The 72,089-nt window shown below is 40.7% G+C and overlaps 1 protein-coding gene and 1 long non-coding RNA gene across 2 annotated transcripts; both read left to right on the forward strand.

The window, feature by feature from the left end:
• Positions 1 to 23,331: 23,331 nt before the first annotated feature.
• On the forward strand, positions 23,332 to 28,988 carry LOC144682034 (uncharacterized). The gene is made up of 3 exons (XR_013576916.1): positions 23,332 to 24,778; positions 25,599 to 25,667; positions 28,768 to 28,988. It is a non-coding gene; the product is annotated as an uncharacterized LOC144682034 (long non-coding RNA).
• A 3,957-nt stretch (positions 28,989 to 32,945) lies between these two features.
• Positions 32,946 to 48,263, forward strand: sall1a (spalt-like transcription factor 1a). Its single transcript, XM_078544290.1, has 3 exons — positions 32,946 to 33,088; positions 41,739 to 45,157; positions 46,705 to 48,263. The coding sequence occupies exons 1-3, from the start codon at positions 33,016 to 33,018 to the stop codon at positions 47,143 to 47,145; spliced, it is 3,933 nt and encodes a 1,310-aa protein (XP_078400416.1). The 5' UTR covers positions 32,946 to 33,015; the 3' UTR covers positions 47,146 to 48,263.
• Positions 48,264 to 72,089: the final 23,826 nt, after the last annotated feature.

Genomic DNA, 72,089 nt, shown 5'->3' on the forward strand with positions numbered 1-72,089 from the left:
AGGTCATTAATGAAGCAGCTGAAGATGGTTGGGCCTAGGACACTGCCCTGGGGAACTCCTGCAGTGATATCCTGGAGCTGAGTTGACTGACCTCCAACAACCACAACCATCTTCCATTGTGTTAAGTATGACTCCAACCAGCAGAGAGTTTTCCTCCTGATTCCCATTGGCTCCAGTTTTGCTAGGGCTCCTTGATGCCACATTCAGTCAAATGCTGCCTTGATGTCAAGTGTAGTCACTCTCACCTCACCATGGGAGTCCATGTTTGAACCAAGGCTGTAACGAGGTCAGGAGTTGAGTGGCCCTGGCGGAAACCAAACTGGGCATCAATGAGCAGGTTATTGCTAAGCAATTGCCGCATGATAGCACTGTTGATGACTCCTTCCATTACTTTACTGATGATCGAGAGTAGACTGATGGGGCGGTAATTGGCAGGGTTGGATTTGTCCTGCTTTTTGTGTACAGGACACATACCTGAGCAATTTTCCACATAGCCGGGTAGATGCCAATGTTGTAGCTGTACTGGAACAGCTTGGCTAGGGGCGCGGCAAGTTCTGGAGCACAGGTCTTCAGTACTATTGCCAGAATGTTGTCAGGCCCATAGCCTTTGCACTACCCAGTGCCTTCAGCCGTTTCTTGATATCATGTGGAGTGAATCGAACTGGCTGAAGATTGGCATCTGTGATGCTGGGGACCTCCGGAGGAGGCTGAGATGGATCATCCATTCGGCACTTCTGGCTGAAGATTGTTGCGAATGCTTTAGCCTTATCTTTTGCATTGATGTGCTGGGCTCCTCCTTCATTGAGGATGGGGATATTTATGGAGCCACCTCCTCCAGTGAGTTGTTTAGTTGCCCACCACCATTCACGACTGGATGTGGCAGGACTGCAGAGCTTAGATCTGATCTGTTGGCTGTGGGATCGCTTAGCTCTGATTATCACTTGCCGCTTATGCTGTTTGGCAAGCAAGTAGCCCTGTTTTATAGCTTCACCAGGTTGACACCTCATTTTTAGGTATGCCTGGTGCTGCTCCTTGCATACCCTCCTGCACTCTTCATTGAACCAGGGTTGATCCCCTGGCTTGATGGTAATGGTAGAGTGGGGGATATGCTGGGCCATGAGGTTACAGATTATGTTCAAGTATAATTCTGCTGCTGCTGATGGCCCACAGCGCCCAGTCTTCAGTTGCTAGGTCTGTTCGAATTCTATCCCATTTAGCACGGTGGTAGTGCCACACAACATGATGGAGGGTATCCTCAATGTGAAGGCGACACTTAGTCTCCACAATGACTGTGCGGTGGTCACTCCTACTGATACTGTAATGGACAGATACATCTGCTGCAGGTTTATTAACATAAATAACGGAGCACCAACACATGTGTGCTTCTCAAACCTAACCCTATACTAAAACTACTGCTTAACAATGTAGCCCACGCCACACAGCAATTGGGTAATACAGTCATGTGGTCAATCTGCTCACATTCTCTTAAAGGTGTATTGTACCTCTGATTACCACACAAGGATAATGCCCTTAGGAGATGACAGTGGCTGGAATTTGAATTCAATTAATAAAATCTGGAATTGAAGCACCTCAGAGTGCAACATGATGTATGTCGATAACTCCAATACCATTGCACTGTCTGACTGTCTGTAATGACCATATTGAAATGACTGTAATATTCATTGATTGTACTGAAGCACCTCGTGATCTATGTGTAAAAGTTGAATCTGATTGCACTTTTTGTGATGGCCATTTAGAAATGTTTTGTAATGTTCTTTCAGGCATTTTATGAATAAAATATATTCTTCCAAAAAAAAATTCTGGAATTGAAAGCTAGGGCTGAACTTTCAGCTTGGCTGGCGGGCGCGATCTGTGGGCCTGGGAGCAGCTGAGAAACAGGTACCCAACCGCGATTGGCCCATGGCCACGATTTCACACTGGCTGGCCAATTAAGATCCGCCCAGCATGGAACACAGCTTCCCAATGATTGGGAAGGGCCAGGCGGGGGTGGGGGCCTGTCCAATGGCAACCTGGCGGCCAGTTTAAAAACAGTATAGGCACAGCCCCTTGAAGGCTGCCGGTGAAGAAGCGTACAGTCTATGTTGCGGAAATGGTACTTATGGCCTCAGCAGTGTCAGGCAGGAGGCCAGGTCAGGTGGGGACTCGGCCCCCCAGCTTTTCGGACGAGTGCCTTGTGGTCCTCCTGGAGGAGGCGGCTCTCAGGAGGTACACCCTTGTACCAAGGGATGGGAGGAGGAGGCCATCGCACCTAAGCAAAAGAGCTTGGGAGGAGGTGGCAGTGCAGGTCAGCGTTGTGCGGCGCACATATGTGCAGTGCCGCAAGAGATTCAATGACCTGCTGCCCTCAGGAAGGGTGAGTACCATGTTGACATGGATCAATGTGGTGAAGTGTTAAGGGCTGGCCGTGCCCTCGTGGAGCTCAGGGGCATTAAAGTCTGAGCGCCAACAGTCAATGATGCCTGAGCTGGCCAAGGGGGTGAGCCCTGGCTGCTTGGACTGAGTGCCTTGTGGCTCAAGGGCCACAACTCAGATGTGCCCTGCAAGGTGCTCCTCAGGTGGGGTTGGCCAGGCTGCAATGGCGCTGCAGGTAGGGAGTGGACTAATCACTGCTTCTCTGTCCTTTCAGGAGAAGACAAGTCATAACCTATTGGAGGGGTCACGTACAGGCAGAGGCCCGCCCAACCTGCTATCGCTGACCAGGTTTTAGCAGGATGCCCTGGAGCTGGAGAGCTGGCACACTCCCATCTGCAACCGGTCGTGGAGAGGCAGGGGTATCAGATGAAGGTAAGAGCATAGTGCGCAAAGGCGAGAGTTTCGACTTGTGCAGCCATTCTAGTGTAGTCTCTTCATTGATGGGAGCCTCAAATCTGGAGTCCCAATTGATCATTGAAAGACAATGGCACTGGGATGCAGATCTCCATTGTCTCACCAGGGTGCCTGGTATGCACAGTGACAGAGTGATGACTTTAACTAATGAAATGTCCTTGTTCTCCCCAAGAATGAGTGCGTGCTGGTGAATCTCAGGACCCAGAAGGGCCACCCCTGACACCAGAGGACCGCCAGTCTTCACCTGCACCTGCGTCACGCCCGCATTCTGAACCAGGCACCAGAGCAGATACCAGCACCTCAGTGGGCGTTAGATCATTGGCTACATTGTCAGTACATTTGGTGAGGGCACTTCACACTCGCTTAAGGAGCAGGCAGTGGCAGAGAGTGCCCAGGACGCTGACAGTCGGAGGATTGTTGGAAATCAAGACAATGCTGGGTCAAAGGCAGATGATGAGTCTCTGGAGTCATCCATTAGGTGGCAGATGCTGGGCATCCAGCGGGATGTGTAGGAGGATCTCGCGGCAATCCATGAGGGTATGCATGGTTCCTGTTGTGGAGGAGTCCATGCAGAGCATAAGCACTGTGTTGACCCTCATGGTTGAGCGCAATGCCTCCTCCATTGAGAGAGTGGTGACTCTCATGGAGAGGCAGCTCCAGTGACAGAATCAGGGGTTCCCAGGGTTGCACTCAGGCCTGCAAGCCCTCACACAGGCAATGATCTCAGGTGGTCAGCGCCAGTGTGGGAGATGGATGAGGCACCCAGTATCCCAGCTAGGTGCCTGTCCATCAATGGCAAGCAGGGAGGTCCAGAGTGACCTCACGTTGATGCACGACCTGCTTGTCGTCTCTGCGGACTCTCTCAGGGTGCTCCAATTGACGGCAGCAGCTCCTCTGCCCATCTGCCAGTGACCGTGGCATTTGATGAGGCTGCGATGACTGGGGAAATGCCAAATATGGCACTGGCTGCTCCCTCCCAGGCACAGCCAGCATAGGCTCCACTGGCCAGAGGATGACCGCCCAAGGTCATCATGGCCAACAAGACAGCAGAGTCAGTGGGCTGCCTCCAATGCCACAGCCAGCGAGGTGGTGAGGCACCAATATGCAGCACTCGCAAATGTAAGTTTAAGGGACCATGAGCAGAAGAGGGACTGGTCACAGGTGATCTTCTGTTCAGTTACAATTGATTTATATGTCTACTGGTGTGGACATCAACACCAGTAAAGGTCATGTCAATGTGATTTGAATGTGACAGTAACATAACATTTGTTGTGATGGCCTGAGTATGCTTCACCTTTTATCTTAGGTGCAGGGTACGCCAGTATGTAATGCTGGGCGTGAGTGGCTCTAAACTTCATTGCACAGGCACTGAGTGGACTTTGGGTTCATATGACAGGGGCATTTTGGACATCCTGGATGATGGCGGCAGCCCTGCCATAAAGTGGGAGCGGAGATTTGGTAGCCTAGCTGAAGGAGCATTGGATCAAGGCGTCCCTGGTGTTCCTGCCTCCCTGAAGGATACAGAAATCTTCCTCCACACTCTCAGTGTTCTCCTCACTGTGCTTTTCTTCTGACTCACTACTGGATTCATACTCTGTGGCTTGTGCAGCTGCCTCAAGATCCCCTTCCTCCAGTGGGTCCTCCTCGCCAGAGCCAGATGGTGGAGAGTGCAACGTGCAACCACTATCAGTGACACCCGCTCTGGGAGGTATTGTAATGCACCCCTTGAATGGTCCAGGCACCGGAAGCGCATCTTGAGAAGACCTATGGTTCTCTCTATCACTGCCCTTGTGGAGGCCTGACTTGTATTGTACACTGTTCTGCCTTGGTTCTTGGGTGGCAGAGAACTGTCATAAGCCACATTTTCAACGGATATCCCTTGTCACCCAGCAGCCATCCATCCAGTTGGGCTGGTGCACTGAAGAGACTCGGTACCTGGGAATGTCTCAGGATGTGTGTGTCATGGGAGCTGCCAGGGTACCTTGCACAGACTTGCAGAATATGCAACCTTTGATCACACACTATCTGCACATTCATGGAGTGGAAGCCCTTCCTGTAGATGAAGGCACCCGGCTGATCCGCTGGCGCTTTGATGGCCACCTGTGTGCAGTCGATTGTACCGTGGAGGCGGGGGAATCAAGCAATTGCTGCAAACCCTCTGGCTCGCTCAGCCTGGCTGGCCTCGTCCGTAGGAGAATGAACAAATGTCAGTACCCGCCTGAACAGAGCTTCTGTCACCAGCTTGACACAACTGTGGACAGCTGATTGGGAGACTCCACAAAGATCCCCCACTGAGCCCTAGAAAGAGCCGAAGGCATAGAAGCTGCGGGCCACTGGAATGGGGTGTCCACCCACACAGTTGGAGGTGATCTTAGGCCCAATCATCTAACAAATGGAGGTCACTGTCTCCCTTGAGAGGCAGAGCCTCCTTCGGCATTGTACCTCGGACATATTGAGGTAGCTGCATCGCTGCCTGTAAACCCTGGCAGCAGGATAGTGGCATCTTCTGCGGCCCCTTCCACCTTAGACTTCCTGTTGATCCTGCATCCCTTGTGCCTGTGCCTCTCCTCCCACAGGTCACTCCCCTAAAAAGCTGCATAGGGACACCTGGCCTCCTCTCCCTTCTGCCCCTCTCTTCCTCCTCAGAGAAGGTGCCTCCAGCAGAGAGCACACTCCCAATTACCAGGGTAAAAGAAGGCTGTCTGATACCTGGAAGGGTCCACACGGTCAAAATCCTCTGGGGGCTTTGGAGACACCAATGAGTCCTCACATGCAGCCTGGAAATGCTAAGAATGAAGCGCTGAACAGAGATGAAGCTGCCAAGTACAAATAAGCAACTAGCAGCAAACTATCTCCAAAACTCCTCATATACTCACAGTGGCAATGCTGTAGATCCTTTTTATCCCGCCCTTGGATTAGGTTTTGCAAAATGTTGGCTGCCCGCCTGCGCGTTTTGCCCGTGCGACGAGCGCGAAATCGCATGGGCAACGTGAAATCTCAGTCAATTGGCTTTTTAATGGCCTTAAGTGGCCTTTTAATTGATGGCGGTCGCAGCTCTGACACCCACGTACGCCCACTGACTGAAATGTCGCGCGAGTGCAGGATAGTGTCAGGACACTCGCCCAACATCATCTCATGCAATTTCACACCCGTTGGGCGCGCACCTGCCCGATCAGTGTAAATTTCAGCCCCAAGTCTCAGTAATAGTATCCAAGGAACTATCGTCCATTGGTTCACTGATGTTCTTTAGGGAAGGAAATCTGCTGTCCTTACCTGGTCTGGCCTACATGTGACTCCAGACCCACAACACTGACTCTTAACTGCCCTCTGAAATGGCCTCTCAATTGCCACTCAGTTTAAAGGCAATTAGGGATGGGCAACAAATTGCCAGTGATGCCCACATCCCTTGAACGAATAAACAATACTGCTCGAAAGCATGGATGTTTTAAGTGTCAATGACAGTTTCAGGCCATTGCTAGCAACCTCATACACAATTTCATCCAGTACTTTTTGTTACAACTGCTACCAATTCTCAGTGCTAATTTAGTTTTAACCAGTTGTCTAATCAGTTTGTAAATGATTTGTGTTTGATGTTGAACCACCCCATGACAGAAAGTATACTTCTTGAATTAAAATACAACAGTTCCTGTTGTAACTTCAGCAGATAACAGGCAGGACACAGAGGGAATTGATACGTGAGTAGCCGTGCTCAGCCATTTACTCTGTTTCTCTGAGAGCTCCACCAATCTTCCACCAGAGAATCATACAGGACTTCTCCATCTTAATATATTTATTTTGCATCATAAAAGTTTGCATTTTTTTCAATTGCCAAACATCTGTAACGCATTCAGAAATGTTTTACTATTTTAACTCTACCGTGGTAGTTTTTATGTAACAGCAATACAGATTTTCTATTGATTGCCTCCCTCCTAATGTTGGGGTACAGTTCCATATACTGAGTAGGGCTCTATAATTCCAACCAAGGGGCCAGTTCATGTGAGGGCTCAGACAATGCTTGTCTTCAGGCTTTCTAACATTTGGGGCCATGTAATTTAATCCTACCCTCATCCGATGTGCACAAACAAGGACACTTTCCAGCAACAACAACTTAGTGCCTTTAATGAAACAAAATGTCCCAAGTCACTTCACAGGAACATTATAAACCAAAATATGTCCCCAAGCCACATAAGGAGATATTAGGTCAGATGGTTCAACCTCAGACTGTTGTCAGGGAGAGGAATGGAGTCAGTGGCTATAGAACAGAGTTTGTGGTGGAGACCAAAGAAATGGCTTCAGTCTTCCTGATATTTAGTAGGAGGAAATTTCTGCTCATCTAGCACTGGATGTCAGACAAACAGTATGAAATTGGCCCGCCAGTGTGAAATCGCTTTCTGGCCCTGATCCCGGGAGGTGGTTGGCTTCCCAACCACCCCCGCCCGCCCCAGCTGAACCCACCCAACAAAGACATGATTCTGCCCTTCGGGTTTCTGAAGGAATCGAGAGAAGTAGTGGTGAGGTAATGCTGTGTGTCATCAGCGTACATGTAGAAACTGATCCCATGTTTTTGAATGATATTGCTGAGGGGCAGGATGTAGATGCCAAAGAAGAGGAGGCCAATGATATATCCTTGGGAGACACAAGACGTAATGGTTTGGGAGCAGTAAGAGAAACCACTGTAGGTGATTCTCTAGCTACACCAGCTTAAAATCTACATTGCCTTAAGGTAGTATGGAATACAGTTCAGAACGAGGCCAGTTGGCCCATCGACTGTGCTGGATCTTTGATAGAGTTATCCAATTAATCCCACCCCCCTGCTCTTTCCTCAATAGACCTGTAATATTTTTCCCTTCAAGTATTTATCGAGTTCTCGTTTGAATGTTACTACTGAATCTGCTTCCATCACCTTTTCAGGCAGCACTTTCCAGATCACATCAGCACGTTATGTAAAATTAATGATTCCTCACGTTGGCTCTGGTTCTTTTACCAATCACCGTAAATTCGTTACCAGCCCATCTGCCACTAGAAACAGTCTCTTCCCCATTACTCCATCAAAAACATTCATGATTTTCAACACCTCTGGCAAATCTCCTCTTAACCTTCTCTGCTCTAAGGAGAGCAAAGCTTATGTGATGAATATATATCAACATCCTGTCTTTCTAGACTTCATAATTGTACTTCAGGCACTGAAAACAAATGTTGTTTCACTCAGAGAAGTGATTGACTGAATGCTACCAAAATGACTCCACATTAACAATGTAAAGTTCCATTGGAACAACAGCTGCATATTCTGATTGATTCAGAATATGCTTCTATCCTGAAAATTAATGCTCGGTGAGGATTGGTAGGAATGTACTCTGATGCATTCTGGGAACAGAAACGTTCATCCCCATATCTCAGGTTAAATAGATGAAACAGATTCAGATTCAAATTCCTGTTCCTATAACAAAGAACCTGACTAATGCATGTATTGCACCCTAATTTTATCCATTCATATTATCAGGTTTCTGCAAGAATGATTCTCAACATAAAATACTTCAGATCAGTGGTCACAAATTTTTTAATCGACAGAGAGCGTGGAAAAGATATCTGCTTTCCTCGGGTAAATAAAATGTCACTTGGAAACTGGTGATGTGGTAAAGTAGCAACAAAAATAACAAGAGCTTGTATTTGTGTAGCATTTTTAATGCAATTAAATGTCCCAAAGTGCTTCACAGGAGCATATAAAACATAATTTGACATATGTGAATCACATGATGAAATATTAGGGCAGATGACCATAAGCTTGGCCAAAGTGGTAGGATTTAGTGGACATCGGAGGAGAGAAAGGAAGAGAGGTGGAGAGGTTTCCAGAGCTTTGGGCTTTGGTAGCTGAAGTGCAGCAGCCAATGGTGGTGCGATTAAAATTGAGGATGCTCAAGAGGCCAGAATTAGAGGAATGCAGACATTTTGGATGATTGTGAAATTGGAGGAAATTACAAAGATAGGGAGGAGTGAGGCCATGGAAGGATTTGAACTCAAGGATGAGAATTTTAAAATTAAGGTGATGCTTAAGCAGGAGCCAATATAGATCAGTGAGCTCAGGGCTGATAGGTGATTGGGACTTGTTGCAAGTTAGAATGCAGGTAACAGAGTTTTGGATGACTTCAAGTTTACAGAGGGTATAGGTAGGAGGCCAGCCAAATCTATGGACTTGGAATATTCAAGTCTAGAGGTAATAAAGGCATGGGTGAGGGTTTCAGCTGCTTATTATAATGTTCTTGGTCTCATTGTGCTAACACAGAATATTTTAGAGCCTACTGAGGTAAGGAAAACATTAATTTTATTGAGAAACATCTTACAGTGGCTTCATCTTGACATGAGATCTACAAGAGAGAGCAAGATCATGAGACATTGCACCACTTCCTGTGATGATGTATTCTGCCTCATTAGTATATCACAGTTAGAATTAACCCCTAATACTACAGCTACCCCAAAGTTTCTGATTTCCCCCATTATACTACATCTCCCCCAAGTCTCTGACTTCAGTTTCTTTTTTATAGAGGCAACTGCTGTGGCACTTTCACTAGTCTACCTGAACAGGTCATTTGCTCCTTTGGTGGAGATTGGGGATTTGAGTCCTGGCTCTGGTGAGCAGAAGAAGAATTTGTAGATGACTCGGATTCACCAGCCTGGTAGTCATCTGGATCTCTTGATGACTGCAGCATCTCTGGTCTCTTCAGTTGGGTAGATGACTGCTTTGATCATGTTGAAGGTTGCTTCTATGTGGCAACTAGTGCACGTCCTTTCCATCTCATCATACCATGGTTGAGGTTCTGTTCACCCACTTGTCCATAGCGAGCTTGGACTCGGATCTAAACTGGCTCTCATGATTGGAGGTCTGGTAGGTTGCGTGCCTTGTGATGTTTGTCATAGTCCCACATCTGGCTGGAATGATACTCATCCTTTCCGACTTGGTTTACCATACCTATGAGTCTCTAGAGCTCAATCATGTTCCAAGGAGCTGGATAATCCTTGATTGCCCTTGTCTTCTGTGGATCAACTCTGACACCGGATGCATCCACAATATGCCCAAGGAACTTGACAGTCGGCTGAGAGAATTTGAGTGTTAGTCCAGCTTCCTGTATGTGTTGCGGCAGAGTTCACACTCTACTGTCATGTTTTGTCCTTGTCCATGGATCAGGACATCATCCCATGTGACATATGACTTCATCCAGTGATTCTAGGGTATTTGACATTGTCCTCTGAAAGATTTCTGGGGTTGATGTGATGCCGAAGTGTAGTTAGTTGAAACAAACCACTCAAATGGTGCAGTGAAGGTTGTGAGCAACTTAGACACTTTATCAAGGGGTGGCTGCCAAAAACCACTATTTGCATCTAGTTTCACAAAGATTGAATTATTTCTCAATTTTGCTAAGCTCTCATCCACAGATAACATAGGATCAACTTTGTGCTCAACTGCTTTGTTCAGGGGTGTAAGATCTATGTAAATAATGATAGATCCATTGGGTTTTGACACTGGGACCATACCTAAGCATCAGCTTGATGTTTCTGTCACACATGAAATAACCCCATGTTTCAACTATAGAGTCAATTTCCTGCCTTAGCTTTGGCAAGAGTGGATGAGGAACATTTCTGGGTATAAACAGACACGCTGGATGAATTTTTCCATTCTCCCTGCAATGGGTTTAATGGCAGGCACTGGGGAGGTAGAATGTAGCGGGAGCTGAAAAATCGGTTTCCCACCAGCGTAAAATGACAACGGGGACTTGTGCTCCCGCCCGTCATGGCGGGTCGCCATTCCCGCCAGAGGCCGGTGTGAAACCGTTTTGCATCCCGTTAATGGGATGAAGGTGAATGCTTGACCGGAATCGTCCCCCCTGCCTGACTGCGCCACCAGCGGGATATCATGCCGGTCCAGAACACGTCTGGACTAATGTGGTGTGGAGATGTCAGGACTTACTTGAAGAAGGCATGGAGCAGCCTGTGGAGATCAGGACGGAAGATGGAGGCCTCCAGCGACCAGACCCTGCAATATCATTTGCAGCAACGGATGGGTGGAGCATCAACCATGTGGATCTTCTCAATGCAGCAGTTTCCAGGAGGTCAATCTTTTCGCAGCAGTTTCTTCAAGAGTTTTGATCTTCTTGCAGCAGCTTCTCCCAGGAGGTGGATCTTCAAGCTGCACGTGGATGGCTGCATGAGGTACTGTTGGGTGGTGATAGTCTGTGCTGGGTGTGTGGGGGGATTAGACAGGGAGGTGGGGAATGAAGAGGTGAGGCAGGTATGGAGGCCTAGAAGGGGGAGGATGGCGGTGGCAGGGGAAAGAGAGAGATGCTACGGGGGTCATTGAATGGGTGGAGTGGTATGGAGTGGGAGGATGGGAAGGACCATGCTGAAGTGTAAGTAGGAGGCTGGGAGAGGTATGCAGGTGTGAACGGGCATGGAGGGGCAGAGGAGAAAGGGGTTCAGAGGGAGGGGTCTGTGCTGTCAATAGATGTGTTCTAGGGGGCAAACTCAGGGATAGGAAGGAATGGTGAGGTTTAAACGGGGCAGTGAGGGCCAGTAGGGTGGAGAGGTGAGGGTCCTGCAATGTCAGGTGAAGGGGTGCTGAGGGTTGTTGAAGGGGGGACTGAATGAGAAATGGATTCTGGGAATTGGCAGAATGAGGGGAAGCAGATCAACTGCGACGGGGGTGGCCTCCTCAGGAAGGTTGGGGGCTTCCGCATTCACCTGCATGGGTCAGAGGGTGATGGGGGAGGGTTGAAGGGTAACAGTGGGGAGGTCAAAAGTGCTTCCTGGGAGGTCAATGGTTATAGTGGGGTGGGGAAAAGGCATTAGACTTGACCTTACAGGGGACGATGACCATGACTGCTCGCAACTATGCAGAGCCTCATGGTGGACACCTCGAGATGGTGCTTGGGCGTTGGGTCTTTGGGCATGGGCGCAGATGCAGGTCAGCTCAACTGGACAACTGAAAGGGAATCCCAGCATTTAGTATTTACAATGCTAGGGTGCTGGCACAGGTGAGAGTGTGAAGGGCAAATGCTCAGCATGTGTGGGAGATGTCTTGCTCATGGCTCGCAAGGGGCCTTGACAAAGAACTTTGCCTCCCTGCACATGCATGATTCCGGGGCACAGAGACCTGGCCTGGGGTGTCCTTCAGAAGATGATGGGGGCGTGGTGACAGGCGGTTGTGCGCACAGGCTTAAGGACTACATTGCAAATAAACCACTTCAGACCTCATTAAATTGCAAGTGTAGTCTTTTTACAAAAATGTCATATGATTAACAATCAGAGTGCACCTGGGCAACCATGTGAAATCAAAACTGCGTAATTTTTCGTTCCCTACCACTTCTTCTAGCTGCTCCCCCAACATCTGCAGCAGGGGTGGAGGCAGCCTGCTGACCAGTTTGCCCTGTTGTTTTCGATGACCTTGGCGGGTGTCCTGTGGAGGCCCAAGGCCTGGAGGGCCTCAGCTTATCTTGGCTGTCCTGCTGTGGGGCAGTTGCTCCCTCTTCAGTCACAGAGGATGAAGCTGAAGGGGTCACAGGCAAGGGGGATTCCGAAGGGCCGGACACCCGCAGAGAGTCCTGAGTGGAGGTCCCAGGGTGTCCAACTGCCGCTCCTCCTCCTCCCTTTGGGTGCCCGATGTCCCCTGCCTGACTCCTTGAGGGGAAGAGGCACTTGGAGGGATGTTGAGGTGCCCCATCCCCCTCTTGTGTAGTCACTACAAAAGGTCACCCACTTTAGTGATGGAGTGCAGGTCTGTGCACATCTCCGATAGAATCTGTTGGACCAGGTTCTTCATGGCGAACACCACCCTCCCCATGGAGACCTTCATACGTGCACAGGTCGGAACCACTTCATCAGAGGGCAGGCGGATGCACTCCTCCACCTCACATGCCACTCTGTTGAGGGCCTCTGCCACCTCTGCCTGATGTTCCCCTGCCTCTTGCTGCCTCACTAGCAAGTGCTCACTGACCGCCCTGCAGGCTTCCTCCCATGCCAGGTTCGTCTATCGCCTCGGCCTCCTCCTCCCATCCTCTGGGAGTGTCCATTTCATTCAGCAGGGCTCCCAGGGAGGCATCAATGAATTTGGAGGCCAGGCCTCCCGGTGATCTGTGGGCCATTTCCTCCTTGAACGGTGGGTAGGTTGCTGTCCGGGTGCCTTTTAAATATGGCGCCTGGATATGACAGCAGGGTGCGCACCATCCAGCCCGCCCTGCCATGCAAAACATTGGGAAACCCCCCACTGCATAATTAATTAGGCCAACATCGTGCAATGTGGTGTGAATTCCCACTGGCTTCCGCAGCGGCAAACACTCCATTCCTGCCCCCACCACAGGTCTTAGTCCCGGAATGGAAAATTCTGCCCACTGGCTTCGTTTCAGGATGCAGATGTGGTATGCTGTCTTCAACTTTCCTAGTCCTGTGAACAGCTGTGGAAATTAAGCTCTGAAGTTTTTGGGCTGATCTTCTCGGCTTTCCAGTTCCTCTACTCTGCAAATTAGATGTAATTTGGTGAAGGCTTTCCTGCTTAAAAGTGAACAGCTCTGGTTCGGGGTCACATATAATGTTTCAGTGAATTTTCTCTCTCTATATTGAAGTGTTGCATTCAGTTGTTCTATGACCTTGAGTTCTATCCCTCCTGGCCTGTGTAATTTTTTGCATGATGACAGAAGAGAACTTTTCTCCAACCACGGTTCAGGATCAGAAAGAACCGAAACTGTTGTGCCCATGTCTAACTTAAAGCATGTCTTGTTTCCCTTTATTAGGATATCAGCACTCCAGTAGTTTCTGCTGGGTTCCTGTTTCTCTCATGGAAAGGCATCTCAATATCATTGATATCTTTTACTTCATATATTTTGCCACCTTTTGAAAGCTTCTGTTTTTGCTTATTCTGTACAGGCTTCTTCCTGCAGCACACAGCTTGGAAGTAAGCCTTCTTTCTGCCAAAATGGCATATGCCCTCTTTGGTAGGGCAATTTCCAGGCCTGTGTTTTTTCCCACCACACTGTTTACAGTTAGCTGGAGTGGTTGATGAATGCTCTTCCTGTCTCCCCTGCTTTTTTACAGCCACCTCTTTGCCTTTAACTTTAACATACTCCACCGAGTCAGTCATTTTTGGGATATGGTTCTTCCTGTCACCCTGAATTACTGATCCATTTTGCTTCCTGACCTTAGCTTGTCTGTTCAGTTAAATTGCCTTTGTTAAGGTTAAATCATCCACCGACTGCATGCGGTCAGACAATGCTTCATCCAAGAGTCCAACAACAATTCTGTCCCTAATTAGTTCATCTTTTAACCTCCCATATTCAGTTCTCTGCAAATCTATACAGATTATTTATAAATGTATCAACACTTTTTCCATGTCGTTGGGTATACCTGTTAAATTTAGCCCACTCAAGAATGGTATTCTTTCGTAGATAGAAGTAGGCATCAAGTTCTTCTATAACTTCATGTATGTAGCTTATTCTTTGTCAAACCCTTGCCTGATTAGGATATCTTCTGCACAGCCACCCATCGCATATAACAGCACACAGACCTGCTCATCACTTGTCTTCACCACAAGGCCCAATGCGATGTAATGCCTGGCAAATCTTCGGTGCCAATTCAGCCACACCTCTGCCAGATTGCGAGCTGCATCCCGCTCAAAGGTTTCCAATAATGGTAGAGACTTTTACATATTTGTTCTTTCACTTGCTGTCTCTCTATAATGGACAGAACTTTGCATTTTGGAGGCTAAGTCCGGTGGCGGGCGGTAAAGTCGGCATGAGCCTGCTGGTGACGGGGCAGGTGAACACACATGACCTTCCACTTTTCAGCTCATTAGTTATGCATCAGCGAGGAGTTCAGTGAATCTCGTGGCGGGGTATGCAAGAAGTCGCCCTCCCTGCACTTACCTCATGGGGTCGAAGGCCCTGGCACCATTTTTAAAGGACACCCAGACAGATATTCACTCATTGCAGGCCAGAAGCTTTGCACTACTCCTCCAGAGTCCTTGCAGCCACAGCTCACACTGGAGAAGCTCACAGATGTGAGCAACCACATCCCGGGACATACAAAGGTGCCTCTGGCATTGCCTTTTGCTCATCTCTAGATAAGAGCATCGCTGGTAATACGCCAATGGCCAATCCTAACCATTGCAGTGGTCCATGTTTGCCAGCCTCTTGATCTTATAGAGGTCCTGCTGCCTCTTGTTGCTCAGGCCCTTGCTCCTCATGGCTCTGTGCCAATCTGTGATGGGCCCCCCTTCTCTTCATCTGGACAAGAGCCATTACCAAGGCAGGGTTGCTGCAGCCTGCATCATCGATGCCCCAGTGGATGTGTGAACAAATTGAAGTGATACATTAAGAGAGCATGTCCTTTACAGGTTTCTCTCTATCTCAAAGCCAGCAGGCAATTGCTAAACCCTTCACCTGGCCTCCATCTAGACATGGCATCCCCAGCCCATCCCTTCCAGCTAAAGGACATCCTGGAGGACCAGAGCTGGGTGTTCCTCCCATTCTTACATGAATGTCTATGGAGACATTGCTCTTTGACCAGGATAATGAGAGCCATGTGTAAGAAGCCTCAGGCAGACACTGTTCCGCGTGTCTCCACTGCCCTCAAACTTCTATAGAGAGACCATTGCCTTGGCAGTATAGAAAGATTAACTACATGATCCCTGGTCAGCCATGACCATTCACCTGGGATAATAAGGTTTGGAGTTGCGAGTTGGCTGCCCGCCACCAGCCATATCCCTTAGAGGCATCCTCCTCCCTCCCTCCCTTCATCTCTGCCTCTGACTGCAGCTGATGGCAATGGTACAGAATGAACAGCAGCTCTACACTTTGCTGGGATCTCAATGTTATGAAACCCATGAGTTAGGAACAAATCTGTTGCAATGCGGACTTCACCATAAGGAGAACACAACTGAGAATCTTTGATATCTAGTTGCCTCAAATTTATTAGGGATGTCTCTGTAGTTGGCACTTATGCTGACCTTCAACTCCACCCACCTGAAAAAACCCTCCTCCCACTTCGAGGGATCTCACTGACTGACTAGCTGCATAGTCAAGGTCAGTTTGGAAAAATGGTGTGCATCATCTGTTAAACTCACTCCCCCACCTTCTAGCCTCCCTCTGTGACCAACCAACTACCCCCCATCACCCTTGACCCACCCTCTGTCAACCTTGAACTTACCCCTGTTGCCTTGGGCCATGTGACGATCCACCCCCACATGCATCTCCTCTCCCCAGAGCCGAAACCCGTTACCATCCCCATGCCCACCCTGACCCTGCCCCCTCCCATTATCCAAGCCGCCTGCCTTACATCCCTCTCCCTAATCCACCTGATGAGATCTTCACCTATCAGATTCTCACGCTGGACCTGCCACCTTACTGTATCCCACTCCCCCCTCTGACTGTGACTGTTCCCTCCTATCACAAGTACCCTGAGTTCTCCCCTAGGAAGCCATCATCGACACCACTGACCCCTGCCCTCTAAGACACTCCCCCCACCTCTTCCCCAGACACTTACCCCCTATTTCAACGGACATCGCCCCAACACCTTTCACACTCTCCCTACTCTTCCCCCGCCAGCCTGTCTCCCCTTTCTAGCCGTCACCTGCCCCTCTCGTCCAGCCTTGGTGCAGTGTAATGGCACTTGAGTGAACTTACAAGGGGTCCCCAAAAAGGAGGAAGCAACATCTACTGACCTCAAAGTGGTGGAAGAAGCGAAGCTCACCAGGTGCACATCACTTATATACAGTCATAAAACTGAACGTGCTATATTCTCATGGCAGGGAACTGAATTTGGAAGGCAAACTTAATTCTGGCGAAGTGGCCTTTTAATAAGCATGCATAGGATGCTAATGCATGCAAATTGAGTTCCCGACATTGTTGGGAAGCTCGACCCACCTTTAATCCACCTTGAAAGTCGAAAGGACAAAATTCCAACAGTTCATCTCGCCATCGGGAAACAGATTTTTTACCTCCCCCAAATTAAGTGCCCCTGCCTGTCACGATCCTCGCTGATGGGGCGAGCAGAAAATTCCATCCAATATCCTTGGTCTCGTGCTAATGCAGAATGTTTACAGCGTCTGCTGAGGTAAGGAAGACATTAACTTTATTGAGAAACATCACACAGTGGCTCCATCTAGCCATGGGATCTACAAGACAGAGCAAGATCATGAGACATTGCATCACTTCCTGTGATGATATATTCTGTGTCTCATTAGTATATCACACAGTTAGAATTAACCCCTCATACTACACTAATGAGCTGAGGCAGGGCAGATTGGGAAGATGAAAAGAGGTTGTCTTTACGATGGCACAAATATGTGGTCAGAAGGTCATCTCAATGTCAAATATGACACCAAGGTTGCAAACAGTCTGGTTCAGGGTCATTCAGTTGCCAGGAAGAGGGATGGAGTCAGTGGCTAAGGAATGGAGATGGAGGCAGGGATCAACGGCAATGGCTTCAATCTTCCCTATATTCAGCTGAAGAAAATTTCTGTTCAACCAGGACAAGAATTCTGAATTTATAGTGAGGCAATGCAAGAACATAATGGCGTGTAAACTACTGCATAAGGAATTATTTCCATGCAACCATCAAACACCCTACTTCAACCCACCAATGTGCTTATTCAATGTTTGATTGCCACCTGCTCTATACAGTCTGGAGCAGCAACAAAGGGAAGGTGTTGAGGGAACCTGCTCTTGATTTGTACTAATTTTGCTCTCTGACTGTTTGCTCAGGGGTGTGCAAGATGTATTTTTTTCCCTGTAAATTGTTTCTCATCTAACAACTCTTCCTCATGACAAACCAGAACTCAGTACTATAGTAATGCAGCCTGTTATATCTGTTTTTATTTAATGCAATAATTGTAATAACTATCTTCTAAATAATTAATTTTTTATTCGTTCATGGGATCTGGGCGTCGCAGGCTAGGCCAGGGTTTATTGCCCCTGAGAAGGTGGTGGTGCATGTGCATGCAATGTCTGCATGTGTGTAAGTATGTGTGTGCATATGCACATGTATCTCTACCTGTGTGCACAGCATATGTGTGCATGTCTGTGTGTACGTGTATGGCTGGAATCTAATTTCATCCAGAAAATCTACCGTTTAAATCAGCAGAATGCTAACTACATAACTAAATGCTGAGCAGCATCTCTGCTTTTGAACACCTATGCATTTTCCAACTCACTGCACTTCCTGCTCTTTTCTAATTACCATAAATGTTGACATATAAGTCGACCTTTGAAGCCTTGAAAAATCCCTCCAAAAATGGGGGTCAACTTATACGACAAAGATATAAGTGAAACGCCAGCATGGGTGTGGGTGGTCACCATTTTGAAATGCCATCTGCATCTGATGCAGAGTGGGTGTGTCTTAAACTCATGCACATCTTCGCAATAAAGGCCATATCACCTGCTTGATCCCTTGCACGCAGTTATAAGGTACCAGTGAGTAAGACATGCGTTTGCAAGATGAAAAATTGAGGCTGACTGCTAATGTGAATGTAGCCATGGCTGAAAAGGAGGGTTGGGTTGAGTTATATGCAGAGTGTATGCAAAAACGTGATTTTTGGGGCCAGGAAAATAGGGTCGTCTTATACATCAAGTTGACTTATACGCCACGATTTACGGTATACTGTAATCTGCTGTAACCAGATTTTATTTTAAAAAAAACAAGGCTCCAAAGATTGTATTTATGTTGTATCCCAGCTTTTGTCACAACGTATGCTCATAATTTGAAAGGGCATGATGATCAATTGGCGGTCAAATCAAAGAGTAATAGATAGCCAGCAACTTGTATGCATTTGATATAAAAGGTGCTTTATTCCAAATCACTATTTTGTCACTGAAAGAATGCTTTCTGACCATGGATTAATTAAAGTGTAAACATTAAATATTGATTGATGCATTATCAGCCCAGAGCAGTTGCCTACACTCAGATTGATTTCTACAGTGATTTATTGTCATATTTGTTGAGTCATTTCACTTGATAACAAAGAGAAATTGCCTTCTATTGGTGTCTTTTCTGTCTTCCTGCTCTCTCTCTCTCTGCCTTTGAATTCGAAACTAATATGCATGCAACAAAAAAGTGCCAGTCTTTCTGGCAAATTCTTGTTTCCCTCCTTGTTCTGATTTAGTGCTGTACTGGTCTTTTTTGCAGTAAACCTATTTTTGACTTATAATGGTAGCTGCATGCTGTTTAATAAACAGATGGTCAGAACTCTTAAAGAAAGCAGACTTTTGGCACAATGCATTCCATTCTCTCCTTTTGTGTAGATGTTTGTCAGTCTATCTTTCCTTTTGTTTAATGCATTTTAGTGACTTCACTTCCTATGTGTCGTCAGAGCAGCATCAGCTTTGTGACAGTATTTTTCCAGTTTTAAAATCTCAGGGGTCAACATTTAGTCTTTTGTTGCAACAAGCAATTGCAGTATGCACCATTAAAGCAGCGTTTTCTAACTGTCCCTTGATAATTGTTTTGAGGACTCAAACAAGTAATACTATCCAAAGTCATCTGTGAGGTCAAATTGTTGCAGAAACTAACCTAGATTAATCCTTGAGATTGAGAACCTTATCTTGTGCATTTTCAAATGTACTGGCAGTGTTATAAAAAGAACCGTAGATCAGAGATAACATTTTAGATAAAGCTACAAATGGTGTAATATGATCCTCATTTCATTTGTTCATTGAAGAAACTTTTATTTGCAAATGCTTATTGCTTGTCTGAAGAAACTTTGTGCATTAATTTCATTGTAATGTATTAGTTCCTTGTCAAAACATTATACTTAGTAGTATAACTTCAGAATGTTTTTTGATCAAAGTTTAAAAAATGTATCACATTTATCCTGAAATAAACAATACATTTCCCATTCACAACTCATTCCAGGATCCCTATCAATGAAAATGACTGTAGTTTGCATGATTAAGAATCTCATTGTGTTTGGGGCATTTGCACAGAAGGATGAGCAGAGCTGCTCAATATGTTGACTACCATTGTTCATTAAACCTCATCCAGATGTTCATCCAAATACACCATTAGGAAAAAACACACACTTTGCAAATTATCCTTCTTAAACAGAACTGTTTCCAAAAGCTGTGAACCCGAAACACTTGATATCATCTCATTGTAACCATTTACAAATCACCCAAAAATACATGGTTATAAATGCTATTCATTTGGCTGTTTGCTTCACTGCTTGGTTATCCTGCACAGAATGTAGGACCTGCTACTGAAAGGCAACTGGGAATAAAACAGCAAATATTATTTAAGTAGAGGAAGCTTTGTGTTACTTATGGTACATTAGAAAAATTCCGAAAATTTGTAGTAACAGTGCGAATAATGGTACTCTCGTGTTGTGAAGCAAATGGGATGTACCTTTTTGACATTAAACGGTATCATTCCTCAATTTATTCCTTTTAACTTGGAAAGTTTGTTGCTTTAAAAAGTGCTTTTTATTGCTAATTTACTTCAAAGTTGAAAACAGGAAGCAATAAAGCATTCCATTAGTATATATCTTCAGAAACAATGTTCAGTTGGATTTTATTGCTTGTTGTCTGGCATTTTGATTCTCTTGTAGCCTTTTATCATTGCTGTTTACACATACCAGCTGAATGAGTTATCCACTGATCAAAGGGTTAAGCTGTGTATAGGGAACAAGTAGGCTGGATATAAGCAATGCTAAAAGTAACTGCAGAGTACTGAAAGCAGATATGCACAAGGACCAGTTAATGCAAAACATCAGTATTGTTCTTCCACAGGGCATCAATTCCTTGTAGCACTGATTTGTTTTGTCACAATGGGATATCTGTGCACACTACAGATTTTTATTATCGAACTACCTTTCAACTGAACAGGGCACATTGTGAGAAACTATTTTTATATAATGAAGGGAAATCATATTTGAGAACTCTCAGCTGTGGTCACATTTTGTTTTCTTACACAATTTCTACCTTCCTCTCATGACTTATGCTACTGTACTACAGGTATTTGACAGGTATCGGGACCCGGGTCTCTCACACAAGTAGCTATTTCTTCCTGCGAAAGCCTACGTGGTGAATGATAACAGTCTGTTAACATTACAGTTAAGCCTCTCCTTATCTCTAGACATGAACATTTTACTGTAGGGATCTTTCGACAGTGATCATAAGTAGAAACCCTTACAGTTATTTATTTCCCTTCCCAAACTTGTGGACATTGAGGCCAATTCTAACATCTGTTACAATTGTTAAACTCTCATTAGATTATTTCTCTTGTATTCAGTGCCAAGAACTATTCCCAAAAGCGAACTTTTGCTCCCTACAAACAATTATGTCATCTTGCCTCAGGAGTAGCACCTTTGCCTCAGAGTCAGAAAGTTGTGGGTTCAACCTCACTCTAGAGTATTTGCGTGTGTTCTAGGCTGATACTTCAATGCAGTACTTCATGAATGTTGCACTGTTGGAAGCACCATCTTACAGATGAAGCATTAAATCAAGGCTCCATCTGCCTGTGCAGGTAGCTATATTCAGATAAGAACAGAAGAGTTCTCATGGTCTCCTTGTTAACATTTATCCCTCCACTAACACCACCAAGATGGTGAATGTAATTTTGTTTTTGTTTCTGGGACTTTGCTGTACACAGATATGCTGCTTCATTTTTCAACAAGAGCACTGCTGCACTTCAAAAATAATTGATTGGTTGTAATGAACTTTGAAATATTCTGAGGACCTGGAAGGTACTATATACGTATGTTAAGCCTTTTCTTTCAAAAGGTGGCCATACATGCACAATACTTGGTATGTATCATTGCTTAGGGGTTACAGAGAATACCCGTGTTATGGAAATAGCATGAAGCCTTCCATATTCTCCAACCTTCATGTAATGGAAGAATGATCACTATGAGATCGTGCAAGTTTGGCTACAAACTATGAATCAAGTTTTATTTAAAATAAAAGTTAAACAATAGCAGAAAATCAAGAGACTTTTAACTTAGGTACAAGGGTTAAGATTTGACACTTCACTTGCTCTCCAAACCTGGCCCAGTGTCCATAACAGAAAAACTTATATGTGAGGTTTAGTCCACTCCCATGGAGCTTTCACATATTTTCGACTACAGAAGAATGGTAGAATTGGGGAAGATTTCCAACTAAATCCCTCTGACTGAACATGGTGCCACCATATATCAACTCCTAATCGCTAGAGAGAACCCACGATGCAACCCTCCCACCATATGAGAACCAGGTTCCACATGCCTTTATCAAGCACCAAACACAAGATACAATGGAACCTGGCCAATTTTTATACAGAACAGAACCAAATGTAATGGCCCAGCCATTAGGAATGACTGCATGCATCTGTAGCCTCCACAATTGTAATATTTTGTAAAGGGCCTGATTTAAGTAAATAAACAAAATCACTGAGGTGATTGCTTGCAGTCACCATCTAAACAAAAGGCAGACCAAACTCCTGTGGCATTTCCAGCTATACTTGAGCAATGTGGATTCTCCCTTAACCTAGATAATCCAAACCTGTAATAAACAAAGTAAAAGTGGCTTCCAAAACCCTTTACATATAAAGATATTTTAAATGAGTCTATCGTTTGGTTTAAAATATGATAGAACTCTCCAGCTGTTGCAGTGTCATTGATGCTCAGGCTAAAATCAATTCAACATACACCAGGTGTCAAGATTATAGGAGCTTCGCAGCTTGTATCATAATAAACAACATATTTATATAGTATTTTTAATATAATGGAATGCTACAAAGCACTTAAGGAGCGTTATAAAACAAATTATGACACCAAGTCACATAAGGAGGCATTAAGTCAGATGACCGAAATCTTGGTCAAAGAGGTAGGTTCTAAAGAGTGTCTTAAAGGGAGAAAACAAAGTAGGGAGGCAGAGAGGTGTACTGTTTGTATTCCAGAGCTTGGAGCCTAGACAATGGAAGGCACAGCTACCAATGGTGGAGAAATTAAAGTTGAGGATACACAAAAGGCTAAAATTAGAGGAGCTCAGATATTTGTGAGTGTTGTGCAGCTGGAGGAGATTGCAGAGATAGGAAGGGATAGATCATGGACAGATTTGAAAATAAGGATGAGAGTTTTAAAATCAATTTATTGTCTGATCAGAACCCAATATAGTCCAGTGAGCACAGGGGTGATAGGGGAACAGGACTTGAAGCCAGTTCAGACATGGGTAGCAGAGTTTTGGATGATCTCAGGTTTACAGAGGATAGAATGTGGGAGACCAGTCAGGAACGCATTGGAGTAGTTGTTTCTCGATGTAATGATGGCATGAATGAGGGTTTCAGCAATACATGAGCTGAAATAGTGGCAAAGTTGGGCAATGTTACAAAGGAAATAGGTGGTCCTAGTGATGTGAAACTTAACCAATTTGAATTCGGAGTATGTTACAGTCACAAACACATTCCAAGAGTTTGTATTTGGAATATCTTATGACTTATTTTTCCACTTCCAAGCTTTCTCATTTGAGTTCTTCCTTTGGAATAAAAGGTTGTTAGTCTCAGTAGTGAAAGAAGTACTAAAAGCTGGGATGGGGAATAATTGGCCAGAGTTTTTGCTCCTGATTGCTGTGCAGACTTCTCTACTGGAATGCACATACATGTGGGCATTGGGTGAAGTCAGGAGTGGGCTTCACTGTGATGCCATGCCCACTGACTATTCGGACTCACACATAAAGAATGGTCACTTGGGCACAGAATTGGAGGGTACCACGATTTGTACAAATGACTGTTCAGAAATGGAGGAATCAAAGGTGAAAATTGAAGGACAAATAAATGAAAATCTGTTTTAAAAGAGTTTCTACCATATTTTCCAACCACTATTTTTTGTTGCCACTACTGATTACTATTATGATCATTCAATTTTGATTGGTGTCACTTAGAGAGGGTTGCTATAACATTGTGATGTTAGTTGGATGTTATAATGGAGTCCACTGAAAAGAAGTGCATTTTATTCAAAAATAATGCACATTCTTTTACTAAGGTATATTATCTTGTTAATTTTCTTCATTCTCGCCCCCCCCCCCCAAAGGTATTGATCCCCTATCAAACATCAACCAACTTGCATTTATAATGCACGTGTGACATAGTAAATCACTCCAAGGCACTTCACAGTAGTGTAACCAGACAAAAATTGACACCAAGCCAAAGAAGGAGGTATTAGGACATATAACCAAAAGCTTCATCAAATACACAGATTTTAAGGAGTTTCCTAAAGAGAGAGAGAGAAGTAGCCTTAGGGCCTGGACAGCTGAAGGTATGGCAGACAGTGGTGGGGCAAAGGAAGTCAGGGTGCACAAGAGGCAAAACACAGAGTTCCCAGAGGGTTATAGAGATAGGGAGGGATTTGAGCACAAGTATGAAAATTCTAAATTTGAGGCACTGGTGGACCATGATCCAACGTAGGTCAGAGAGCACAGGAGTAATGAATGAATGGAATTTGGTGCGAGTTAGGATGAGTTTAATTTGATGGAGGGTGGAAGATGGGAGGAGAGCATAAGAATAGTGTCAAGTCTATAGATAACAAGGCCCTAACTGAGCATTTCGGCAGCAGATGGACTGAGGCAGAAGTGAAGGTAGGGATATTACGCAAGTAGGTAGTCTTAGTGATGAAGAAGGTGTGAGAACAAAAGCTCCATTTTATTGTCAAATAGGGCACTAAGGTTGCCAATGGTCTGGTTAAGTTTGAGGTAGTAGCTAGGGAGTGGGAATAGAATTGCTGGCTAGGGAATGGAGTTTGCGGCAGAGGGAAAGGCAATGGCTTTGGTCTTCTTAATGTTTAATTGGAGGAAAATGTGTGTGCTACTTTCTCACATTAAAACTGTTATAGGAAAATATGGAGGTGACTTGAAGGAGTAAAAACAACCTTTGATTGCTGAAGGTTATGTCTAAGAGTGAAACAAAGTTGCTCTGTTCAATTTTGAATCAGGTGAGTAGAATGTTTGAGGCTGTCACAGTTTTGTTGGTTTTGACCTAATTTTCAAGCTGTTTAAGGCTTGATTTTAATGTATTTATTTAATATCACCAGACTTTTGTGTGATTTGTACATATATGCATCTGTAAATGTAAGCATAAATGCATCTGAGAACTGTATTCTACCATTCAACTCTCCCCTGTCCCTCCATCAATTCCTCTCTATACAGACACTATGTATCCTTTCTTAAAGGTTATGACTCAGTGTAATGTATGGTGATTCAGTAATCTAACACTCCCAGTGGAGGGGTAGCACCCCTAGGGTGTGCAACTTCGAGAATAATGGGCCTGTAGCATGCAATTTCCTGCAATGTGCTTCCTGCAAACACCACTCCCCGTTGGGAGTGCCATATCTTGGAATCAGCCCCATAGTTTCTTAGGTGCCAGCAACCTCTGATACCTCACCTAATTAGTCATGTACGAGCCTCAGTGTCACCCTTGGGGGAAGAATTACCACCGTGCCCGACCCTGCCTTTATGGTGACCATGGGGAAGACCTGTAGATTTATTTCCTCTTAATCCTTAGCCTGAAAAGTGTACCACCTCCACCATTACCTGGACAAAGAAATGATAACCTAACATAAATGAAGAGTTAAATTTGGAATCTTTCTAGCTTTGTGACTCAAAATCACTTGGTGAATAGTTTTTAACCTCACTGAGCTTTCAGGGCCCATCCCCATATGGATACAGACTTTAAACTGATTTTTAATAAACATTAACACCTTCATCTTGTTAGTTTGCACTATACATTTTACATATTTTCAACTTGCTTTTCAGACTTAAAGAAGTGAGAAAAATAAAGCCCAAAGATCTTTTTATGGTGCCAATGAGGGCTGGAGGAAAAGGGTGAGTTGGCTAAGGTTGAAATGCATACTCGGAAATCAATGTGGCACTTACTTAAACTGGATAAGGGAATCAAACTTGGTACTCAGAACAGTGTCAACAAGCTGGAGCAGAGCCTCAGAACTGAATTTTCAATTGCAGAGTGCATAGAATGAACAGTGCTTTGGAGCTCCTTTGCAGCTGTAACTGTAAAGAAGTTTGCTTGAAAGATTTATATATAGTATAAGTTGTAGGAAGGATACAAATCATTACTAAATGATGCTACTTCACTCCCCCTTCACCTTTGCAGCCATAGGGTTACTCTGTAAAGCAGGCAAACCTGGAAACTCCAGAAGATATTTACCTATACCTATTGTTTTCCAGAGCAATCTGGGAATATGATCACAAAAGTCAAGATTGTCTGGTTTCCTTTATTTACCTCATATCACTTTTCAATATTCAGTGCAAGGAAATAAGCAAATTTTTTTTTTCACAGATTCACCGATTTTTCACAATAAAACTGAAAAGAAAATTCAGAAGTTAAAATAATCATCCTTTGTTGTCTTTAGCATCTTAATTATTTATGGCTGATGATTGCATTATTTCAGTGGAAATAATAGATTTTCCTCACCTTTGTGTCATTCCACATTTATTTCTAAATATTAGCTCACTGCTACTCTGGCTTCAAATTATTTAATCCTTAACTGTTAGCCGTCCCGATGACAGGGACAATTTAATTAGTCTTAATTCCACCCACCCCTCCCCCTAGAAAAACATATTACTTTCAAAGTGTTCTGAAAAGCAACAGAGGATGAGGATGCCTCACTTATAGCTTCATGCCTTTGCCAAATATTCAAAAATTAATTTGGGCAACAATTTTTGCCAGACAAATCTGGAATTAAATTCAAGCTCCACATATGGATGCAAGGATGTACAACATATGTTAAAGAATTGCCTTACTTTTCCACTGTCTCTGAAAATACCAAAATCATGATTATAAAATCAAGCCGACAAAATGTCTGGAAACTTTTAGAAAAAAAGAGAAAGCAAATATCGAAGATACATTGCATCAGTTACACAAAGGGAAATGGTCTGAATACTTGTAAATTTCTCCTAATACCTTCACCGTGTATTTTGGTAAGTTAAAAAATGACGACTGAGTGCAAAATTCTACAATTCACCGTTTCCAGATAAATTTAACCGAGCATCATTAAGGATTGAATAACTCCTGGCATGGAATGAAATCTTCCTGGGGAGGATATGCTTTGAGTTTGGTGATTTGAAGTACAATAATCATTTGTGTTGTTAAGGCTCATAGAAATCATTACAGCATCCAAATTTCTCCTTGTCCAAAATCAACAGATTGCCTGTTTATGTGTGGATTTTCACTTATGGAAGGTCTTTGTGCTTTCAGATGAATGATACAATTAACCCATTAACACAGCTAGTGTGGTTTAGAATTACAGGGCGTCTTACTGATGGTGACATGTCAGTGAACAATAAAATTACCTGCATATTTAATATTTATTTTACATCTTAAAAACATCTCAGATAGGTTCTCTTTTGTCTTCGAGTTCTCTTTAGCACTGTGCATGGGGCTACAGTGCATAGTCGCTGGTACATCTGAGAGGGGGGTGCCAGGTATAGTGTTTCTCTAGGGACATTTGTAGGTAGTAGTGAACTGTTAGACATTTAAGTTTTAGATCTGAATTTATTCTCATTACATATTTACAGCGACATTGGGTCCGGAAATTGTAAATGATTTCTGTACATTTAGATCCTGTACCGCAATGTTATATAGGTGGTGCTGATCCTAACTTAAGAAGTTGGGTGACGCATGAGGGAGAGATTTAAATGGGTTAAAATGGCAGCTTTTTTTAAGGCGCTGGGATTCTAGAAACTTTCTAGTTCTCTTCTCACTTCATTTCACTTATTAATTTTAACTTAAAATAAATTAAAAGCAATTAAAAGATTTTTCTTTATTCGTTTATACATTGCTTACCATTGTGCTGATGTCAAAGGACGGATTTGATTATGGATTGCCTACATGTCAAAAAAATCGCGGACAAGTTTTTAAATTTCATTGCTTGAAGAAAATAACCTTGCAGTTTTGTTAGAGGAGCTAGTTGTAACTTGCAACGAAATTTACTCAGCATCACGTTTCACAGTGTGTGTTTGTATTGATATTAAACGAGTTTAGGAAATAAACATAACACGCACGTTGTTCCATAATCAAAATGTTGATATTGCCTTATTGTAATACTTTAAAAATATTTTTTTTCAATAATGAATGTTTAATCCATCCCTTTATTTTTGGATAGTTAAGGTAAGGTGCGTATGCTTAAATGTAATTGTTATATGGTTTTATATCTTATTATTACAATCTAAGAAGTAACAACTTTTTGAATGTCCCCATGTGGTAAAACACTTAACCAGAACCAGTATTTATGCTGACAGGAGCAGACAGCCGTTATAAATGTACTCAGACTGAAATAGGAATGGGTCACAAAACAAATACTTTCTTTCATTATACGAGATACTCTCATGTTAGACGGGAAAAAAACAGTTCCAAAAGCACATACAAACTATATTGCTGAATCGAAGTTGATAGGCCTTAGAACTGAGCCTCAGTAATTGTGATCATCTCGTGGGGAGGGGTGGGGGGTGGTGGGAGAAATAAAATGCAGAAAATTGCTGTGTGTGCTTGGGTAAGTTGTCAGAGTTAGTGATCATATGAAATAGACAATTCTGAAATTCACTTTTTTGTGGTTGAATTTAAGTTTAGGTTAGCCAATCAAGCAATGCTTACATTTAAGAGGTAGATTCGGCTGAGCAATCGATAGCAGCTGAGTTAGGTATGCGCTGTCTGATTAATTCTTTATTCCCCCTACGTGGGTCTTCATTGACAAGAGAATGTGTTCGTTGACGATCCCGCTGCACTTTAATGTACCATTTGTCTTTATACACTATGATTTTCCCCTCGCCTCAGCCTGGTTTATGGAGGTGCTGAATAGCCAGGGATCGCCTTCTGTCATTGTCAATATGCTCCCAAACTGATAATAGTTGGTATAGAAACTGAATAAAACGTGTGAGATGGCAAGTTTCTCCTGTTCTTTCCATCTAGCTTCAGGGAGGTAAGAGAACCAGTAGATCAATACCGTGTCTTGCATGAAGTTCCCTGCAGCGGCTCCATTTCTCACTCTGGACGTTGATGCTAACTATCAATAACAATAACAGCCTGTCTCAGACAGAATTAAGGTCCTCTGTCCTGGATGTGTGTCTGGTGGCTGTAGATAAACATCTTGTCCTCAAGACTGCAACAAATAAAACGTTTGAAATGCTTTGACCCCTGATTACTATTTCATGTGTACGATTTCGCCGTCATTTCCACACACAAAGAAAAAAAATGAAACATTTTTTTATGCAGCCATAAGATTAAAAGCTCCAAATACACACAAGACGGCTGCATTTGGATGTCGGGCGACAGAAAACAACCAAATGTGGATTGCTTGCGTTTTGTGGTCCGTTTTCAATTAACATATGCATGTATGAATGCTGACAAACTGTCATCTAAAATATAACGAAAGGCTTCCATAAAGGTGAATGCGTTTATTTCTTCCACAGGTGGGCTGTCAACTGTAAATCTGTAGTTAATCATCTTAAAGTATGTCTATCAATAAGTGTTAAAAGGACAGCACTAGTGGGTTGCTGACAAACAGGTCAAACAAAAGCTATCAAATGTGTTAAGAAGCAAATCGAGTTAAAATGTTTCACCTCATCTGGTTACAAGGTTAGCAGTTTTCACTAGATTCGTCCCTTACACCCTCTGGACATTCTGAGAAGCTAGCATCATTTTTTGGCTGTTGCTGTATTAAGTTTGCGCCCTTGGCTGACCCATATTGCTGATGATTCAATTATGTGGTGAGAACCTCTGTTCATGAACAATGATCAATTATGCTATGTCAGCAATAATCGAGGGTGATTCAATTGTGTCCCCCTCCTTGTATCGATTATTAGTAAATAAATCAGTATATGGGGGGAATGGCTGATATTCCACGTTGCAGTGCCCCCGTCAGACCACACTGGACATCCTGGCTCTTAAAACATCAGAAATCGGAGAGTTGGCCATCGATCAGACTTAGAACAGTCCCAGTTTTTTTTTATCACAAACAACACTGTAGAAAAATATCAGTCTTCACCAAATAACTTACATGTGTTTTTTTTTACCCGAGAAAACTGCAGAATAGAATATTTCTAAAGAATCCTCTAACCCAATCTGATTTCTTCTAAACTTGCTGATCACCTTAAAGAACCGATCAAACTACAATTTTGCAGTTGTTTTAGTGCAGTTTACTTATCTGCTAAAAAAGGTAATCTAATTGTTCGCCATTATGATTGCCAAAGACAAGCAAAACTCTAAGGCGAAAAAAAATGTTTTCTTTCTAGACTATTATTACAACAAATAAAAAGTAAATCAGAATAAGTGATCTACTCGAGATAAATCTATAACTTGGTAGTTTAAAAACATAAATATATATTGAGATATTTTTCGTGTAACTTTGTGAATTCCAGTGAGTGCTGTGAATTTCACTTGTATTTAGATTGCAAGGTCTAATAATCTAGCCTAGAAGAATCTAATTTAGGTCGTCTTTCACAGGGTGGGCTGCAGATCATCCCCTGTTTACAGTCGCATCTACGCACTTAGATCAATTAACTCGAAATTGATTTTGCCAACTCGAAGCTTTAAAATATTAGAATCAGTAGTTCATCACGAGTGTATTACAGGTCACACCACAGTACTAGTTTGTCGTAGAATACATAAATATTGATATAAGCGTTTATTAACATATCTAATTTTAAAACGTATGGAGAAATATTAAACAAATATTTTATCGCATGGCTTGGAGGATGATGCGTTTAAAAATGGAAGCAGAAACTCTTGAGTATCCATCACTGACCAAGTGCCTAGTTAAATATTCCGTGAAAAATAATAGCAACTCAAGAAGCACCTAACCACATTATTATCTTCATTCTTCAAAATCATCTCCACATGATAGCTTCGTTTGTCTTCCCACTAAAATGAACTCCACAAACGTTACAGAAAAATCGTCTTATTAAGGAAGAAATAACCGCAGCTGAAAGATTTGTTTAAAAAATGACGTTATTTTAAACAAGTTAAGAAACGTAATTAATTATTCAAAATGATCTTTTCTTTAAAATCGCAAAGCATCTGCCCTGTTCTTTTTCGTGATACTTTGATCGGCATTTCTTTCATGAAGCTTTATATTATCAAGCAAGATTTGTCCGTCTTCAACCAATTTACTTCGGTAATCAATGAAACGATAATACTAGAAAAATAGTTTCGTTTCGAATCGTGCTGTTGTCATTAATGCAAGGTTTCAGTAATTATATATCGTTTAGTAATTTGTTTAGTTAATAAAACACACGTTACATTTGGATTATTTTTTTAAACTGCCTTACGAATTGGAAGCGATACACCAACAGGAGAGACAAGAGCTGTTAAAGTTTTCTCAGTATTGAATGTTGTTGATTCTGCTCGGTTAACGATGATCTACGGTGATCTCGCAATATCGCTCTTATTTTGCTCATTTCATCAAATACTCAAAGTGGGGAAATAGAGAGCACAATATCGAAGGTCTGAAGGCGGTTGTTGCAAAGTCGATTTGATGCCTTTTATTACTTCAGTACAGAACTTAAACAAATGGGTGAAAAGAAAATTAAGAGGGGAAATGTGATCATCGTATGGCTGTGATTTTAAAATGGATAACTGCGTGGTATGTGAACATTATTAGAGCAATATAGATTTTTGACACAGGAATATTCCACGGTCAACGCATCCAAGGCACTAATTGGGTAGAAATTACTGTGTAAGAAATTCCAAAAGGTCCATTATGTGTCTCGCACTAATCAATAATTTACTTTGTTGCAGCCTTACACATCTTCACTTGTGTTAATGTATCAATTCGTTCATGCGATCGCACAATTTGCGTTAGATATTCCAGTAGGAGACCATGTTTGTCAACCCGACGACCACCCCCCACCCCACCCCACCCCCGTTATAATTACAGGTAGAAGACACGTTTCGTTAAAAAAGTGATCGTCAGTAGCTGAACTCCCTTAGCCAGTAAGTTTTAGCCATGGCGACGCCGTCTCCACTGCAAACATAACAGAATTGATAGTAATCGCGGGTGCACGACTGAAAGCTCAAGTAACCAACGATGAGCTGAGCGATCCCTGACTGGCAGCTGCGAGCGCCAATAACTGGCAATAACATGGCGATCGTCACTGGCTGCAAGTAGCCAATGCAGAAAGCGAAGGACATGGTAGCTCCGGTGTGCAGGCGGAACTTCGGGGCAGGATCAAGCTTCTCAGAATTGTTAACTTCAAAGTTTGGGTGGAAGTTAACACCATTTAAAAAAAAAATGGTTTTTTTTGTTTCTCGATGAGAAACTTTGAATATTAAAGTTTAGCAAATAAAAAAAAATGAATACCAGTCCATTCTAACTTAAAGCCAACCAAAGCGTATCACAAACATATAACAATCGAGCCCCCCATGCATGATCCCCAGCAATGTGTTGCCAGTGCCAGTTCGCCTGCCTCTGAATCTGGCTCTGCACCCTTGATTCACGGCATGTTGTGAAATAACAAACAAACGCCACATCCTTCCGCAGACACGCACATGTCTCGCCTTGGCAGTGCGAGCAGCGATTTAGTCCCGATGCTGCCGACTCTCAAGTCAGTCACACTTAATGGAAAGTAACAACCAGCTCGGTAACTGAGACTTGTCAATAGCAATATCAAAAAAAAACATCCACCTCTTCCCCACCCCCAGCCCCCTCTCCCACCACCACCACCTTCTATATTTTAAATGCAACGGCAGAAAGGGAAGCGATGTGCACTAAATGCAATCTTAACATTACTGCAATTGTAAATAAAGAAATTGAGACGACTGCTGGCAGTTTTAAACTAGCCCTAGCAACCAGGCGCGTGCAAAGGCAATCTGGCTGGGATCGGGTTGCTAAGGAGTGCAGTATCCAGGTGCCGGGGCCCCGCACTCACACATTCACTCAGAGCCATTCATTGGGTGAGAGCCCGGAGAACAGGACCCGGAGCCAGAGCGCGCCAGCAAATCACAAGCTAATTGATTTAGTCGAGTAATTTGAATAGTCTTTAAGCCGCGCCTGGAAACGTGCCAATCGGCTTTCAAGAAGCGGATGATTAATCGCAATGCATTATTGATAATCATAATTATACCCCACACATGCGCACTGAAGGCGGCAGGGTCAATTTCCGTAATTTTGCAACTCCAGAATTTGTAATTTTTTATTCGCTTGCTGATGTATCAACCACCATGTCGCGTCGGAAGCAGGCGAAGCCGCAACACATCAAGTCGGACCAGGATATAGCATTATCCGCAGAGAATGGTGAGTCTGATTGTGAGTGAAATTATCCAAAGTTTGCAATGGGGAGATTTCTGGAGTTAGAAACCTTGAAATTAACACGATTTAGCAATTAACACGTTGCCTCTTGTTTGGAGGCTCTGCTACTAATTGTACAGAAGTCCCGATGTGCTCCCAACCATACTGAGCAGCAAAAAGATGAGCAGAGATGCACAACAAAACAACACTTAGGGTGACTGTGCCTTCCGTTACATTTTATTTTCTCTTTTCACTCTTACCACACCTCCCCCCCCCTCAAAAAAAAAGAAAGTTTAATTTCGTACCTTTGCGAAAGCGTGGAATGAAGTTGGTCCAGCGCAGCACATGTGGAATCGAAGTATCACGTCTTCCAAAGTCTCCCTCTAGGCTCGCTGGCGGATTTAAAAGGCAGTATTCAGCTGAAATAACGCTGAATGTTTTGATGGAAAGGAGCCCGCAACCGTAGGCTAGGTTTAAAAATAACTTCACTGTAATGATGGCAGCGCTGTGTGTGTCCCAGTATGACTTCAGTCACTGGGAGCCGAACACCTTGTTTAGGGGGAGAAAAAGTTCGCTCGTTACTGTGGGTATGCCAGGCAGAGCCACAACGCGAATCTGCGTGACTTTATGGATTAAAAAGTGCAGGAACCCAGCAGAAAGAGGATAGAGAAGGAGCGAGGACAAAAATAAAGACCGTTTGCTGTAAGCTTCAGGCAATTAACATTTTGAAAGATATCCGCGGACGTGACCCCGTTGTTTATTTGCTGTTTAACAGAGCAGCGAGTAGTTTTACTGCATTTTTCACAGAAACGTCGTCTTCTGTGCGAGAAAGTTGTACACATTAATGCTTAGTCTGTCAACATTTGGTTTGAAAGCCCCACGTTGTGTTTTCTTTAAGTGTAGAATCTCCCTGAATGCGAATCCTTCTTGAGGTTCGGACGATCTTGAAAATAATTATTTGACGCAGTAACTTATGAAAGCCTCATTTCCTTATCCATTTTTTAAAAAAAAGGATAATTCATGATGCAGATAAATGTAAAGCTTTAGTCGATTTGTTTGAAATACGACAATTAACTTACTGTATATTTTTGTACATAGTTGAGTTGCTAAATGTTTATTATCTGGTTTTTCACTAGAAAGAAAAGGCCGGGCTGTAAAAATCAGATAAGTAGAAAATGATTTTGTTCGCTATTGCCATTCCCGACGTTTCGGAGGAGACTGGTTGTATTTCGTAGCCCCGGGGTTAGGAAGCACCTTTGACTTTGTTTCCAGATACTTTAGGACGATTTTTGGACGATAACTCACGTCCGCTATGCAAACTCCACGATCGCTCACTCTGTTACAAAAAGCAACAAATTGCACTATTAGGGAATTTGCAGGAGCTGACGTGCCAGTTCGGATGTGTGTGACTCATCCTGATCTGTGAATAGAGCACACAGCGCACTCAGCCTCCTGGATCAGCCAGAGATTTACTATTAAACCAGCCCAACACCACTCAACCAGGGTTATTCATTAAACACTGCTATCACAACAAAACTGCTTGAACATAGGTATGTATCTTCACTTTTCCGCAAAATTATCATTGTTTAAAGCCAGTTAGTTTTAGAGAGTTAAGTACTTTCCCCCAAAGTCTTTCAAATTCATAGTACATTGTAGTTTGTCATTAATTGAGGAGTAAGTGAAGCTTTCATGTGCCCTTTATAAACATGTCGTTGAGCTAATAGAAAGTCAGTTATAGTTTTTAGACTTGTGGAATACAGATTGTATAAAAACAGATTTGCTCCAATAGAAGATTCACATAGTTTTACAGGTGTAAATAAAATATATTTTGAGGTCTTGCACTGGGGTGTATTGGAACTTAATATGCATTTCAGATTCTTTGAAGTGGTAAGTGCTATAATCTACCAATGTCAAAAATGAAGAGGTTTTATGGATAATTTAGTTTTAGGATTTTTTTTGGTCAAATATTTGCAAATGCGAAACATGGTCCATGACCAGCAGCTGAGATTATTTATGATTTTTAAAAATTGTTGAAAGTAGATCAACGTGAAATCGTTCGAGCAAGTACTGATTGAAAACAAGGTGTTTTAACAAAAACAGTTGCTTTAATTGTTTCATTTATAGCACCTTAGCCATTAAATCGGAAGGGGTTGCACACGAGAATCATTTGTCGAGTTTTATTATTGGGTCTGGGACTGAAGTGGCCCTATATCTTGCTTCATGGCAGAACATTGCAGAACAGAAGGCGAGTTTACTAGAATTTCACTCCCAAGGGTTACACGAGCAACAATAAGTTGGGTCCAGTGTGATTTGAAGAAAGAAGTCTATCTTTAAAAAGAGCAGGTTTATTCTTATTGTTTCAGCAAGTTATCTGAATGGATGATAATTTTTAATTCTGATTTTGAACTTTTTAGATGAAGTTTGGATTAAACCAAAATGATTGGTCCACATTTGTAGCTTGCTGTCTTATTAAATAAACTGCACAAACACCTTGTGGATGCAAAATGCTTTTGCCAAGGTTTTTTTTAGTATATTTCCTGTGTGGACTGACCTTGTGTTGTTTGTGTAATGCAATAGGCTTCTTTGATACATGCATATAAATGTGAGCTTTTTGCACTATGTCATGTGGCAACTCAGTCAGTTTGCAGTAAGTATACATTGTTCTCAGTGATATGTTATAAAAGAAAAACTGAAAAAATAACATATTTATAATGGAATTGGTTGGTGTGCAATTATTTTCTAAAAATTTGTAGTTGGCAATGTGAGTTCTTGGCCCTAATTCTGGTTCAAATGTTTTGTTTGTCACTGCACAGTGGTGAGCCTGAAGGATATTATATGCATTCCTGGATAAACAGCTTTGTGCGAAACATGAAGAGCTGGATAAATGATTTGACTATCCCTTTGCTGTAGAGAACTTTTGACATTTTCTGTACTTATTCTGGTAATATAGTAAATGGCTGTTTTTGTGTGATTCTTAATGTTGGGAGCTACGAAGTACTTTACTGTTCTGCTGTTTTAACCTTTGCCTACCTCCTTCTATCCGAAAGTGACAAGAGTTCATAACACAAGATGTACTTCAGTACCTTTGAATTGACCTCAGAAGTCAGTCCCACAGCCAGCCTAGCAGGATATCAGTAGTTTATTTCAGCTTTAACCTTATCAGTACTACAGGAACCACTAACCCTTTTCCCCTTTCCCCTTGAATGCCAGACCCCTGATGAGGTGATTGACGGGTAGTTCCCACGGCACAGTTTTACCTTACCTACAACAGGGATTTAGTTTCTTGTCACATCGCCAATGTTTATGCAGCCAAAGCTTGTATGTAGCCTAAAGCAAAAATACTTTACGTGTGAGTAGGACAGTAGTACTGAAGTTTTTTTTCACTTAGCTGTTGCAACTGGTACCCCATCTAGTGTTCATTCTGATGCACCCAGATTTTCAGTTGAATGCCGGAATTATTTCACAATTGAGCTATGCTCATTAACTGGCAAATCATAGCTTTAGGAATATTTTGGAAGTGTAGTTTCAAAGATTATTGAATAGTGTCAATTTGGTGGAATCTTTGCAGTTTACATAAAAAGATATAGCTAATTTGTTAAAAATTATAACAAAAATAATTAACTAGAAGAACTACCTTTTGAAATTGCATTTCATTAGGATAAGTCTTGACTCTTAATATATGTTTTGAACTTTATCAACTATGTGTTTAATCATTTACTAAATTTTATAATTCAGATAGTCATATAAACACAATATATATATTTATTAAATAGTGGCATGAAAAATAGTTTGATTCCTCATCCAATATGAAGCGCACAGTGGTGTATTTTTAATATTGATTTGCGAAGTTTTCATTTCTTTAAAGGTCATTATTCTCGACTTGTGTGAAGTATCGAACACTTCAAACATCCAACAGTAGTAAATATTTATTAAACATTTGTCACAACAGGAAAATTCGTAAAAGACAAATACATGGATTTATTTTTAGTTGATTATTGATAAATAGAAAAACTGTTTAAAGTAAACCATGCCCCTGTTTTCTCAATCCTTTATTTAAAAGAAATACTAAAATGTTTTTGAGACCATATTTCATTTGAAAAAACTTGTAATTCAAATTGTGTTCCCATTTTGCTTTAGTACATAAAAATTCAAAGACCAGAAGGAAAATAATTAGAGGCTTTATCTTGTTGAATAGGACAGTACATTGTGCTTTGACATTGTGACTTTAAAAGCAGGTATGATTCATTGGTTCATGTTTTATTTTTGCATGTTTAAAAAAAAATTCAATTAGATAGGTTTCCACTAGAATTAACATTCCAGAATTGAATAGTATTACTAACTAATGTATTCAGACCACAGTAATCTTGTGGATCTGCGCTTCAGACTTTATTTTTCATGCTGAGTTACAAAACTGATGAAGTGGGTCTTGTGATTTCCCACAGTAGTTATTTAGTTTGTCCTGGTAATTATTTGTTTAAGTACAGCTGACCAAGCAAAACGAGGTTCTAGAGTGCCTTTGTGTTTTGATAAATATGATCACGTTGAAAAATATTTTTTCTCTACATGGGGAGCCTTATTAACATGTTGGCAAAGGGGCATAACTTTTTAATGTGTCAAGTATTGAAAGTTAATTAGAATTGTTGTTAAATTCTTTTATTTTGTCATAATTCTCTTTGAAAAATGAAACTCAAAGTGATTGTGACAAATGTATATTTATATATTTGTGTGTGTGTGTTCCAAATGAATGTGTTGTAGAAATTTGTCATTACTTCACAAATATTTATTGGGTAGGCAAACTATAGCATGAACATCCGTGTTTAATTTATTCAACAGATGAACCAAGTAATTTAGAAAAATCCATCATATCTCAAATGTCATTTCCTTAAGCGCAGATGGCTCTGTGTGTTTAAAAACTTCAAAACTGAGCCAGATGCCAGATAAATCATTCACTTGCTACTTTCGTGTTCCTTGGAGCCATCGCATTTTGATTTCTTTCCCATAGTCCTCGGCTTCCAAGCTCCTTTTTAAAGTTGACATGAATAATAATTAATTTAACATTTTAATAATTTGGTTGCAGAATACCATAGAGAAATAATTCTTGTATATTTCTTGTAATCTCTGGCAGACTAACTGTACATGGAATGCACAGAATTATGGTCATTTTGGATTTGACTGTGTGCAGTAATATGTAAATAACTTCTAAAACTGCATTTAGAAGTCGAGCTCAGCAGGTCACAGAATTACAACTTTGTAGGTATTAAACTGAATGTACTGCAGGAGATGACATTAACGACCATTGTTCCGAATGTAGCCCAGGGACACTTGAGCAGTGTGGCAATTGAACCACATTATTTCAGATGATCTCCCCAATATCTGGAATTAATTGTCCCTGTGCTTTGCTATGGACTTGAATTCTGATGTCATGGCAACTTTCTATTATCTAATTCGGTAGTAAAGGGAAACATGCAGAGAGATAATCCCTGAATTAAACAAGATCAGCTTTCTGGGCCTTCCCTGATGACCACACACCATTGTGAGACAGAAGTTGCTGTCCTCATGCTGAGCAAACAATAGGGAGCCATCCTGTCCTTGAAAAGGATGAAGTGGGTTAGAGGGCTGAAATTTTTTGTTTGATTTGCAAATTAATCCTCAGTGTGATGAGAAATGCAAGTAACAGTGCGAATGAAAAAGGAAGTAAAAAGATCTTTCAGTGAAAGGTCTGAATAGGGACAATTTGCTTATCTATGAATCAAATTTTGCAACTAAATGTTTCAAATGAACACAAATATTTCCAACTGTGCAGCCTACATGTTTTTTTGTCAAAGATCATTCCAGAATCTGGCACTGGGAAGTACTGTATAACCTATTAACCTCCAAAGCCTCTGAACCAGTTTAAGCAATTTAATACTCAAGATTAGGTCAGTCACTACATAGAGCAATCTTTTCTATTGTCTTTGCTTCTGCAGTCATCTTTAAGGACATTCATTTCTGGATATTGCTAATTTATATATGATGACCATTTGCATATAGCCTATATTATGTGGAATATTTTACTGCATTTTAAGTTCCATCAATTTTTATAAGTGAAGTTCATACATAATTGTATTAATACTTAATTAAGCAATTGCAAAATTTAAACATTTTTAAATTGCATAAAATTGAAAATATTCATTATTTTTTTGCTGCATTATCTTATGTTGGTCTCCTTTAATATATGTATGTGTGTGTGTGTCTTTGTATACATTTAAATTTTTCATAATTATCAATAACTTAGTAAATTCTTAAGTGCTCTGGTACACAAACACTCTCAGAAGTAGACAGAGTAGGGGACAATTAACTCAATGATAACGTATTTACTATCTTCTCATTTCCAGCATCAATATTGTTCTTCAGACTGAATTGAAGATTCCACTCTATCCTAGTTATCTAGTTTTCATATTAAATTAATTTTTGTAGCCACAACCTAGTGGCTATGAACTGCTTGCCCACAAATTGTCATTAAGAAAGAAGTGATAAAGATAATTGACATTGGGAAATAGAAAACTCATGTTGGTACACTAAGGTTATTTGTGAGTTTGGAAGGTTAAGACACAATGGAGGAAGTTTTCCTTGTTTGCTGGGCCTATCAAAATCTCTTTATAGTTCTTTATAAATGTGGGAGATTTTGCTAGACCTAGCACTCAGAGGTACTCATCATTCTGTGAGAAGAAAGAAAGAGATTTACTTTATATCTGAGTGCACAGTGTTCATATTAGTTCTAAATTGTACCATTATACATCACTGTGGGTACAATAATTGTTGGGGAATTGGAGGAAACTTTCACGATCATTTTGTTCCCCACCAGTGTTTTCCAGTCATGTAGCTAAGCAAGTGAGCAACTTGTAGCTGGTGCTTCAATACTACTCTGAACAAAGTCAGTAGGTGGCACCTCTTTCTTGATCGCAGCTTGGCATTTAGTGAAATGGTTCTTATCAGCAATATTATGGGCAATTGTTCCTGCATCCAACATGGCATCAAAAGCTAGTGCTGTAATGTGCTTCATCCTTGCATTTAAAAAATATTTAGTGAGTTTCCTTGGAATTGTTAGTCATTTATTTTTTGAATACTTAATGAAAACTACTTTAAAACAGTTTTGTAGTATCAAAACATCACTACACTTCAAAAGTACTTTGCTGTGAAGCATTTTGGGGCATCCTGAGTTCACAAAAAGAACTATATAAATGCAAGTTCTTTCTTCTTATTAAATTGTAGAAAGATGTTTGGTTACGCCAGCCTCTTTGACCTACCCTTAAAGGGAAATTATCATTTATGGCCTAACAACAAGAATTCTTAAACTGATCTTAATACATATGCAACTAAATCCATTTTATAGCATGAACCTTAACTTACAATGTGGTTTGTTTTGGAGTAAACTTAGCTGTGAAATCCTCTCCCCACATACCAATATGAGAACTATTTCTTGTATATGTGTGTTGTACCAATTTTACAACTGTTCTGAGAGAGTATATACAGAGAGTCTTTGATCTCTTTGCATGTCTCTAAGCAATAAAGGCACCAATGTGGTGAATTAGTTGCAATGCTGGTGTCCCTTCTCTGCACCTGTGTTGCTGGATTTAAAAGGTCAGAGGTCCACAGCAATGTAAATATTGTCGTTTTTCAATTGGGTACCCAGAGTGTCCACCAAACCTGTTCAGTTATCAATGTAAACACAACAGTAGAAATATATGATCTATTAGCCTTCCAAATATTCTTCAATATGTGCTGCCATATAAAACGATAACTAGAAAAGTTGGACAAAAAGTTAACAATTTTGAAATTTAATGGATCCTGCAAGATTGGCTGTGAGCAGACCATCCAGGAGATGATAAAAAGCTTTAAAGGATGTTATGCAATACGTAGAACATTCAAACAATATTTTAAAAAATATTTTAAGGGTTTAAGTGCAAGAATATTTTGCTTATACATTGAAAACATTTTAAACATATGTTTTGTGAATTATTTTGCATTTAGTCATCTGCTGATATAACAAAGCTATTTTAGTATATATATTATTTATTTTTTGTTTACATACAATATATTTAAAATGCAGTGCCTTGAGACATGGGAAATTCAGAAGAATCCATGAAGCATTTAGATATTGTATTCCACTATCTCTTCTCTGCAGCCAGGTGACATGGTCTCCGTTTCTCCTGTCATATAGTGATTGGGATCTGAATGATTATAAATTGGTTTAGTGACAGGGAGTGAACTACCAAAGACCTCCCTTATTCTGCTAGAAATGAGAAAAAGTTGACAGTTACTGAAGAGTCTAACAAGTCCTCAAATGTTTGATTTGCACTCAGTGGACAAGGAGATGATGTGTATGAAATATTGGAAATCAATACATTCTATGGAATTTCATTAAACTCCAATGTCTTTAATTTGGAGAAATTTATATTTTGATGGATTGTATGAGGTACTTGATTCACTGAGATTTGGTGAATGATGGAATCCAGTTGCAAGCTTTACAGATTTTCATCCTAAGTAAGATCTATGATGTTCAAACATTGATTTTTTTTCCACCCTCCGTATTCCGTTGATGTAGTTCATGGGCCATATTTGGTGAGGGATCTTGTGTCTGCTTGTTGACTAATCCCGTGTCCCTTTGATTTTCCAGGACTTTCACGAGAAGGGCACGAAGAACGAGTCATTAAGAATGGGGACGCTCACGTCTGTGGCCGATGTTGTGCTGAGTTCTTTGAACTGCCCGATTTCCTTCATCACAAAAAAAATTGCACTAAGAAACAATTGGTTCTGATTGTAAATGAAGATTCAACAGCTCCTTCAGAAGCCTCCTCTCCAAGATCTCCTGATAACCCTGTTGAAGAAGCAAATGACAAAATTAATAACACAAGTCAAGCAGACTGTGATGACCTTGTAGAGCATAAAAAAGTTGACCAGGAAGAATCCATGGAGGTGGACACTTCCAGCATTACTAGCAACAGCAACGTTAGCAGTTCTAACAATAATAACAATAGTAATACAAGCAGTAATTATCCCACAATGGGTACCTCAGCTGTCACAACACCTCTACCTCATATAGGTGATCTAACAGCTCTGGGAAATTTCTCAATGTTAAACAGTAATGTGATCATTGAAAATCTTCAAAGTACTAAAGTGGCCGTAGCCCAGTTCTCCCAGGAAACAAGATCTAATAGTGCATCAAACAGTAAGGTTGCTGTTCCAGCACTTATGGAGCAACTACTGGCTTTGCAGCAACAACAGATCCATCAGTTACAACTTATTGAACAAATCCGTCACCAGATAATCCTATTGGCTTCCCAAAATGCAGAAATTCCACCACCAGTTAACTCTTCCCAAGGTACTTTAGGAACTGCTGTTAATCCATTAACTACACTTAGTTCACATTTATCTCAGCAGCTTGCTGCTGCAGCTGGGCTAGCACAGAGCCTTGCCAGCCAATCTGCCAGCATCAATGGTGGAAAGCAACTTCATCTACCTCAGAGCAGCCTTGGAAGCACCATAGCTCAGCCTGGCAGTAGTTCTCCAAAAGTAAACACATCCTCATTGCCTAGTACCATACAGCCCTCTGAAAGTGTATCTACAAATACCATTAGTGGTTCTCAGTTAATCAGTCCTTCGGTATCTACAGTGTCCACACCAGCTCTAGGAATTAGCAGTTTACTAAGTCCTGCATCCAGTTTGTCCAACTCACTGCTACCTCAATCCTCCACATCCACTTCTGTGTTTTCCACTCCTCTCTCAAGCATTGAAACAACTTCAGGAAACCTTGGCTCAATGACAGCTCTGGCAAATCAAAGGAAAGGCAAGCCACCAAATGTGGTAGTATTTGAGACTAAAAGCAGCTCTGATGAGGCTTTCTTTAAACATAAGTGCAGGTTCTGTGCTAAAGTGTTTGGAAGTGACAGTGCCTTGCAGATTCATTTGCGCTCCCATACAGGTGAGAGACCATATAAATGCAACATCTGTGGTAACAGATTCTCCACAAAAGGAAATTTGAAGGTTCACTTTCAGAGGCACAGAGAAAAATATCCCCATATTCATATGAACCCTTATCCAGTTCCAGAACATTTAGACAATGTTCCAACAAATACAGGTATTCCATATGGAATGTCTATACCACCTGAAAAACCTATAACAAGTTGGCTGGATAGTAAGCCTGTATTACCTACATTGACCACATCTGTGGGCCTGCCAATCCCATCAACCATATCAGGTTTGTCTGCTATTATCAAATCCGAGGAGTGTCAGTCTATCTCAGTTAATCAGTCTTCTTGTAGCCCTCCTGGCTCAGTCAAGAGTGACTTGGGAGCAACAGAACCCTCCATAAAAAATGCTAATGATTTGGAGGAAGTGGAAGAAAGTGCTTCACCTACCTCAAATGGTAAACTAGATGAAAACACACAATCTATTAATTCTGTCACCAGCTTGGCTGTCCCTGTCAGTTCAAGTGCATCTGATTCAGGTCTAAGTACTACTTCTGCTTTTACAAGCCCACTTATACCACTTATGTCAGAACAGTTTAAGTCAAAGTTTCCATTTGGAGGTCTCTTAGATTCTTTACAGGCATCAGAAACTTCAAAATTGCAGCAGCTAGTAGAAAATATTGACAGGAAGATGACAGACCCCAACCAATGTGTCATTTGCCATCGAGTTCTTAGTTGCCATAGTGCACTGAAGATGCACTATCGTACACATACTGGTGAGAGGCCCTTCAAATGCAAAGTCTGTGGTCGTGCATTCACCACTAAGGGAAATCTGAAGACCCATTATGGTGTTCATCGTGCCATGCCACCATTGAGAGTTCAACATTCTTGTCCGATCTGCCAGAAGAAATTCACAAATGCTGTTGTATTGCAACAGCACATTAGAATGCATATGGGAGGCCAGATTCCAAATACTCCTGTTGCTGACAACTATCCTGAATCTATGGAATCTGACACTGCTTCATTTGAAGACAAAAACTTTGATGATATCGATGACTACTCAGATGAGAATATGGAAGATTGTCCTGATAGTAGTGTACCAGACACACCCAAATCTGCAGAGGTGTCTCAAGGCAGTTTGTCTCCATCTCCATTGCCATCAGAAATGTCCAGTATTGTAGCTCTTGAGAATCAAATGAAAATGATTAATGCTGGTCTTGTTGAGCAGCTCCAAGCAAGCCTCAGGTCAGGTGAGAACGGATCAGCAGATGGAGACCAAATGACTAGTGACTCTTTTTCAATGATAGGGGATATGGAGAGCCAAAGTGCTGGAAGTCCTGCCATTTCAGAATCTACCTCTTCCATGCAGGCTCCATCCCCTACCAACAGCAACACAGATAGTCGTAGGTCAAAGTCGCCGGGCTGTGAAGAGAGACAGCACAGAACTTTACTATCAGATTTATCTAATTCAGTGTCTCCAGCAACCACCAATGGTGGTGCCTTAGATCTGACTTCCAGTAATGCAGAACGAATAATTAAAGATGATGCTTTAAGCATGCTGTTTCCCAGTCGAGATCGGGGTAAGTTAAGGAATACATCTTGTGATATCTGTGGCAAAGCATTTGCTTGTCAGAGTGCCTTGGACATTCATTACAGAAGCCATACCAAAGAGCGTCCATATATTTGCACAGTATGCAATCGTGGCTTTTCCACTAAGGGTAATTTGAAGCAGCACATGTTGACACATCAGATGCGGGACCTTCCATCTCAGCTGTTTGAACCCAACAACTCTAATATAGGTCCTAATCAGAGCTCTTCAAATGTGGCTGCTAACAGTTTGACATCCCTAATCAAAACTGAGGTCAATGGTTTCATGCATGGGTGTTCCCAGGACTGTAAAGATCCACCTGCTAGCCTTATTTCATCAGGGCCTCTGTCTGCATCTGCTATCTCGCCTGTCCTGCCAGCACCGCAAAGAAGAACGCCGAAACAGCATTACTGCACAGCATGTGGGAAAACATTCTCCTCATCCAGCGCTCTGCAGATACACGAGAGAACACATACTGGTGAAAAACCATTTGCCTGTACGATATGTGGAAGAGCTTTTACCACCAAAGGCAACTTGAAGGTATTTTCCAACATTATGTTCTTAAATATGTTGAATTTGTACAGGTAATTTAGATATTAAACTGAAATGGAAGCAGAGCAACATTTAGACGTGCTGTTCAGCTTTAAGTACATAAGGAGGAAGGGGAGAACAAACTAGATGTGTACACTGTTTTACCTGATGTAAGATACAAATAGTTTTGCTTTGTTAAACAAAATGCAATTCTAATCCTTTAAACAATACGGTGCAACTAAAACAGCAGCTATGAATGTGAATTCCCTTAACTGACTTTTAGAGCCTGTGAAATGGAAAGCATGCAGTCCCACATTTATTTCAGAACAATACCTTTTTTAGTCTGTATTAGGGTAAGTAATATTGAAGTATATTTATGTTTTATACAAGTTAGACAATGCATGAAGGAGGGGAATTGATATAAAGGATAATAAGCACTTGGCAATCCACATTAAAATGTCTGTGAGCCAGAATTTATTGTTGTTTATTTGTACACAAAGCTCCAAAGAAGTCCCAAACCATCAAATGAGTCCTGCACACCTTAGCACCTCATCCACTGACTGTACATTTTAAAATCAATTTCTTGAGTGAACCACATAGACAATTTTTTGTAAGGTCTTTATCTGGCAAGTTAAAAAGAATAAGGAGGATCATTGATGCCTCCCAATATGGTTTGGATTGTCTGGCCTCTGGCTCAGGTTGGTTTTATTAGTCACAATGTATGTACTCGTGGGCTGACCAAGAAGTCTGCCGATGTGTACAGAGATGTCTGCATATTGTAGCATCCTGTACAGTGAAAGGGATGGCAGAGATGCCCAGAGATAGTCCTGTGTTTCCCGTGAGAAGTAGGGTGGGAGAGCTGCAGAGGGAGAGTGGGGGAATGAGATAATAAATTATATAAGTGTAATCAATGTGTGATGTTAGAACGTCAAAAATATGGAAAATTGACATTATGCCAGAAAAATCAAAGTACAATTTATATTCATGGAAAATATTGCAGTATGCTTAAATTGTGTGCATGTGATTTGTGAAACAATCAATTCTTGCGAACAGTTAATAAAATTCAGTGTACTTTACATCCTGATGTTTAACTGATCACTTGTAGGAAATGGATTAACGAAGGTGTGAAAAAACTCGCAAAAAATTAAATGTCCTTTTGTTCATTATTTAATTTAAGGAGCCATTGAGCACTACAAATATGTGCCAATTCCTTCTGACAAACTATTTCTCTTGGGATCACCCATGTAATATGAGAGGAATAATAACCTTCAGTGGCTTGTCTCCGATGAGCAATCAGACTGTCAAGTTAAAGATATTTTATCCCTGTCTGATAAGGACGTTTACTTGCAGAGTTAGTGATGTCAAATATAATATGAGTTATCACAAGGAAATTGGATGCAGCAGACCTAGCTAAATGCCCACCAGTTGACGACCATGGCCCCAAAGTGCATGCATTTTTCTTTCCCATAGATCAGGTATGGCAATGTCTTCATTGGTACCCAAGTCTTGTATAGCTGCATGATCTAACTTTATTCCATCTGGTTTTGATATTACAGGTTCATATGGGGACACACATGTGGAACAGTGCCCCTGCAAGGCGTGGGCGGCGTCTTTCAGTGGATGGTCCCATGGCATTCCTAAGTGGAAATCCCATTAAATTCACAGAAATGCTTCAGAAGGATTTGGCTGTTCGGGCTCGCGATGGTGACCCTTCTTCATTTTGGAACCAGTACGCAGCGGCACTAACGAATGGCTTAGCAATGAAGACCAATGAGATTTCAGTGATTCAGAATGGTGGACTTCCTCCAAACCCCGCTAGTCTGGGCAATGGTGGCAGCTCACCCATCAGTGGTTTAACGGGAAGCATGGAGAAGCTTCACAATACTGAACCCAGTGCACCTCTAGCTGGTCTGGAGAAAATGTCAACCACTGAAAATGGAACGAACCATAAATTCACCCGCTTGGTGGAAGACAACAAAGAAATTGTATCAAACTGAAGTGACAGTCAACATTCCAACAATGGAAGTAATCTGGGGCGTCTTTCAGGCCAATGGACCAAAGTGTTGTGAGAACACCTTTTGTACAATGCCTAACTTTTAGTGTTGTATGAAAAACTTATTTATTAGTGATAACTTTGCTTTGCAAACAAGTTGCAAGTGTAAACTACTGGTCTTCAGCATCTTGGCCTATATACTAATGGACTAGAGTGCTTTAAACATGTAAGTTTCCTAGCATTTGCAGATCTATTCTGTTAGGTGATTTTTGCCCTTGCATTAACTTATTTTATGATTTGTGAGTAATCTAGTTTTAACATGACTGGCATTGGTGCAATGCCTCAAAAGTCCATTCCTCACTAAGAAAAGATCTGTATATATAATGTAAAGTTTTGGTAGTCTGCTACAGTATTCACAATCAGTTAATTGTTCAGTCATATCTTCCATTAACAAAATAACTGTAAATTGCAGACTTCAAACTGAATGTCAATGCTGTTGCTCTGTAAGCAGTTTACCCTTTACTGTTTTTAACACCAAGTGAAATTGCAAGTTTTTTTGTAGGTTAAACCATTTCTGTTCTAAATGGTTCTTTGTACTGTGCTTTTCACTTACGTCATCTTAAATGTTGATGAGTTTCAGTGAAGTAATAAGCACGATGGTCATAGAAGGAAACTCCTGTTATTGTACCTTTAAATACAATAAAGATTTCTGCCCCATAGGTATATTTAGTATAGAAGAAAAATGTGCTGGACTTTCACATTGCTGCTACGTAAATGCATCTTTTGAACAATTTTGAAGGGAGTAATATGAAGCTATTGTAGATTATGTCTTGTGTGTGTATATATATATCATAATGACATATGTCTAGGGAAAATCATTAATGTATATACTGTACCGGTAAGTTGCTTAAGACAAAGCTTCATCTTCACCGACCGACGAGAGATAGTGTTTTATTGTGTAATAATTTTGTATTAGGTATGAAAACCCTTGTGACTGATATATGCACTTTCTTGGAAAGCTGGAAGAAATGATCCAGTTTCACTAAAATTTAATACCTACTAACAGCTGAGGTACTGTAATTCTTACTCATTTAATCAAATACATGAGTTTTGCAACAGCCACCCTTGATGCGTGTGTATTTTTGCTTTCTCTCTTAAAACACTTTCTTTTGGGGCTCTGTCCAATAATTTCAAGTCAATTAACCTATTTTCTAAACTTGGTAAGTGTCCATTTCTAAAATGCTTTTAAAATACAAATCTGTTCAATTCACCAGTGCTTTATGTAAACTGCTGATCTGGGGAATTTCTAAAACATTATAGGAGTTAAAACAACAGTGCAGATTAATGTGATTTTAATAGTTGATTCTGTTTAAAAAATGGCATTGTATTGGATTAGGACATTCCATTATTGCCTAGCTTGATATACCTAAAGACTATCGGGTAAATACTGAGAATGTGCCTCTTGCAATATACCACTAAGCAACTCATGACTAAGCTCAACAATAAATAGAATATGCATTTTTTAATAGTACAGCATCACATGACATCAGTTATACACTTTTTTTTAATAAGCATCTTGGTAAATACAATCAAATGCTGTCGATTTAAACTACTAGATGACGTACTTGATGCACCCAGCTTTGTGATATATCTGATACTTATTGCCCATCTATCCCATTTGAAAGCATCCTGCATGCTGGGCTGCGTCTTGTGCCAAAGTTAAATCTCCATGCACTTGCATTTTATAGATCATCATAGTATGAGTATCTGAGACTAAAATATTAGCCTCTTGGTTAACAGATTCCACTCCAAGAGTGGTAGTAACTAGTAGATTGTGTAGGATGTTTGGCAACTTAATCAAACTGCGTTTTAATATTGACCCAATTGATTGAGGTATTTTCGCTGCCGTCTGCTAGCAGGGCATCGTGGGGGAATTGGACAAATAACTTTCGCCTAAACGCCCCCTTTCCGCTAGAAATAATTCCTTGCTGCTGCTTCTATGAAAGAAAAAGCGAGCAGATCTTATTGACAGTCTTTTCGAGCTGTCTCCTGCTTGCTGTTCGCACAGTATTGACATCGAAGGAGACAGTGGGAGCTTTTCCCAATGATTTTCCTTCATAAAGTGCTCACAGGGACAGGATTATAAATTCTTTGCGTGCTCCTCACTCTCTGGTTGCTTCATAGGATCTTTAATTACAGTATCGATTAGATCAGGCTCCTTCCGTCCTTCAGTCACTATTGATGGGAGGAGCTGGGCTTTAGCCCTGGTAATTGCTTTTGTGCTGGATATTTGTTTTTTTCTTATCTGTGAAATTAGTTATCGCGCCGAAGCCACTACCTGTGTGTGTGTGTTTTATATAAAATACGTTTACTTTGAACCAAGTGTACAAGACCTGTAACGGGTTGCACTATCATATGTTGCAGAAGTCACATATGTTGGAATGTGCTGTAACCAGGGTAGATGGTGGATAATTGTATGCGTTGTTTTCTACTTATTACGGAATTGGAAAAATTGTTTAAAAAAATTATTATATTGACTGATTTAACTCAGCCAATATAATCGATTGTGGAACTTATTTCACACGAAGCGTATTTGATCGCTATTATCTTTCAAATTTAGAATATTTTGTATTACACTACAAGTTGTTTCCTAATGATCGCAGCCAATTGGCTCAAATTTTCTAAATCATGAAGTGGATTATCACGATTGCTCTGGGATGTAGAATAATCTTGTGAGTTTACCATTAAGTACAACAACGGCGTTGTTCATGCCAATGCCCACCTATATTTCAAGAACAAAGTTGGAAAGTAGTACAGGCCTTACAGGGGTGCCTCCAATTGAGGAAGACAATGCTAGGTTGCAATTCTACCTCAAAGGTACACTGTCATCATTGGCGTATGGTCAAACTGGATACTGTTTTATAGCTGATGTCGGACAAAAGTAGGTTTATCATTTTCAAATGTTAATAGCTGTCGGAACGGAAGAAAAAGTGGGGAAATAACTCTTAGCTACATTTGTATAATTCTATCCACTTGCAAGCCTGGAGGTCTTGTAAGAAAGGGGTTGCATGTTTTATTTGGACCAAGAACACTTCGCGTCTTGTGTCGTTTGCAGTCCCCTACATTTCGCACACAAATTTATGAGGTTGGTCTCTGCAGCCTGTTGAACGCTTTAGAGAAATTTTGCCTGTTTGAATTAACTTCGCTGCCGTCCGTACACACAAATATCTATAGGTTAGAAAACATTTGGTGATATATTAATTTTAAACGGCGTTAGCTGGAATACGACATTAAGCTACAAGAGATATATAATAAAATATTTGATTTGACTGAAACTTATGTGTTCTCTTTTTGGCTTACAATAAGCTCTTAGAACGCAGTCACTTTTAAACGGCCACGTTTAAAAAAGGGAACATTTGACATGTCCCGCTCTCCTGTTAGCTCGATTCACTTTTTCAGACCAACTTGTTGGTAAAATGCAAAGTTGATTTCAAAAGATTTCTCTGCAGAGGGAATGGGACCCGCGGACCCATCTCCTCATTTACAATATCACAGGGCCAGTGTGTTTTTATAATAATGCTGTGTGCCTTTACTCTTGATTATAATTGATTGACTGACGCTAAATGGTGAGCGCTTCCTTAATGAGGCTAAAAATCTATACCACATTTTCATGTTTGCTTTGCTATTACCAGGCCAATCACTTGCAGGGACATTGGGTGAAATAAACACTAAAAGCCCTGTTCCAATAATGCTTTTCACTTTACTACATTCCCATGGAACACTGTCTCGGTCCCTTTCGGAACTAAAGATCTTTGAGTCCCAATAAAGATCGCATAGCCTTTATGCTCATGAAACCGCAGGTATTTGCCTTGAACAGTGCATTTCTTTTATTGAAGTGATCTTTTTCCCCCCTTTTCGACAGCTGCATTTAATTTTACACATCGTTGCACTTCCTGCAATGCAGGAACTGTTAATTCGAGCACGGCATCCTCTCTGGGTTTTACAACAAGCCAAGTTACCCAATATTTACAGGACTGGATGCTAAATGATCCTTGCAAATGCTCCGGGTATTCGCTTCGTCCTTTTGTCTTCTGGCACTCATACGGGATTAAATTGAACACTTTGTTTGTCCATGGAGCATCAGCTTCCGGCGTGTTTATCAGCAGGATGAACTGTCAAAGGAGAGACTTATTTATGCACTGTTAAAACATAACTTCAGATCTGTATCCTCTTTCGCCGCTAGACGATTAATTTTCTCCGCCAAAACGCGTAGCGTAAAGTTGAGACTACAGATGATTTATTTTTAAAGTGAAACAAAGTTACTAATCAATCTGAAGTTTGTATGGCGCAAGCTATGGATGCTCCCGTTTGGTCTTATATCACAGAACATATCTAACCGACTTTTTTTTGTTACTTATCTAGTATTCATGCAGTCGGACACATTTAATATAGCAAAATAATTTTAAAATTTCCCTTACCTTCAGTGCAAGTAGAACGAAAGGAATTAAAATATAATATATGCACAGAGGAAACTGTCAAATAGAAGGAAACTTTTGAGTTGTACATCCGAAAGTTGTTTCCAAGTATTTCGAAGTACACGTGAATTTTCCAGGCAGCTACATAAAATTGGTTAGACATAACAAATTAACAGATTTCAACTAAGCGATTTTTAAAATCACACACCTCTACGTGCGAACTAGTAAAGACCGGAAACAATTATTTCAGGATGGTTATACCTCCCATTGAAGCAAAATCTAATGAAAACGATCTCTTGGAAACTACTTTTGTTGGCTTTGTAACGAAATAAAATATGCCAAAATATCACTTTACAATCAACACCGGTGCATACAATAGACTCCTCAATTTCTGAATGAAGGATATGATAAATGTTTGCACCGAATAACTGTTTGCATCAATCCTCATAAAGCACTGAGCTAATTCCACATTTTAATAATGTAATTCGATTCTAAATATATATATTTATAAATATATATATAAATACACATATTTGATAACATCCATCATAACTAGAAATTTGTCAATTGGAAATATATCTTGATTTAGTTTATATTCATTGTATTCAAAATATTTTAATTCACCTGAAATTTTAACGAGCTTGGAATTTAAATACGAATTGTCTCATTGCATGCTGTATTTACTCAGAAGGAAATCGCACGGTTGAAGTGTAAATTGTTCTGAAGAGTTCTTCCGTTTCGCATTTATTTGCACAGCCAAATCCCAATGGCCATCCATACACTGACCTTTAAGTTTTTTACATCATTTAATTATAGTGTTTAAGTCCTCTGTAATTGAGTGAATCACATTTGGTGCTGCGAAAGAAAATGTGTTGGGGGCTAGTCTCTGCAAGGACACACTTGGTTTTCAAAAGTGACGATCACAGAATACAATTGTAGCATTTAATTACTGTTGTAGAAAGGACAAGCCTCTACATTTAAACAACGGATTGCGAGATCCCAACAAAAATCTTCATTCAAAGTTGTAGGTTACGTACTATACGAGTTAATACCAATAAAGACGAACTTAGTCAAATTAAATAATTATTGACGGAGAAGTTACAAAGTATCGTGTGCATTCGATTATTTTTGAAAAACTGTCTTTTTCGTAGGAAAGAAGCATGATTGCATAATTGTGTGAATTTTATATTTCTACGAGTCTAATACCAATAAAGATGAACTTAATTAAATTAAATACTTATTGACGGAGAAGTTACAAAGTATCGTGTGCATTCGATTATTTTTCAAGAACTGTCTTTCGTAGGAAAGAAACATGATTGAATAATTGTGTGAATTTTATATTTCAGCTTGCTTAACATTTTATCCTGCCCCGTCTGACGTAATCGTTTGAAATGCAAATCCATGCTTCTATTATGTTACATATTTATAACTTAAAATAAACAAGTGTGAAAGAAAATTATCACCTTCTAATAGTCAAGTTATTCTGCCACTAAAATATACAGAAATTATTTTATTTACAATGATTTAATTATAAAGATGAAAATGTCACATATGTTGTGTCATCATCATGCTTTCACACTAAATCTGTCAAAGCTTTTAAAAGGTGGAAACGCAACTTCAAAAGTTAATATGATCAATGCAGGATTCCAACAAACATTGTATCAGCACACCATAAAATATTTCTGGCCTTCTAACTGCCCCATAAAAATGCACTCTGAATGTTGTAGAACAATTCCTTTATAACTCCCAATATGCCATTCATTGAAAATAAACGAAAGTAAATTGTTTGTCAAAGTGTAGGTCATTCTCTAAAACTGAGCTAGAATAAATCTTACATTTGTTCCTATAAAGTACAATATTCAGGTCAGGTGACAATTAAAACTTGCTCATTCATTGTTCGCAGTTTTGGATTCCTCAGTAATCCTCTTGATTTGAATTGATACTTATCTGACCCTAAGACAAATCCTTGAGGATTACCAAACTCGAAGATCACAACTGCAGTACAACACACAATCCTCAAAACAAAACACAACAAAAGCCAGCAAAGCGCGGTCAGATAATTACAGAAATCTGAGATGTTGCGAAAAGTATCAATAGTTCTGCTTTCATTCATCCTTTTTCTTTTGTTTTCGTACTCTAAAACAATTGTCAGGACCTTCTAAAGTACTAGGAATGTAGGCGCCAACACTCTAGTGTGTGCTTTCTAATTTCGGGAGATGCTTGGATCAAACGGTGAGGGTGGGGAATACTCTTGCTTAGCATCAATTTGCTTTCTGAGCACACGAGTTTAAAAAAATCTGATTGTCTGCAGTTTAAATGTTTGATTTGATCTCTAGCGTCACTGACGGGATACACAAGCCCGACTCCCCTACCTTGGGAGTAAATGGGATGCTTGCTCTGCAGCTACATACCTTCAGGGAACTCATGTCAGCCCCTGAAGGAAGTGCACTCGCTCTACCAGAGATGAGGCAGGGTGATTATCCCTGTGGAGCTCAGCTTGGCGAGCCACCGCCTTTGCAGATCCGACGTGTCTGTGGGAACTTCTGGCCATTTGATGAAATGTTTACAGGTGACTGAGTTTTTTTTTTAAAGTCCAAAATTTTGGATTGGGTTGTATGCCTGCACTTTTATTTGGATGTCGCTGTTTGCAGTAAAGAGACTTGACTATTTTTTTGAGTGTTGTATGTTGGAGGGAGGATGCAGTAGCACAGCATCGCCACCCACTCTCGCTTTGTGACCGCTGCCGCGCGGCGAGGAATCAGCTCGAGCTCAGGCCGGCGAAGCGCGCGCGCCCATCCCTGAGCACGTGACGTCACCGCTAACATGGCGACCCTTAGGAGTTGGGTCAGTTGTCAAGTGACTTTTGGGCCAAATTTCACCTTTGTTAAAGTGGAAGGTCAAATGACAAACAAGTAGAGCGAGAGAGAGGTAACTGTTTACATATCTCCATTCACAAACTAAACATGTAGCATGAGGGTTTCTATTCTATCAGAAGTTTTCTTAAACAATTGGACAATTAAACAATTAAAAAGATAAAATTCTCAATTTATTAAAAGTAGACCCTGAATTTCTATTCTTGGGAAATAAATTTGTATCTGTAGCTACAAGATCTGTTTGCAACTGAATCATCTCACCAGGAGAGAACTGTTTCTATATGTGTGGACTTCCCCTCTTGGCACAAATTTAAATGGAGAGAATACCCACACTCTCAAGATGTTTAAATAAGCTCTGCTAAGGTTTACAAAATATCCTGATGATCCAGTGATTGCCCTAAGTACTTCTGAAGCTTGACAAAACATTGTGCTGGAGCTATACGACATGTAATGCCAAACCAAAGCAATATGAAATCGTCTCCAATGTGAGGCCCTGTTTTAAAGTTAGAATGGAACCAGAGTCAGACTGTTGTTTTTGGATTGTTCTGATGTAGAAACCACAAAATTGGGCATAATGACACTCTTAAAGTTGTTTGCCAGCATGCTAAAAAGATTCTTTCATATGTGGCTGAATATCTCCTTATTTTAATGGAACTCATTAAAGGGGATCACGTCTTTTTCAGAGAAAGAAAGAAGCATATTTTAGAAGTGATTCAACATGTGATGGTACTTGGAATATGATTTTTAAAAAATGTTTAGAACCTGATTTGAGTGCAGCCAAGATTGGCTGAATAGATTTTTCCTCCATCTGCTAGCTGTAAAGGCCTTGTGTGAAATCAGTTTGGGCAGTCTTAACCCAGTTCACAGGATTGTCAGTTTGAGGCCACAGCACAAAGTGTCTACAATATTGCATTGATACTACCACTCAGACCTTGAGTATTGCTGGTGTGGGAAATTAATCTGCTGGGATATATTCATTTGAACTTCAGATAGATTGAGGACATCTGACTGTTTTATAATCTGACCTTCATGTTAACATTGATTGTCCAAAATGGAAAAAGTGTGAGTTTCCAAGCACTAATTTCCTTCATTTTGATGAGCACAAAAATGTATAAATCTAGAAAGGTTAAGTTACAAGATACTAACATATTTACTGTGTTTAAAGGGACTATTTGTGTGCAAGTTGATGTTGATTAAACATAGTCAAGTGATGAATTTGTAATACAGCTGACCTTCACGAGGAGGGAGACTGCAAAAGTACTCATGATCACAATTGGGGATGGAGTGGTGGAAACAAAGCAGGACTTCAAATATACTGTCTGCAGCAGGTTTTCCTGTGATCCTGCTTCAAAATGGCCCTCAGGTCAGTCTGAAAGCACCTTCTTCCTTACAGTTTGCAATGAGATCACTTGTGATGTCCTGCATAAATAATATCAGTGGAACAGTCTAGCAAGGAAAGAGACCTGATGTACAGACCTCAATCCTAGCAGGAATATTTCAACTTTTCAATCATCTTTGAGTAGTAGATTTTGTTCTATTAATTGAGATAATAGTTTGAAAAAAACTGCTTTCCTGCAGACTTTCCTTCCTCTTTGTGATTGTGGTGCTATACAATTTTAATAAAAAGACAAGACTGGTTTGAAATAATTAGTTGCAAACTGAAGGTTAATAGTTGTTAAAAGCAAAAAACTGCGGATGCTGGAAATCCAAAACAAAAATAAAAATATTTTTTTTAATTAAACCAGCTTATATTTCACCTCTCTTCTATTTTTCCTTAGTTCTGTTGAAGAGTCATACGGCTCGAAATGTTAACTGTGTTCCTCTCCGCAGATGCTGTCAGACTTGCTGAGTTTTTCCAGGTATTTTTATTTTTGTTTTGTTAATAGTTGTTCTTTGGAGTTTAAAAACTCAAAGGGATGTAGAAATATATTATGAAAGGCATGTCTAGCCAAAACACCACATATTTCAAATAAAGCACTTTGATGTATCAATAGTGTTGTGAAATCTGTAGAAATGGACACTGCTAAAAACAGATAGCCTGCAATGTACTGAACCCATTTACATTTTAACATATGTGACACAGCCTGACATCACACTTTAAAATATTCAAAGTGTGTTCTGTATTTGAGTTTGAAGATCATGATGAGTGATGGATTGCTGTTGGATTCCTTTTTGTCCATACGGGTGTCAGGGTTTGAATCACCACTGCAGCCACTACCCTTGCCTTCAAAAGCAACCCCATACAGACCCAGAAGTTGTATACACACCCAAGCCCATGTGGACCAGAAGATACACATGCATGTGAACTCATTTGGACCCCGAAGATGAGTACATTCCTGACTCCGTGCAGACCGTGCCTACTCTTGGCCTTACGGTTGTCCAGCGCTGAGAGTGTCACTGGGAACAGGCTCCACTGCAGAAGTACTGCACTTGCAACATCAATTTTGTTATAACTGCTTCTAAACATAAGTTCTTAACACTGTTGTAGCCGATTAGGTGTTGATCGTAATCTCAGCTGGCGTTTCAAGATTGTTGGGAAAGTTTTACAGTACCTATATTTTGAGGGAGAAAAAGGACAGCTAAGGGTAGTCCCTTTAGGTGTCTGAAATTTACAGATTTCACTTATTAAAGAAGGGAAGATAGGATTTTGTTTCTTCCTCGTTTTATTTGACCAGGAGGAAGCCTCCAACTTCTGTCAATCTGCAAACTTCACGAATAGCAGTACCCGCTAACTGACTCAAAATGTGCCTATTTTCAGCAATTTGATTTTGTGGCCTGAAAAGAAATGCCAGGTAATTTAAGTAGTCGCTGCTTTTCCAGAACCCATCTAATTTTCAGTCCATTAATTTCAATGTAATAAAAATCAAGTGAATTCTACGAAGGGTGTATGATCTGCTCCCATCCCCTGATTACTGTCTGGGTGATGAAGATAAAAATCTACTATTGTGTGCATGTGGTATAATGCTCCTGTCCTTATATAACAGCACATTATCTGACTTGCTGTGAATAATGCCTCAGAAGACTGGTAGTATTTAAAATAAGTTGTGGTTGAGCTAAAGGTTAGGATATGAAAATTATGTCATGCATCACTTTTTTTTGAAAGGTAAATGAAGAGTAATGATAGATGAAGTCAGAGAAGGATGTGATTAATTACTGTCAGACTGTAGTTATACTGAAGCTACTATTTCCAGATCGATACCTGTAGAGTGGGCTGCTCAAAGGACCTGAGATGGTATGCACATTCATTTGTGAATTTTTTATTATTCGTTCCTGGGACGTGAGTGTCACTAGCAAGGCCAACAATTGTAACCCATTACCAAATTACTCAGTTCCTTAGAGAGTGTTTGGCAGGATATGCTTTCCTGTAATGTTAAAGAGGCTGTAAATTTAACTTTCAAAGTTCTGAGGAGGTCCAGTGGACCACTAGGCAACTTTTGAAATGAAACTTTGCATTATGAATTATAATATAGGAGTGTGAATTCAAAGTTTTGCACTCCTCTCACCCCAACACCTCTTAGTTTTGATGTGATCAGGAGTTGATATGACTTATAGTCATTTTTAAGTTAATGCCAGAAATTGGTTTGCTTTAATGTGACAGTGGCAGTAAACTGCATCCTAAGATGTCACTTAGATTTCATTTTTATGTGGTTATTAAAATGTTAGTTGGAACTGATGAGCTAAAACATTTGAAAATGAAATGGTAGTGATTTTGCAATCCATAATTAGCACTTCCAATTCCAATTGGATGTTAATTATCAACAAAATAATTAAATTATTTGAATATTGTGACTATTCATTATGTGTAATTTGTCGGTCTTGGCTCAGTAGTGGCACTATCGCCTGAGTCAGAAGATCAAAAGTTCAAACCCTACTATAAAGACTTAAGCACGTATTCCAGGCTGACACTTAGGCGCATTACAGAGGGAGTGCTGCAATTTTGGAAGTGTCTTTAGGTGAAATGTTAACCCGAGGCCCCATCTGTCTTCTTGTGTAGAGGGAAAAGACCCCATTACTTGAAGAAAAGTAGGGGGGCTCTCTTGGCGTCCTGGTTAACAATTATCCCTCAGTCAACAGCTGAAGTAGATGATCAAGTCATTTATCTCATTGCTATTTAGGGATTTTGCTGCGTGCAAATTTGCTGTTCCATTTCTTACATTACAACAGTGGTTAACCTTTAAAAATACTTTATTGGCTGTAAGATGCCTTGGGGCATCCTGAGATAATGAGAGGTACAACATGAATGCATGCTCATTTGTTTTTTGAAGGTTTGACTCTTCCTATCAATTTTTATCAAATAAATTAGCAACAGTACAGAGGGGGAAATACTTTCTTGTATGCTATTTTTTCCAGTAAAATTATAAACTGGAGGAATTTCAGCCCCTTTTTTTTACCCAATTTTGTATTGCTGATATCTACCCTTGTTTTCAAGTTGTCGAATCCTACTTTTCACACAGGCACTGTTGCCATGGTTTCAGCAAATGGGAATTTTAGGAACCCATTCTGACAAGTTTTTAAATTTCCCTCCAGGTGGAAGACCAATTGAAAATAACATAACAAACTAGAAAAAGTTTTATATTAAGTTTGAAATGGCTGAATTCCTTCTGTGGACAGTTTGAGAGAAAAAGTCAGTGAGAGTACAAAACTGAATTTCCTATTTGTCAACCAGAAGAAAATAATGTGATTTGAAGGGGACTCTTATTAACTACTCAGTAGAACTAAAGTGTTTTGTAATTGTTTTTATGCAGCATTATACAATTGCAGCTAAATTTCCCTAAGGGGGCATGAAAATGTATTATTTATCAGGAGGAGCTCTGTTACATTTTAGAAAAAAGGTCTTGTGCCTTTGGTGCAGCACATACTTGCTGCGTGGGGGTGATTCAGAGATTTTGAACCATTTTTAAATTTTCAGACATTGATAGGACCATAGGAGCAGGAGGAGGTCATTCAGTCTTAAACCTGTTCTGTCATTTAGTTAGATGATGGTTGCTCTGTTTCTTAACTCCATCTACCTGCCTTGGTTCTGCAACACCGCATACCGAGCTGAATAAAAAAATTTAGCAATCTAAACTTTGAAATTTTTAATTTACCTGGCCTCAGCAGCTTTTTGGGAGAGTTCCAGATTTCTAAAAAGGAAGACTTGCATTTCTATAACCCCTTTCATGACCTCAGGATGTCCCAAAGCACTTTAAGTTCAATTAAGTACTTTTGAAATGCTTCCTGACACTATCTCTGAACAACCTAGTTCCAATTTTAAGGTTATTCCCTCTTGTCCTGGACTCCTACACCAGAAGAAATAGTTTATACCCTGTTAACTCTTTTAACCAACTTAAACATCTCAATTAAGCAACCCTTAAATATTCAAGGGAAAATAGCCTTGTCTATACAACCTGTCCTCATATATGAATGCTTAAAACCTCAGAATCATTCTCGTGAATCTGTGCCGCATCCTCTCCAAGATTAGTATGTCTCTCCCCATGCACCCCCCATCCCAAGGTGCAGTGTCAAGACTGCATGATGTACTCTAAATGGAATTTAACCAGTGTTTTATACAACTGTAACATAACTTACTTCCATTTGTATTTTAGCCTTCTTGTGATAAAGGCCAGCATCCCACAGCCCTTTAAATTATTTTTTATGTTACAACTGTAACATAACTTACTTCCATTTGTATTTTAGCCTTCTTGTGATAAAGGCTAGCATCCCACAGCCCTTTAAATTATTTTTTGTACCAGTGCACTGGCTTTTAGTGTTTTCTGTATATGGACCCCTAAATATTTTGGCTCCCCTGTAGTTCCTAGCTTCTAGCCATTTAGAAAATGCAATGTTCAATCTTTCCTGGGTTCAAAGTGTCCACAATGAAATAGGGAATGGATTCTACATTAATCATATGCTGGCATATGTTCCTATTTTATTAATCATGCTTCTCAAAGGGCTTTGTGATTACTTTAAGCATAGAGGATGATATTCATTCATTACCACCATAGTTGTATCTAAAAACAGGACCAACGTTGATTGGGAAATGGAACCTCTGACCTACTGCTGGTTGTCCACTTCTTCTGAGTCTTCTGGGCTGACCTAAAAACAAGCAGGGGCTAATGAACAAATTAAAATTGAAATCAAATGAGGTAGTTAATACCCTTGGTGCTGTTTTATCCCTGCTTGCAAATATCACTTGTTCTGGATCCTAACCACACACCATGAACAGTGCAAGTCAAGAGGCAGTCATTTCCAGTGATATTTAAAGTGTTTTTCAGCTGCACTCAGGTGAAACACTCAAAGGTTCTGGGAAACATTCCACTTGTATTGCACTGTGGTTTTTGTCACTTAGACCATTGCAAATTGCTTGCGGTGGCTGCAGAACACCCTGAACTCTTGTGGGGGCTTTTGACAGTGTTTTTTTCATCGAGGAATCTGGCAATTGCACTCTAGCAGGAGGAGAAGTAGCAACCAAAGGAGAAAGGAGCAAAAAGAAGGAGGCATGTTTGCTGGAATCTTTGCCACTCTAACAGAGTTCTTTTGCCTGCAGTTTGCTCAGGAGTAGTGACCAGTACCTTTCACTGGATTGTGTCCTCTCCTGGAATCCACAGCTCATACTGAATTACTTGTTGTTAAGGTCACTGCAGACCTGGCTGTCTTTTCCTTTGGCTGCTTCCAGGCTGCCACAGGAGATATCGGTAACATCAGTCAGTCTGCTGTCCATGCTTGCATTAAACAGCTGAAAAAACTTCCATGATTTTTCTCATGGGCATCCAGATAGAGGAGAGTTGGTCCTGGGGTTCACTCAAAGTGAGGGATCCTCCAAGTTGTTGATAATATCTGCATTTCCTGTGTGCAGTCAAAAAGAACAAACCACGAAGCTGTCAGATTCTCATTAGAAAAAACAACTGAGTGCTTAATATCTTTTAGGGAAGGAAACCTACCACTCTTACCTGGCCTGGCCTACAAATAGCTTTAGCCCCTTGCCAACACGGTTGATTCTTAAATGTCCTAGCTAGCCAATCATTTGTATCCAGGGAATCTACACGTGGGCAATAAACACAGGCCCTGCCAGCAACATCTATATCCCAAGAATGAATGTTTGTTAAAATGTCCAAATGCCCCAATGTGCATGGTTTCCACCTGGTCTCTTCCCATTTGTTACCTTTCTGCTAGTGATGGTGAGGATGACAACTTCCATTGATGCTAGGGTGTGTTTAGAGGTTGATCCTACCCTTGTTCTCACATTCTTAGTTATGTTGTATGCCTGCTGCAGGAAGCATAGCAGTGGGTAAGTTTGTGCCACTTCCAAGGGTTTTCAATCTGTTTAAGACAGCTTAAGATCTTATGCGTGATGACAGGAAACAGTAAAGAGTGTGGCCAAAAGGTGGAAGTAGTTGTGAGAGTAATATTAGGCTTTGAGGGTATGAGTACAAGCAGGAGAAGTCAAGTGCCCCATTATGATTGGATGAGAGGCATGGCAAGCAGGGAGAGAAAGGTTGATAGTGCTGAGCTAAATTATGGTGGTACATGGCTATGTGGACAGTATGAGAGATGTTAAGCAAGTTGTACCTTGGCAGCCCTCGTGAACTCTACATTTTCTCCAGCACTGCAGCCAGGTCTTTGAACAATCCTTGTAGTATTTACATGACCTTTCACCCCTCCAATGCCACAAAGAAATTTGTCTGTGTACCCATCGGAGCAGAAGAGGACCTCCTTCCAGGTGTCGACTTCATTTACGGGGAAGAACTGCGGGGGGTTGAAGCCATACAGCCTGCTATTCCAGAATATCACTTCTATTAACACCAAACATTGTACCTTCCCTTTAAAGTGCTTTTGACTCATTTTAGGTAGTGGTCACCCTGCCAGATTTACACCCCCTCAATTTTTTGAGAGCTTGATTAATCCAGGTTGGTCACTGACATCATGCTTCTAACATTGAAACGTAAATGTGAGAAATAATAACAAGGGTGCACAATGAGAGAAACAGACATGAATACATATAAGGAACATAGTTATTGTTCTTTCAGTGATCTACAGAGAACCAATGAAGTTAAAGGGTAAAACAACCATCTAATATGTCTAATGTAGATTCTTTCTGATTCTACAAAATTCAACTGGCTATTCATTTTATTTCCTTTTTCCATCTTAAAAGTGTAACTTTTGGTATGATCAAGATAAACTAATTGCCAATAACTTTTTTCTTGAGCATTAAAGTTTGAATATTAGGTTAACTCAGATTATTGGATTGCTGGCAAAGGCAGGTCAAAAAATCATCTGCTCTTAGTAGATAGTTTGAAGTAATGTATCCTTGCAGTTTTAGTCACCTATATGACAAGTGTTGCTAAGTATAGCTTACTGAAGCTGACTCTGTGAAAGAGATTTTGCACCGGTGCTGCAGGAAACACTGTGTTTTATGAAATTGGTTCCCTCTGAGTGGACTATTTGCCAACATGTATGGTCCACTTTGCACAACCTGACTGGGACTTTTCACTTCACAGCAGGGAGCAGATGATTTAAGTAGGAGGTCAAGCTGGAACTATACAGCGAGCCAAAACCGTAAGTGAGATAGTTCAAGCTTATTTTAGATGCAGCAATGGATTTAATTATTTTGGTTGTGCCTCACTAATAAAATTATACTTAAAGGCAGATTTAGAAGAAATGAAGGAAGCTGCCAACTCCTCCACAGCCCCTCCAATGTGCACTGGATATTTACTGGCTCAGTGTGGAGACATCCTGGGGTGTGCTAAACCCAGTAATGAAGGCTTTAAGGCTTTGTGCTCGTTATACCATGAAGCAGTTTTATCCATGGACAATTGTTTGAATTGTTCACATTGAAAAAAGATTCGTAATACGTTGGGGATGTCTGCTGTTTTTCCTTTTTCTTTTGTTTTTGCATTTGTTGGCAGAACAGTTTTGAGAAGTCATATTACCCTGGCCATACAGACAGGACAGCTGGTTTATAAAATGTCTGCATATTTACAACATCCTGATCACAGATCCACAGACTCCTTTTCTACCCTTGTACATCTGGTGATATTTTACTATAGGATCTTGGACTGTGAAGGAAAGTTCGAGGTGCTTCACCTCTCTATTAAATCAGCCCCACTGGGGCAAAACATTACAGCTATTGAAGTTTCAGTTAGAGCACATTTTACTTTCATTTGTGAAAACATGTTATCCCTTTCGTGGGAAGTTGAAGCCTGGGATTCTGTACATTGTACCTCTGTATATATGGAGCAAGTATTGTAGCTCTGGGATACTGGCTTTCTCCCTGGCTATTTTTGAGCAAAGGATTTTTTTATTTATTGGGAATGCTATTTAGTCTGAGGAATAGTTTAAAGGGATGTAGTAGAAATTATTCTATATGTCTCATAAGGGAGGCTATAATTCCGTTCTATTGGGTGCCTATTAATGGAGTTTGGGAGGAGCCCACATTAAGTAAAAGGAAACCTGCTTTTATCTACAGCTGAATGTAATGGGCATTATCCAGTAACCACAACAAATGTTGTGACTTGTATTCTTGAGGGTTAAGTGGACAATTTCTTCATCACAGAACTTTTACTCTGAATATTTATAAACAGCAGTTCACATTGAAATACTATATTCTAGTTAATGGTTTGGTAAGTTTTGAAGGGGTATCATCATCCTGGTAGGGAAGCAAGTAATTATGGTGATGTATCAAATCAATCTAAGCTGTTAAGAATATCCATGCTAGCATCCAACATGGTGGTACACCATCAGCCCATTCTCATGCATCCAATAACTTTTTTTTGAACAGTTTAAATTGAAACTTCTGTAGAAATTGTCAAAAATAATATATTGAAAGGACCTGGCACCATATTTAATAATGTCAAATGGGCTACCTTTATGCCAAGAATGTCTGGCTTGCAAGTCAGACATTCCTTATGACAATGTGTCTCTAAACTGTAGTGAAAAATTATAAAACATATAAAATTTCCCACTGGTTAACATTAATTTAGTACAGTACAATACACATACTTTGAGTAAATGAGACAAACAGGATACAGTATATTTTATGGACAAAAGCTTAGTATTTTTGTAATGAGAATTTATGTCTAAAATATTTAGTTATAATTCTTAAATTACTGTTCACTGTATTAGCTGCGCTGCGTGAATGTTATTCAAGAAAGAACACAAAAGGTAACTTTTTATTGTTTAAATGTTTTGTTGTTCTGATAGAAATAGCCAATGCAATAGTAGGTTGTCAGATTTGAATGAATTTTAGCTCATGTGTGCCTATAAAGCAGTGCTGTCCAATATATAACATGGTTGGTTAGAATCCAGAAATGGCTATACATTTATAATAAATAAGAAAAAGTTATATATACTGTCATTGAGCATGTGATCTTAATAACTATATTCAGACAGCATAGGCAAGTGCACTTCAAGTTTTTTGCGTATTTGATGATAAAATGGTAAGACAAAAATCAGAGAACAAGTGTTTTTTGATCAATGTATGTGCTTTACCTCCTTGGTTCCTACTAAAAGGGTGTGTAACAGCAACCTCAAGAGCTTGAGTATTGCTTGAAAAAAGAGACAAGTTGAAGCTTTTTGTCTTGCACTCATCAAGACACTTTGCAAGAATAGCAATATAAAAGAAAAACAACAATTTATACTATACGTGAAGAGAGTGCCAACCAATCAGCACTCTCTTCACATACAATATGAATTGTTATTTTCCCCTTATTGGGGAAGTGCCCTGATGAGTGCAAGACAAAAAGCATCGACATGTCTCTTTTTTTTCAGCAAAGCCTCAAGAGCATTGTATGGAGAGAGGAGCTGTCATAATGATTGGCTCGGCCAATGAGAATAATCGCTCCAGGCCAGCAGAATGTAGAAAACCAAATCAATAATGAGCAGTTCTAAAATGGAACATCATGGAAGAACGCATCCTAGGTGGAGAACATATCTCATGCGAATTAATATCCTCAGCAACCACTCTGATGATGTCAACATTCCACTTGCAATTATTGGACAGAAATCTAGAAACTGCACAAGATTTGCTGGCACAGATTTTAGTGGAGTCGGGCCCAGTCGCAAGGCCTTTAAAAATGGCAGATGGTACCCAATGCAGGGATTCCCACTTCCATTCCTGTTTCTGGCAAATTTTGCCAGTACAGGATAAGGATTCTGTTATGGAAAGAATTTGTGTGGTCCCTTCCAGTCCATATGATACAGTGACAGTTGACAATGGTCATTCACTCTTATCTGTGCCCCAGCTTGAGCTCAAATAATCTCTGTTTTTCAATATGGCACTTGGAGATCAACAGTCTAGAGATCCCATATTCCTCAAATGCTGATTCATCCTTAAATAGTGAGATATGTAAACTTCACAGGTGGCTGCAAAATACCTTATTCAGGTCCATGTTTAACTAAATATTGGCCACAGAATTGAATACTGTCCACAGTTTAAATGCCCATAGTCACATGTTGAATTGCAGCCATCTTAACAGACCACTTTAACATAGTATAATCTTACCGTCCATAATATCCAATATCCTCATGTTTGTACTGCGCATGACAGTAACAATAGTGAGCCTGCATGCAGCACACCCACCCTTGCAGACTCCAGTGTGGGGGTGGGCATTTAAACCCTCTACCCTTCCTCCGGCTGCCCCCCCAACCCCCAGCAATTTTGATGGAGTCACGCCCGTTCTGTTAGATGTGGTTCACAGCTTCTCAGAAGAGTCATGAACCATGGGGTCACCCTAGTCCCCAGTCAGAAACCAGAAAAAAAATAGCCATGCAACATTCCCCTTGAAATACATCTCCTCATAAAGCTGTCAATCAATCACAGTCATTCTTAGCAAAAAGTAATTATCTGCTTTGCATCTCTTAATCTTGTATAAATAAACATACTGACATTGAAAAACCCTTCAAAGAAAGATCAGGCTATTACAAGGTAATAAAGATGTCAATCAAACAAAGCATGCAGAGTTAAGTGCATTAGCCAAGCTTGGAGCTCAGCCAGGCATTCATAATGAGGCCACCTGGAAAAAAACCTGATGCCTGGTCATCTATTCAACTGCTTCTGTGGATACAGTTGCCAGATTGACTCATTATGAATGCTTGACTGAGTTCCAAGAATGTATAATACGCAATGTTGACTCTCCTCCTACAGAGGAGAGTGCAAACTTTGTTTTATTGACATCTTTATTACCTTGTAATAACCTTATCTTTCTTCAAAGACTTTTACAATAGCGGTGTGTTTATTTAAACAAAATTGAGAGGTGTGAAGTGTATAAAAGCTTTTTATCATTAATACTATGAATGGCTGTGGTTGATTGACATTTTTAAAGTTTCAGGCTGAACAATTATTTTCACCTTAAATTTTCAAAGCATATTTGCTTATTGTGTCAGTTTCATGAACATTTCAAAGAATGCTAGACTTGCTAATGGCTCATAGCTTCTGTACTTAGTGGATACTTGGAGAGTGGGTATGGAGAGACAAAGGTGAATATGAGGTGGCATGGAGGGGGCATCGGAGATATGGGAGATGGAAGAGGCATGGGAAATTTGAAGGAAAATGGAGGGGGCATGGTGTATCTACTTTTCTTTCCTAATTTAAGATGCTCCTTAATATCTCCTTCTATGATACAGCTTTTGGTCATCCAACATTTTGCAACAGGATTAAATTTAAAATTGTACGTGTATGCAAATAGTGATTGGTCATAAAGGTTCAATTTACTAAAAACAAAATATATATGTAATCTATAAACCATAAGAGAATACAAAGACATAAATATTGATAACTAGCACCTAGAATTGGTGAGCATTGGGAACAAGTGTTACGAGGCTATGCCCCTTTATTTTTGAAATTATGATTTTTCAACTTTCAACTGGCTGGAAATTTTGCAGTTTGAAATGAGACAGAGCAAACTGCTTAAAAATGCAAGGCCACAGTCCAAGGTGAAGGTAAAAAACAAACAAATCACCAGCAGGGGAGTGTGAAGAGAGAATTTCCTGTAATCCAGACACCCATCGAAACTTGTAGCTGTCTAAGGAAGAAACATTAAAAACGCAAAGTACAGGATATTGAAACAATGGCTGCTGTAGACAGACACTCCCAAAACTTCTTGGAAATACACAGTGGGTGAAATATTCCAAGACAAGGCTGCCCAGCCACTTGAGAGAGATTGCAAGTGACACAGGTAGTGTTAAGAAAGTCTTCAGCAGAGGAAACAGGCTGAAGGTTGCTCTCTCTCTTTTGGATTAAACGTGTCACCTGGTTCGAGAAGCCAACCCTACCAGAAACCTACCAGTGAACTGCGATCTCATAATAATTATAATATCTTCTTTATCTGACCACATCCAAGAAGCCAGCTAACCCAAATTGGCCGCAGCATTTAAAATCTATGCCTCAAGGACAATCAAAGGACACTTAACTGTATACTATTTTGCCTTTTTTAATTGGACTCTAAATCCCCTTATTTCTGATATCTATGTGCTGGTGGAATTTAAATTCAATTAATAATCTGGGATTGAAAAGATAGTCTTAGTAATGGTGATCATGAAACTATTGTTGTAAAAACCTATCTGGTTTGCTAATGTCCTTTAGGGAAGGAAATATGCTGCCCTTACCTGGTCTGGACTACATGTGACTCCAGGCCCACAACAATGTGGTTGACTCTCAACAGCCCTCTAAAATGGTGTGGCAAACCATTCGATTCAAGGGCCTTGCCAGTGACACCCATATCCAATGAAAGAATAAATTTAGAAAAAGGCCGAATGCTTGATGACATATTTTTATTATTTTTCTCAAGTTTAGTGGTTAATAAATTTGCTTTCTTTGACTCAAGAAAACCTTGTTTGATTGGCTCCTTATCACAACCTAAATATATTCTGATTTTGGAAAGGCATATCCTGTGAAAAAGAAACTTAAACCTTTGTTGTGACCAACCGAGGAGATTCAATAGAGGGGAGCCAGTTCATCCCTTCGCAGCTGTTCATAACACAAGGCATATAACATTGAACTTTGAAATCAAAGACTCATAGGAACTGATGTATTGCATCTATTGGTTCATATGACATCTCATTCCCCGACTCCGAGCCTCAACATGTGGCTTCTGAGATTAACAGAAAAAAAACAAATGAATAATTAACTTACTCAGCTCTTGGGCTCCTTGCGAGTGCCCGAGTCCTTGAGCGGTGTGCCGGTGGTTCATTCAGGCATCTCGCTGTTCACAACACAACTTGATGACTGGTCCGGGCTGGTTCACCGCCGATACATGTAGCCTTTGTTAAAGATTCTTCTTCCCAAAGCATGCCGTCGCCATTTTGTGAAGCCTGCTAAAACTGCCAAGTGTGGGAAATCCATTGTTCTGTAGTGAACGGCCATGCCATCTTGGAAGCCTGTAAACTTTTAAAGTTGTACCCACACTTTTGAAATCTTAAACATGGGCTGCAATTCCACACTTCCAACTCCACTGGGACTTGCCCAAGGCCCAGATCAGTCACAAAATTTGAGTCTTTGGAGGAAAAGATTTTTAAGATACAGCATTGCTTCAGGTTTAAAAAAAACAGATGCAGGACAAGTAAACACACTTCTTTACTCAATAGGGCCAATTGCAGACGACATCATTGCACAACATTCAAGTATTAAAATGAAAATAAATAAAAACAATTTTGCAAACTAAGTAACATAACAAAAGTTGTACCTGTCATCTGCCAAATTTGAGGAAGATTTAAAATCCTTTGACATTTGTTTCAACTTGAGATCCAACAAAATATTGGAAAGAGCAAAATTCAATAAGAGAGAGTCCAACTGTTTGGGGAACCTGTTGGTTCCTTCATAAATTATCTCTACGGGGTGGCAGAGGGGTGTGAACATGAATATTTAAAGTCTGAGTTCACCCGAGACAGAATTGTGGTCGGTGTTGCAGATGATTCACTCTCTGACCACTTACAAGCTAAAGATGATCTTACCCTAGACAAAGCAATTAAGATAGTTGGACTGTTCAAGCTATGTGCACAACACAGGACAATCCTAAGGGGAGAGAATACAACATGGGACAGAAGCCAACCCTCAGTCCAGCTTAGCAGGTCACAAAGACACAGGGACAATCCAAGTCAGGGAAAGCAATTCCTGAGCCATCCTGCAGAGCGACCTTGCCAGCACTGCAGTGTGAAGTGCCCTCACAGGAGAGATCAGTGTACAGAGATGCGAGTACAGCCCAATGCTTCCACTGCAACTGACAGGGACACTTTGGTAAACTGTGCAAGCCAAAACCCCAGCACCACACAGAAAGCCCAATGGAAATCCACGAGGTTGAGACCGACAACCCTGAAGATGTCATGTTTCATGTCATGTCATGGCCCACAGCCATGTTTCTTGGGTGAGATCAGAGATTTTGGTTCTTCATTTTGGAATGCTGACATCCTGGTGAATGGTCATCTAACAAATTTTAGATTAGATTTAGGTGTCAGTGTCACACTCCTGTCAGACGAGGAACCATGGCTCAAAGGCCTCTGGCTTTGAACAACGGACACCGTCCTTTATGGAGTGAGGAGTCTGGTCATCGGCGTGATCCTGGAATCACTGAGTTATGACAACAAAGAAATCTTTGAGCTGATGTACGTCATCCGTAACCAACCTTCCTTCTGAACAGGGATGCCTGTGTAGCCCTAGATCTCCTCCAGATAGCAGAGGATGGAAAGGCTACCACTGTCGTTAGCCAGCCAGAACAGCACGGTCCTGAGTGCTCAAACACTAAAAAGTATTCAGAATTGAATTTCACCTTCGATCTCTCTTTTCTCTGTTTGTGGAACAGTTTTGTCTATTATCATTCCATGTCCTGGAAAGTCCCCAATGGCCAGGTCAGCCTACTGCCCATGAGATTACCATGGCACTTCCAGTGAACATGGTACCAGAGAATGATCAGCAGTCTGAGAAGCCTCTACCTCCAACTATGAGGATGGTACAGCTGGTCGACACATCAACCTCCTGTGCACACGCGGCAACTTCCAGCCAGCATACCACAGCCACGTGGGATGCTGCAACTGGGTAACAGTCTATCAGCATCAACAAAAAGCAAAGGTGAGCATACCACTCTTCTTCTTGCCCCAGGAATGCTCTTCCTCAGCCTTAGAGGGCTTTGAGATGGCCTACATGGACAAAGAAGAAGAAAAAGCAGTGCAAAGGAGATGAATTCCACCTTTGTTCACCTCGCAAGAAACAATCAAGAGTAATAGCAACCATGCATTGAAACAACAGCCGAACCAACCAGGCGTGGTTCTACATAAAGCAATGGAAGAAAAGAATGAAAGCATACTCAGATGTCAGTCCAACCTCTAAGCCAACAACAAGAACTAGAACCAACAGAACCTACCACACTCCCGACAGAACGGCAAATGAAATATGGAAGGATTATAAGGCCTCCAGACTGCCTTAACCTCTAACTTCAAGGACTTGAAAGGGGTGATGGGGTACTGAGAATGTTGTTAAAACTAATACTGTAATAGTAATAATGTTGGAATAACCTTAGGCTGTAATAACAAGGTAAATGCATAAGACTTACAACAATGTAAGACTTGAAGTAAACTAAAGTAGCTCCATATCCAAGAGAGGAAGACTTGGGGGAGGTGTGTTAGAAGGGACTGGCTCATACAAGGTTAATGTGGAATTGATACAGTACTGCCCACACAGTGATGTAAGAAAGCACATGACCCAGATCTAAGGTCATTGTGGTGTTGACTAGAGACACGTTAAGACCTATAATGAAGATAGCTCCATGCCTGTACCCTTTACTGTATATTTGTATATAGTTAGAAGTTATTAATAAAGACTTGTTGTTAACTTACAGAAGACTATGACGATTTCTTTAACAGATACGCTCTGTAACCAACACCATTCCAACTCAAAGCAGCTGTGCCAAATGACCTGTGTCTTCAGGAATTTCAGATGCAGGTAGACATGTTGTCCATTGAAATATACAGTAATAAAACAACATAATTTATGAGATTTTCTTTGAATTTCTGACACAAAATTCTCTTAAGCCAGTATCTATTTTCAAAATGTAAATTAAATTGTGAAATCCAGGGGTAATGCTCTGGTGACCCGGGTTTGAATCTCACCATGGCAGATGGTGGAATTTGAATCCAATAAAAATCTGGAATTAAAAGTCTAATGATTACTGTGAAACTATTGCCGATTGTCATAAAAATCCATCTGGTTCACTAATGTCCTTTAGGGAAGGAAATCTGCAGCCCTTACCTGGTCTGGCCTACGTGTGGCTCCAGACCCACAGCAATATGATTAACTCTTAAAATGCCCTCTGAACAAGGACAATTGGGAATGGGAAATAAATACTGGCTGAGCCAGCGACGCCCATATCCCATGAACAAATAAATTTTTAAAAAGTCACAAGTTACAATACTTAAGGAATGTTCCATTCCATGTATCAAATGCATTGTAGAGAAGTAAATAAATCTGTCCACATCTTATGCATCTAAATTCAGTATTCTTCAGATTATGGCTTCGGCCAATATTATATCCTCCACAAACTACTTGTAAACAGTATGACTTTTTGAATGAAGTTCTTTAAAAAGATTTTTGACACATTTCTGTCTCAGTTGAATAGATACGACTTTTGTCATGTTAC

This window comes from Cetorhinus maximus, chromosome 6, assembly GCF_964194155.1.
Source record: "Cetorhinus maximus chromosome 6, sCetMax3.hap1.1, whole genome shotgun sequence".
NCBI classification, from domain to species: Eukaryota; Metazoa; Chordata; class Chondrichthyes; order Lamniformes; family Cetorhinidae; genus Cetorhinus; species Cetorhinus maximus.

Bases quoted from the DNA above. Each gene is read 5' to 3' on its own strand.
- sall1a (XM_078544290.1), top strand. From the start codon at position 33,016: ATGTCGCGTCGGAAGCAGGCGAAGCCGCAACACATCAAGTCGGACCAG. The intron at 33,089-41,738 runs GTGAGTCTGATT...TTGATTTTCCAG, and splicing joins AGCATTATCCGCAGAGAATG to GACTTTCACGAGAAGGGCAC. The intron at 45,158-46,704 runs GTATTTTCCAAC...TTGATATTACAG, and splicing joins CCACCAAAGGCAACTTGAAG to GTTCATATGGGGACACACAT.